At 39.7% G+C, this 72,089-nt stretch overlaps 1 protein-coding gene across 1 annotated transcript; it reads left to right on the forward strand.

Moving 5' to 3' along the window:
• The first annotated feature begins 14,776 nt into the window (after positions 1 to 14,776).
• On the forward strand, positions 14,777 to 53,625 carry LOC133648998 (SH3 domain and tetratricopeptide repeat-containing protein 2-like). Its single transcript, XM_062045645.1, is given in 23 exon segments — positions 14,777 to 15,137; positions 15,743 to 15,841; positions 24,601 to 24,732; positions 25,140 to 25,267; positions 26,093 to 26,198; positions 27,923 to 28,066; positions 30,057 to 30,252; positions 30,351 to 30,424; positions 36,280 to 36,475; positions 36,617 to 36,753; positions 37,109 to 37,159; positions 42,876 to 43,180; positions 43,540 to 43,734; positions 45,367 to 46,227; positions 46,295 to 46,515; positions 47,527 to 47,693; positions 47,831 to 48,008; positions 48,097 to 48,247; positions 49,753 to 49,875; positions 49,984 to 50,134; positions 50,203 to 50,363; positions 50,366 to 50,401; positions 52,690 to 53,625. Coding segments are annotated over 23 exon segments (4,509 nt in total). The 5' UTR covers positions 14,777 to 15,016; the 3' UTR covers positions 53,266 to 53,625.
• The last annotated feature ends 18,464 nt before the right edge of the window (positions 53,626 to 72,089 follow it).

Here is a 72,089-nt window from a genome sequence, read left to right on the forward strand (position 1 = left end):
TGAGGAAACTAATTGTTGAAGCTTTGAAAGTGGAATGATTTCCCATTTTTGTTCTATGTAGAGCTTCAGTCGTTCAACAGTCCGGGGTCTCCGCTGTCGTATTTTACACTTCATAATGCGCCACACATTTTCGATGGGAGACAGGTCTGGACTGAAGGCGGGCCAGGAAAGTATCCGCACTCTTTTTTTACGAAGCCACGCTGTTGTAACACGTGCTGAATGTGGCTTGGCATTGTCTTGCTGAAATAAGCAGGGGCGTCCATGAAAAAGACGCCGCTTAGATGGCAGCATATGTTGTTCCAAAACCTGTATGTACCTTTCAGCATTAATGGTGCCTTCACAGATGTGCAAGTTACCCATGTCTTGGGCACTAATGCAACCCCATACCATCACAGATGCTGGCTTTTGAACTTTGCGTCGATAACAGTCTGGATGGTTCGCTTCCCCTTTGGTCCGGATGACACGAAGTCGAATATTTCCAAAAACAATTTGAAATGTGGACTCGTCAGACCACAGAACACTTTTCCACTTTGTATCAGTCCATCTTAGATGATCTCGGGCCCAGAGAAGCCAGCGGCGTTTCTGGATGTTGTTGATAAATGGCTTTCGCTTTGCATAGTAGAGCTTTAACTTGCACTTACAGATGTAGCGACAAACTGTATGTAGTGACAGTGGTTTTCTGAAGTGTTCCTGAGCCCATGTGGTGATATCCTTTAGAGATTGATGTCGGTTTTTGATACAGTGCCGTCTGAGGGATCGAAGGTCACGGTCATTCAATGTCATGGTCATGGTCATGGTCATCCAGCCATGCCGCTTACGTGGAGTGATTTCTCCAGATTCTCTGAACCTTTTGATGATATTATGGACCGTAGATGTTGAAATCCCTAAATTTCTTGCAATTGCACTTTGAGAAACGTTGTTCTTAAACTGTTTGACTATTTGCTCACGCAGTTATGGACAAAGGGGTGTACCTCACCCCATCCTTTCTTGTGAAAGACTGAGCATTTTTTGGGAAGCTGTTTTTATACCCAATCATGGCACACACTTGTTCCAAATTAGCCTGCACACCTGTGGGATGTTTCAAATAAGTGTTTGATGAGCATTCCTCAACTTTATCAGTATTTATTGCCACCTTTCCCAACTTCTTTGTCACGTGTTGCTGGCATCAAATTCTAAAGTTAATGATTATTTGCAAAAAAAAAAATGTTTATCAGTTTGAACATCAAATATGTTGTCTTTGTAGCATATTCAACTGAATATGGGTTGAAAATGATTTGCAAATCATTGTACTCCGTTTATATTTCATCGAACACAATTTCCCAACTCATATGGAAACGGGGTTTGTAATAAGCTACTGCCTTGGAGACTTTGTATTTGTAGGTATTATGCAACTATAATTATTTAATACATGTTCATATTAAGTTAAAGTGAAAGTTCCAATGATTGTCACACACACACTAGGTGTGGTGAAATTTGTCCTCTGCATTTGACCCATCCCCATTTTTGGTGATTTAACCCCCAATTCCAACCCTTGATGCTGAGGGAGGGAGGTTATGGGTCCCATTTTTATAGTCTTTGGTATGACTCGGCCGGGGTTTGAACTCACAACCTACCGATCTCAGGGCGGACACGCTAACCACTAGGCCACTGAGTAGGTGAATTTTGAATACTGAATATTGACAAAAGCGTGTTTTTTTCCCGTTTTTTCCCCAAGATGGCGCCTCTGTAGTGGCTGCTGTTGGCAGGAGCTCTGTGCGCTTGTTTCATCCTTTTGTGTTCCTGATGTTTCCCTCTTGTTTTCATGTGCTTTTTTGCCATTATTTTATTTTATTACTCCTGTCTCTGGCCATGCTCCCCCCACCCCAGCAGACAATGGCGTGGAACACCGCAGAGGTCACCACAGTGTATATGTTTTTTTTGTTTTTTTGTTGTTGTTTTTTTTACTTTTGTGGCTGTGTGTGGAAGTGGCTGGTTGCATCAGCTCTTCTCTTTACATGTCCTTTGTGTTCTTTGATGTTCCCTCTGACACACATGTTTATGTGTGCTATGGCTATGAGATTTTATTCCCTTGGCCTCAGTCTGGACCCCCTCTCCAGGGGCCCAGGCTTAGACTGAATTTTATTTTTATTTCCCCCCTGCCCCCCGTTTACCTGTTTCTCCCCTTCTTTTGCAAGGGGCGCCGGAAGTTGGCTGACTCAGAGAATCTGAAGAAATCACTGCATGTAAGCGATGGTATTTCGGACCTTCGATCCCTCAGGCGGTAGTGCATCAAAAAGCGACATCAGTGTGTAAAGGATACCACCACATGGGCTCAGGAACACTTCAGAAAACCACTGTCAGTAACTGCAGTTCATCGCTACATCTGTAAGTGCAAGTTAAAACTCTACTATGCAAAGCCAAAGCCATTTATCAACAACACCCAGAAATGCTGCCGGCTTCGCTGGACCCGAGCTCATCTAAGATGGACTGATGCAAAGTGGAAAAGTGTTCTGAGGTCGGACGAGTCCACATTTCAAATTGTTTTTGGAAACTGTGAACGTTGTGTTCTCCGGACCAAAGAGGAAAAGAACCATCCGGAATGTTAGAGGCGCAAAGTTCTAAAGCCAGCATCTATGATGGTATGGGGGTGTATTAGTGCCCAAGGCATGGGTAACTTACACATATATGAAGGCACCATTAATGCTGGAAGGTACATACAGGTTTTGGAGCAACATATGTTGCCATCCAAGCAACGTTATCATGGATGCCCCTGCTTATTTCAGCAAGACAATGCCAAGCCACGTGTTACAACAGCATGGCTTCATAATAAAAGAGTACGGGTAGTAGACTGGCCTGCCTGTAGTCCAGACCTGTCTCTCATTGAAAATGTGTGGCACAATATGAAGCCTAAAATACCACAACGGAGACCCAGGACTGTTGAACAACTTTTAATCTGTACATCAATCAAGAATGGGAAAGAATTCCACCTGAAAAGCTTCAAAAATTGGTCTCCTCAGTTATCAAACGTTTACTGAGTGTTGTTAAAAGGAAAAGGCCATGTAACACATTGGTAAAAATGCCCCTGTGCCAACTTTTTTGCAATGTGTTTCTGCCATTAAATTCTAAGTTAATGATTATTTGCAAAAAAAAAAATTTTTCTCAGTTCGAACATTAAATATCTTGTCTTTGCAGTCTATTCAATTGAATATACGTTGAAAATGATTTCCAAATCATTGTATTCTGTTTTTATTTACGAATTAAACAATGTGCCAACTTCACTGGTTTTGGGTTTTGTACATCGGCCCTGGTCTAATAAAAATGGGGTAAAAGATGCGACCCTAAAGTAAGCTCCATTTTGAAAATTACATAACATCAATCCAATTTTTACACAGCCTGCCCTCCTTAGGGTCCCTACAATAAACTGGAACCTATCACGGTGCGCTTGGGGTCAGAGGACCCTGTACTGGTCAGCAGTCAACAGTCCCCAATTCACCTAACAGGCATGTTTTTGGAATTTGGGAGGATGTCGGCATACCAGGAGTGCAAAAAAATGACAAATATTTTTCTGTCCTCCCCTTATAGAACCCCTGCAACCCTGGTGTGCGTGTGCTGTTTTTATTCAGTGATCCCCCGACTGCGTCCTGAGGAAACCCTGCTTGTGTAGCTGAAAAGGAAGCAGGACAATGGGTCAATGGGATGTGAGCGCCTCGCTCTCCTCTGCCATCACACACACTGTCCTCTGTCCTTATTTGTTGCTAAATTTACTGCAGCATCAAAGGCCATGCTAACTAGGTTGTAAAATGAACAACACATTTAGATTTACAGTAGATATCTTGTACTAGTACTGTAAAGTTCAAATTAAATGACAATAAAAGGAAGTCCAAGTCTAAGTCTCTAAGTCTAAGTGTACCAAATACAGAATCTTAACCCTCAAAGTTTTTCTCCTCTGTTTGCTATTTTGTGCTCTTTTTATGTGTTTACTCTATTACAGTATAACTTTAGCCTGCTTTGCTAATTAGACCAAGTATGGACAATATATTCGAGGCCAGTCTGTTTCAGTCTGAGTGGATCCGTGCTCTCTGGTCTTGGGTGCTGACTATGCTTGGTGTCAATTGTGTGCTCTACATTTATCCTCTTGGCTGATAGGGGAAAAACAGGAAGTTGGCCTTCCCGTGCAATGAGGGCAGCAGGGCAGGTCAGGTTTGCGGCACCGGCAAACATTCCCTGATGTGTGATGGATGGGAAATGTTCATTGTCGTCGCTAAAACTTTTAATTTCACATATCAAAGGTTCCTGAGTTCGCCTGACATTATATCAATCAATCAATCAATTAAAGTTTATTTATATAACCCTAAATCACAAGTGTCTCAAAGGGCTGCACAAGCCACAACGACATCCTCGGCTCAGATCCCACATCAGGGCAAAAAAAACCTCAACCCCATGGGATTACAATGAGAAACCTTGGAGGGGACCGCATATGTTGGTTGTCTATACAAGGATCTGACTTTAAGTATAACTGTTAAATTAAATGAAAAGAGTGTAAAGGCAACTAAAGGGTGTTTTTTTCATGTGTAGAGGGTTCTCATAATGTTGATAGATGTATTCAGAAGGTTGTGAAATATATATATTTTTTTAATGCTCTGCACTATGAAAACAGTTGATTTATATGATTAATAAATATGACTTCACGGAAATGTGTTTATCGTGGTCATGTGCGGAACCATTTTACAAATTTAGGAGTCTCCAAAGTGAGGACCAGGGGCCATGTTTTTTGTTGGTGCCTTCTCAAGACAAAAATAAACACATCTCGGATTATAGCATTCCAAAATTCCAAAAATGGAAACCAAAATGGTCGCCGACCATTCTTTGACGAGTTCCGTACATACTGTCATAATGAACATGTGTACACATTTCTTGAAAGACATGGCCATTTTTTGAGTCTGCTAAAGTCTTTATAAAGCTTTTAGTTGGCAGGATCATATTAGTAAAGAATAATATGAAGAATACATTTAATATCTCAAGGAGGTTGGATTGGCTATCACACTAATTATTTTTGTTAACACAAAGCTAAGATGTATATTTTGTTCAGATGGTTTATCACATATTGATTGACCTAAGTTGTATTAGTTTTGGTATCTTTCAAGCACAACATTTACGAAAGTGGCACCCTCATCCTTTAATTTTTTTTCTGTATGTGGATAGATTAGGACAGTGTTTTTCAACCACTGTGCCGTGAGATACAGTCTGGTGTGCCAGATTTGCAAAATACTTTTTGCACACCAGTAATTATAATCTGCAAATTATATGCTGTCTAGAGCTCGGCAGAGTAACCATGTTATTCTCAATATCAGTAGGTGGAAGCTGGTAGCTAATTGCTTTGTAGATGTCGGGAACACGTCGTGTGAGACGACAATGGTTTGTCGTGATCACAATATGCAGACGACAGCGGGAGGCAGTGTGCAGGTATAAAGGTATCTAATGCTTAAACCAAAAATAAACAAAAGGTGAGTGCCCCTAAGAAAAAGCATTAAAGCTTAAGGATGGCTATGCAGAACGAAACTAAAACTGAACTGGCGACAAAGTAAACAAAAACAGAATGCTGGACGACAGCAAAGACTTACAGCGTGTCGAGCAGAGATGGCGTCCACAAAGTACATCCGTACATGACATGACAATCAACAATGTCCACACAAAAAAAGATAGCAACAACTGAAATATTCTTGATTGCTAAAACAAAGCAGGTGTGGGGAATTGCGCTCAAAGGAAGACATGGAACTGCAACAGGAAAATACCAAAAAACAGGAAAATCCACCAAAATAGGAGCGCAAGACAAGAACTAAAACACTATGCACGAGAGCACAACCAAAAAACTCAAAATAAGTCACGGCGTGATGTGACAGGTCGTGACAGTGCACCTACTTTGAGACAAGAGCTATAGTGATGCATGGTTGGTGATGGTTTAAATTTGTATCCAACAAACACTGGATTAAGATAGCACTTTATTGTCATTGCACCTAAAAAAGAACAACGGAATTACATTTTCAGCACAAACCTGTTCAAGAGCAGACAAAAATTGTACAGGGTGGCAGAACAGTAACACTGACGGGTCTCCACGAGGGTGGCACCCCGTAAAAGGTGGGAAAAGGTGGACGGGGGGGGAGGCGGATGAGTAAAACAAATAGTTAGCTATCTGTAACGTCTTCAACTGAAAGGGTCGCCAGGCACTTGGTACTCCGCTTCTCAAAAGAGTCCTGCGGCCAGCAACAACCGTTCTGTCAGGACAGGCAGGTTCCCCCGAATCTAGTCAATTTTGTTGAGAGGAAAATTGATTTGGGAGAGCAGTGCAGATACAGAGAGGGAAAGCTTTTGACTATTCTACCTATCTCTGCTCAAAAGAATTTAAATGGCCCCAATTGCATTTTTATTTTATGTGTAATTTACCCACATGTGTAATATGATTGCGTCCTAAGCGTCACAATACTTCACCTAATGTTATTCCATTGGAGGGAGGCTGTAGCTTGTGTTTATCAATCACCCTCAGTTTATGTGTCCCTCATCAGCAGTCTGCTAAATTCTTTACAATAATCCTCACAACCAGTGCTCTTTGTCCTCCTAACACACACACACACACACACACACACACACACACACACACACACACACACACACACACACACACACACACACACACACACACACACACACACACACACACACACACACACACACACACACACGCACACACGCACGCACACACGCACACACAGCCACACACGTTGGCAAACTGAGCAAAATAAATGGTCTGTGTCCAGCAGCTTTGCATAGCCAATTGCACGATCACATGTTCAGTGTGGGGCTGATGTTATTATTCGGATTATTATCTCTCTGTGCATAAAGACGGGCTAGTAAAAGCGTTATTGATAAAAATATATAGTTCAGTTCAGTTCAGTTTCAGTTTATTTCGAACATGCATACGATACAATGTAATGCATCACACATTTCCAGTTGTTTCATTACAGCACGTCTGAAAAGGAGTGGGAAGAAGCAAAGCTTATTTAATCCTACCCCTTTTCATACCATAGCAACTTTATCCCATTTCCTTGTTCTCTGAAACAGAACAGTGAACAAATAAATAATACATAAATAATATACCATAGTAAGCAAACAAATATTAAATACATAAATAATCTTTGTCCCAATAAAAAAAAGGTTCAAGATGTTCATCATAATTCTTGTTCTCTGTACTTTGTGAACACTTGTAGTTTGAACAGTCTCTTAAACTGAATCATATTGGTGCTTTGTTTGATTTATTTGGTTAATCCATTCTATAATTTAATTCCACATACAGATATGCTAAAGGTTTTAAGTGTTGTACGAGCATACAAATGCTTTAAATGAGATTTTCCTCTAAGGTTATATATCTCTTCTTTTGTTGAGAAGAATTGTTGTACATTCTTGGGTAGCAGGTTATAGTTTGCTTGACTCATGATTTTAGCTGTTTGCAAATGCACCAAATCGTTGAATTTCAATAATTGTGATAGAATAAATAATGGTTTTGTATGTTCTCAATATCTAACATTATGTATTATTCTAATTGATCTTTTTTGTAACACATTTAGTGAACAAAGCGCACATTTGTAGTTGTTTCCCCAGATATAGATATATAAATAGGCTATCTCAGGGGTCTGCAACCTTTACTATCAAAAGAGACATTGTGACGCTTCTTCTACTCCACGAAACGTAACATAGACAGTCGTAAATTATAGAACTATTTTGAAAAAGGCAGACTTTTCTCATTTTGGGGTTAAAAAAATAAATCTCAGGGAGCCTCAACAATGAGGCAGAAGAGCCACATGCGGCTATGTTATGAGGATAAATACAAGACATAATCTGACATTATCATAGTAATGCAAACAAAGTTGCATGTGAAGTGAAGTGAAGTGAAGGGCAGGGCCAGGTTAAGGAATGCAGACCAGGCATCCCTCAGGTATGGAAACAAAATATTTGTTGGAAGTGGTTCAAACCTGACATCTTATCCCTCGAACTGGTGCGACTGGTATTTTAGAATGAGGAAACACTCTTCAACGTCTCTGTATAAGAGGACAGGTTATGGCAGTTGGTACAAATGGTTTTGAAAGGTTAAAAATATCCGCTTGCCGATGAACCATTGTTGGGTTACCTGATATGTTTTGTGCAAAGGAAGAGTGGTGACGGAGGGAAGCGAGGAAGGCTTTAGCCTTGTCCTAAAGAAATGATGGGAGGAGTTAGTCCTCAGTCAGAGACATGCCATGTGGGACAGCCCCGTGTGTGGTGTTTAAAGGCAAATACACTCAGACGTCTACACATTCTGATTCTCTGCTATTTCTCCTGTGAGTTTTCGGCGACGTAAAGGAGTGATGGTAGCCGTCAGGAACATCCTGCTGAAGCACACATGTTGTGTCAGCCACAGAGCAATGGACTGAGAGTGGACCAAGAGAGAGGTGAGAGTTGTTTTTTTAAACCTGTTTTCAACATCTTGCTGACCCTTGTACTTGCCATAAACTGGAGGAGCCGCCACACAGGAAGTAGATTTCAAGTACACCAGTAAGACATGTTCTGAAAACTGTTTTATAATGAACATGTTTAAAGTCAGATAGTAGAAGACGCTACAATTCAGCTGTGTTTGTTTGCAGTACAAATGTGGGACTCTCTCTGCAGGGAACTCGGTCCAAGACACAAAGGCATGCAAGGGAGCTAACAGGGGGTGAGTCTAAAATTAAAGACCCGTTCTCTCATATTACTAAACCACATATTTGAAATGTACAAACCCACATCAGACACAAAACACACCTTGCTGCAAACTGTTCATTTGAACACAGCCAGAGACAGCATGTGTTTCTTGTTAGGTTGCTTTCATGGAGGATATTAGGTTAACTCACTCATGGTATGCAGACACTTTTAAAGCTTTACACGCTGTTTCTGTGACTGAACTCTTTCAGTGACATGACACTTTATTGACACTGTCCATAATGTGCTGCCGCACACAGGAGGAAGAGTTTTGATGCCCCAGCTGTCAGGAATGTGCAGCTCGAGCCATAGTTGTTCTATATAGAGGATATGGTGACTTTTCTACATCACAAGTCCCATTTTGGCCTTTGTTACATGTGTTTGGTTTGTGTGCGCTGTTGCCCACCAGTGTCCCATGTCTAGCTTCTGGTCACTCACAAAACAAGCATGTGACCTTGTCTGATTTGAGCAATGCTTTTTATTAGATTAGATATAATTGGTTACACTGGGAGGAACAGGCAAAATAGCATCCATAACATAACAACTCCAACTTGTTTACAGCTTTCATTCTCACAAGATGCACACATTCAGTCAATCAAAGTTTATTCATATAGCCCTTAATCACAAGTGTCTCAAAGGGCTGCACAAGCCACAATGACATCCTCGGCTCAGATCCCACATCAGGGCAAGACAAAACTCAACCCAATGGGAACTACGAGAAACCTTGGAGGGGACTGCAGACATGGGGACCCCCGCTCTGGGCGACCGGTGCAATTGATGTCGAGTGGATCTAGTTAATAATGTGAGAGTCCAGTCCATAGTAGGACCAGCAGGGAATCATCTTGAATGGAGACAAGTTAGCAGCGCAGAGACGTCCCCAACTGATGCACAGATGAGTGGTTCACCCCGGGTCCCGACTTTGAACAGCTAGCGCTCATCTGTGGTCACCTGATAACCTCTCCACGCAGGAGAGGGGGGCAGAGCAAAAAGAGATGGCAGATCAACTGGTCTAAAAGGGGGGCCTATTTAAAGGCTAGAGTATACAAATGAGTTTTAAGATGGGATTTCAATGCTTCTACTGAGGTAGCATCTCTAACTGTTACCGGGAGGGCATTCCAGAGTGCTGGAGCCCAAATAGAAAACGCTCTATAGCCCGCAGACTTTTTTTGGGCTCTGGGAATCACTAATAAGCCGGAGTTCTTAGAAAGCAGATTTCTTGCCGGGACATATGGTACAATACAATCAGCAAGATAGGATGGAGCTAGACCGTTTAGTATGAGTCATGAGTGTTCAGCCCTCAGAAAGCAAAGATGACATTACTGCAGGTTTCAGCCTCTTTGACCATAAAGGACAAAGGAGGGGGAAAACTTGTGTTTCTGTGATCAGTAATTAAAGGCCATACAATCCTAGAGGCTAAAGCAGGGGTCTCAAACTCAATTTACTGGAGGTTGACTTGTGGTGAAACTAGGCCACAGGAGGTATTCACTTTAGAATCACGTTTTAACCACGTGATTAATTGAGTTTGAGTTTATTGAAAACTTGTCAAAATTGATAACTACTTCTATCAGAAGCTATGGTAGACTGTAAGACATTATTATAAATGTAAAATGTAATTGAATTTGTAATTTAATTTCATATTTTGACACTGTTGCGTTCCCCGGGAAATGGTCAGAGACAATTCCGCTTGCTTATAGGAAGTTGCTCTTTGTGTTAACCAATGTGTGTTTGTTTGGTTGTATTTTTTGTCTTTGCACCGTTATCTTAATTACAGTTCATTCTAGTAGGATTTAAGATAATATAATTACACTAATCTTTGAGTTTAAGTAGAGGGCCATGAAATATGGGACCGAGAGCTGCCCCAGTTGTCAATCTGTTGTTTGACAACCCTGGCCTAAAGAATGGTCAGGGATCTCAAGAGTCAGATACTTTTTTGGGATGTTTTAAGAATGAGTCACAGTCAAATTTAAAATGGTCGGGGTTAAAGTATGTGAGGATGAAGGTAATACTACACAGATATAGTTTAATATTACCGGATTAACCCTAGCAGGACTATGGTCTATTTAAAAAAAAAGTTAACAGTCATGGAGCTTCTTATAGCAATATTTACAAAAACAAGTCAATATAGTCTCAAAATGCCGCATACAGAAAAATTAAGCAGCATCGATCCATCATTATCTACCACTTGTCCCTTTTGGGGTCGTGGGGTTGGGGACTGAAGCCTATTCCATCTGCACTAGGGCGGAAGGCAGGGTACACACCGGACAAGTCGCCACTTCATCACAGGGCCAACAAAAACCAACAGACAAGCATTCACACTCACACACTGAGGCCCAGCATTCTCTATGTATTTTTAAATTTTGTAAAAAGGCAAATAATATTGTTCTACATAACATATATTTAAAGTCAAATCTTTTTATTATTTTGTTATTATGAGTATTTTCAAAACCTTTTTATCTTTACATTTACCGATGTTTTGTTTAATGTGTTCAATGGTGTGCAGCACACCAATAAAAAAAATACAAAAAACAAACAAACAAAAAACAAAAAAACGAGCTGTGGGCCACAAATGGCTGCACTTTGTAACACCCCTGATCCAAATTACCGCATTTGTCGGACTATAAAGCCCACTTAAAATCCTTTAATTTTCTCAAAAATCGACAATGCGCCTTATAACCCGGTGCGCCTAATGTACGGAATAATTCTGGTTGTGCTTACTGACCTCAAAGCAATTTTTTTGGTACATGGTGTAATAATAAGTGTGACCCATAAGAGATACGTGTAGACTGCAATATGACGCCAGTAAACAACACCGACACTTTAACTGTTCCATTGAAAATAAAGAACATTACACACGGCACTCAAAACTCTGTCAAAATGTTTTAGTATGACTTTGAAGCCGCACCGCTGGATGGATTGTCGGCCCATTTCCAGCGTTGTTGCACTAGTGAGCCACGGATGAAAAGATGCTGCCTGAATAGACCCGCTCATCGGCAGTGCGCTTTATAATCCGGTGCGCCCTATGGTCCAGAAAATATGGTAAAGAAAAACCATTTAAGAGATCAATTGTATTTTGCCATAATTATACTGGCTTCATTTATTTTGTCTGTAAAACAACATAGTCATAAAATCAGAATTTTTTTAAAATTTTCTTTCCGGTGTATTAAAATTATTTTTCTTTGTTTTATCAATCGATAATACACAACATTATATCAATATGAAGTTATTGATAATTGTTGAGATCGATAGGTCGTTAGTTGAAACCCATACTCATACCAAAGACTATAACAATGGGACCCATTACCTCCCTGCTTGGCACTCAGCATCAAGGGTTGGAATTGGGGAATAAATCACCAAAAATGATTCCTAATATGATGTTTATTTATTACTCCATACTACTTTTTAACTATTTAAAAAAAAAAAAAAAGGATCCTGATTAAAAAAAAAAAGTTTTTTTATAAGGCAGTGGTCCCCAAACTTTTTTGCATCACGGACCGGTTTAATGTAGGCATTATTTTCAGGGACCGGCTTTCCACTCGTGCCAGATAAATACAGCAAAAATAAGTGCATGAAAAATACAACTCACTATAACGTTGAATTAGTGGGAGCCCTGGACGTGTTTCTTTTCAATGAAATGCAGATGGAAATCAGCCTTTGGCTACAATCTGTCACATTTATATTGTATATGTTCATTAATGTGCATTGTATCATATCACAAAGTTATAACAAATATTACAAATGGCAACAAGGAGTTTTATTGTACATCTACAGTATAAACAAGCTTATTTATTGGTGTGTCTAGTGGGAAAGTTAAGTCGGAGAAAAGGCAGTCGTTTACAAATTATTTAATGTTTCCCTGCGGCCTGGTAGCAAATGCGCCACGGACCGGTACCGGTCCCCGGACCGGTGGTTCGGGACCACTTTTATAAGGCATATTTTCATTGAAAATGCATTTTTTAACAGTGTGTTTTAAAAACATAAATCCATTAATAAAAATGACTTCTGGGTGTATTATATTGATCAACTGATTCAGAATTGGATGTTTATTTGGCACTCAGCATCAAGGGTTGGAATTGGGGGTTAAATCACCAAAATGATTTCCGAGCGCGGCCACCGCTGCTGCTCACTGCTCTCCTCACCTCCCAGGTTGTGGAACAAGGGGATGGGTCAAATGTAGAGGGTAATTTCACGACACCTAGTGTGTGTGTGTGACTATCAGTGGTACTTTAAAGGCGTACTGAAATGCGATTTTCTTATTTAAACGGGGATAGCAGGTCCATTCTATGTGTCATACTTGATCATTTCACGATATTGCCATATTTTTGCTGAAAGGATTTAGTAGAGAACATCGACGATAAAGTTTGCAACTTTTGGTCGCTGATAAAAAAGCCTTGCCTGTACCGGAAGTAGCAGACGATATGCGCGTAACGTCACCGGTTGTGGAGCTCCTCACATCTGCACATTGTTTAGTGAAGTGAAGTGAATTACATTTATATAGCGCTTTTTCTCAAGTGACTCAAAGCGCTTTACATAGTGAAACCCAATATCTAAGTTACATTCAAACCAGTGTGGGTGGCACTGGGAGCAGGTGGGTAAAGTGTCTTGCCCAAGGACACAACGGCAGTGACTAGGATGGCGGAAGCGGGGATCGAACCTGCAACCCTCAAGTTGCTGGCACGGCCGCTCTACCAACCGAGCTATACCGCCCCCCAATCATGGCCACCAGCAGCGAGAGCGATTCGGACCGAGAAAGCGACGATTTCCCCATTAATTTGAGCGAGGATGAAAGATTTGTGGATGAGGAAAGTGAGAGTGAAGGACATGCCACAAATTAATCCCGCATAACAAACACCTCCACCCTCCCGTCCATATAACCCGCCAATACAACTCAAACACCCGCACAACACACTCAATCCCACAGCCCAAAGTACCGTTCACCTCCCCAAAGTTCATACAGCACATATATTTCCCCAAAGTCCCCAAAGTTACGTACGTGACATGCACATAGCGGCACGCACGTACGGGCAAGCGATCAAATGTTTGGAAGCCGCAGCTGCGTACTCACGGTACCGCGTATCCAACTCAAAGTCCTCCTGGTAAGAGTCTCTGTTGTCCCAGTTCTCCACAGGCCAATGGTAAAGCTTGACTGTCATCTTTCGGGAATGTAAACAATGAAACACCGGCTACGTGTTTGTGTTGCTGCAGCCGGCCGCTAATACACCGCTTCCCACCTACAGCTTTCTTCTTTGCTGTCTCCATTGTTCATTGAACAAATTGCAAAAGATTCACCAACACAGATGTCCAGAATACTGTGGAATTTTGCGATGAAAATAGACGACTTAATAGCTGGCCACCATGGTGTCCCAAAATGTCCTCTACAATCCTTGACGTCACGCGCAAACGTCATCATACCGAGACGTTTTCAGCAGGATATTTCGCGGGAAATTTAAAATTGCACTTTAGTAATCTAACCCGGCCGTATTGGCATGTGTTGCAATGTTAAGATTTCATCATTGATATATAAACTATCAGACTGCGTGGTCGGTAGTAGTGGGTTTCAGTAGGCCTTTAAACTATGTAAATCAATTGAATTAATTTCCACATCATCGTTACACTTCTTTATCTGCTTCTCCTGGCGTGGTGCAGCGTGACGCTGTCCTCGTGCTGATGTCATGTCGTACCGTACCTTTGTTCCTCATCACAGCAGAGGGCAGAGAGATTTGAGATAAGTGATGTACTCTATAGCAAGGCTGCTCTCCCCCTTCTTTTCCTGTCCCTTCATGGCATTGCCTCACTGCAGGTCAGCAATTATCACACACAGTGTTTATTGTGACACACATTCTGTGCATATTTTGCCAGTCGGCCCCCCCCACACAAGCATGCGTGCACACACAACAAGACAGGGGGGGGAATCTCTGTCAAGGCCTTCCCCCTACACACTCATACCAACTGGAAAGTGCTGTGTGCACTCATACATTGACTGGGCAGGAGAGAGAGAGAGAGAGAGAGAGAGAGAGAGAGAGAGAGAGAGAGAGAGAGAGAGGCTAGTGGGTGGAGATGGATGGAGACAGAAAGAGACGGTGGGACTGCGGAGTGAAAGCCAGACCGGAGGAGATGCAGCTTGTAAAGAAGGGACACTCAACATTGACTGGTGAGAGGAGAGAAAGAACGAGTGAGCGGGATAAGTGCAGACATAGGAAAGGGAAGCGGGCCTGTCCAACACAGGGAGGAAGAGTGTGAGTTGTTGTTCCAGGGGCAGAAGGGAACTGATGGGATGGCACTGATCCCCGGGAGCTGCAGCTTCCTGGGCCAAATGGCGTCTTGTTGCTGCAGACCGCTGCTCAACTCCTCCTGCTGTGGACCCCTCATCAAATTCTGCCTCTCCTCCTTCACAGGTCGGTCCCCGAGCCGCCCGCCCCGTGCTGCCTCAGCACTGTCATGACTAGTAGTGGAGCGTAGCTCAATGTGCATCATGGGTAACACACTAAGTCAAGAAGGTAACACTGTGTGTTTCCGTGTTGTAGAAAGCATGTGGGTGTTGCAAGCCTGACCCCGGCGCTCCTGTCTTTTGTGTCCGAGGGTGGAAGAGAATGGGCGCTTGTCCTCTCTGACATCATGTCATGTTGCATTGTTTGGCCAAGTTGTGCGCTCTATTGTTCCGTTTTGAATGCTTGGCAGGATGCATTAGCACTGACACAGCATGTTGAGAAAGAAGCAAAGTGCAGTGGGTTACCGTGTTTTGTTGTGTCTAAAAAAAAAACGTGTGCACGCTCAGGACTGAGGTGCTTTTGGAGGATTATCTGACATCACCTTGTGTGTGCGTGTGTGTGTGTCTTTGCCAAGCCCGTGTGTGCACAGTGCCATCCTAAGACCCTTTACTAACTTTGTGTATTTGGACTCCCCTGGCCGTCTGTCCCCTGGCTAGGTAGCAACATGGTGCGTTTATATCAAAACTTTGAAGAATGTGATTCCTCCAGCACTGATTTGTTCCCCTTCACAGACATCTCTCCTGCTGAGCTGGATGCCCTGTGGAGGGAGCCATCATACACTCTCGGGGGGACCAATGACCACTTCTCAGGAAATGACATCATGACTGAAGGTGCAGAACTGATTGCATGTTGCCTATGCCCTAATCCATTTAAAAATATATATGTGATGTGTTGCACTTCTTCCCTTCCCTGTGGTACAAACTTTAGCGTCCACCTCACTTTCAGACAAGATAATACTGTACATGCATCACTCCAGCACAGACAGATGTTTCCTACTTCTTAGGGTCCTTTTTTTTTTACAATGGAACCTTTGAAATGGAACTTGCTGAATTCCGTGATACTAATTAACATTACTTTAAGTCAAGGGTCCCCAAACCTTTTGACTCGGGGGCCGCCCTGGGTTATATATATATATACACACATGTATATATGTATATGTGTATATATATATAGAGTATATATATATATGTGTGTGTGTATATATATATATATATATGTGTGTGTATATGTACGTATACAGTATATATATATATATATATATATATATATATATATATATATATATATATATATATATATATATATATATATATATATATATATATATATATATATATATATATATATATATAGTATATGTGTATATACATATGTTAAAGTTAAAGTACCAATGATTGTCACACACACACTAGGTGTGGCGAAATTATTCTCTGCATTTGACCCATCACCCTTTTTCACCCCCTGGGAGGTGAGGGGAGCAGTGAGCAGCAGCGGTGGCCACGCCCGGGAATAATTTTTGGTGATTTAACCCCCAATTCCAACCCTTGATCCTGAGTGCCAAGCAGGGAGGTAATGGGTCTCATTTTTATAGTCTTTGGTATGACTTATATATGTATATATATATACACTACCGTTCAAAAGTTTGGGGTCACCCAAACAATTTTGTGGAATAGCCTTCATTTCCAAGAACAAGAATAGACTGTCGAGTTTCAGATGAAAGTTCTATTTTTCTGGCCATTTTGAACGTTCAATTGACCCCACAAATGTGATGCTCCAGAAACTCAATCTGCTCAAAGGAAGGTCAGTTTTGTAGCTTCTGTAACGAGCTAAACTGTTTTCAGATGTGTGAACATGATTGCACAAGGGTTTTCTAATCATCAATTAGCCTTCTGAGCCAATGAGCAAACACATTGTACCATTAGAACACTGGAGTGATAGTTGCTGGAAATGGGCCTCTATACACCTATGTAGATATTGCACCAAAAACCAGACTTTTGCAGCTAGAATAGTCATTTACCACATTAACAATGTATAGAGTGTATTTCTTTAAAGTTAAGACTAGTTTAAAGTTATCTTTATTGAAAAGTACAGTGCTTTTCCTTCAAAAATGACATTTCAATGTGACCCCAAACTTTTGAACGGTAGTATATATATATATATATATATATATATATATATATATATATATATATATATATATATATATATATATATATATATATATATATAATCCTTGCGCACTAATTGACTGAAAGAATGCGCATTTTGTCGATGATGTCACGTTATCGATGGTAAAATGCCTTTTCAGACAATATGATTTGCCTGAGCGGCTAGGAGATGGCGAGAGTAACAAGCGGTAGAAAATGGATTAGATAAGATATATTTAGAAAAAGAAAAAATAATAATTTTTTTCTTGTTTTTAAACTTGGGACTTCCTGCGGGCCGTAGTCTGGGGACCCCTGTTTTAAGTAATTTTATAGGTAATTATGTTAATTAATAACCATTGCACAAAAAAAACTAAATAATACAAATCCTTTGATGATAACAAATGAGCAGACCCTCCGGGCAAATTCAATACATCCAAACAAAATATGCGCTGCCTTGCAACTTCCCCGCACATTGTGACAAATCACTCTCATTTTTGCCAATGGAATTTGTCTCAGAGCAAAAGCTCAAACTAACACGTCAACTACAGAACCATTCAAATGCCATCATTGTTTACTTTGACAGAGATGTCTCTAATCTTCTCTCATCTACCTACAAAAATCATCGCTCCAACGGTTCCCCCTATGTTCTCAACAAAAGCAGGATTGACTACACACCGTGTGTATTTGCATATCGAAGGTTTCTTGATGTAGATTGTGGTGTGATGAGTTCTTTGGTACATTAATGCATTGGTGGGTCAAAAGGTAGATTTAGTATTCCATACGGTAGTGGATGGGGAGCCAGTGCAGTTTCCGGAGAATAGGGGTAATGTGTTCATACTTGTGGACCCTCATCATAATCCTGGCAGGACTGTTGTGGATGTGTTGACGTTTTTGAAGGCTCCTTTGAGGGATCCCGAATAGGAGTGCATTGCAGTAATCGAGCCTGGTGGAGACAAAGGGGTCTGGACCAGCTTTTTCAGCATCAATGAGGGAGATAGAGGGGCAGAGTATAGGAATATTCCTGAGGTGAAGAAATGCAATTTTGCAGAGGTGATGGACATGGGTATGAAATGACAGATGGGGGTCAAATTCGACTCCCTGATTTGTAACAGAGGGGGAGCGGTTAATGGAGTGGCCAGAAAAAGTGATGCAGTTTAAAGGGGAGAAGCGGAGTTGGTGAGCAGTACCAATTTGGATGGCTTATGTTTTTTGTTTAGTTGGAGAAAGTTGGAAATCCACACCTCTATCTCCTCCAGACAGGAGATGAGCGCTGATGGGGATGCTGGGTCCAATCTCACATAGAGCTGTGTCTCATCAGCAGAGCAGTTGAATGAGACTCAATGCATTCTGATGATGTGACCCAGGGGGAGCATGTAGATATCAAAGAGGGTCGGACCAAGGACGGACCCTTGTGGGGGCCCCGCAGGTGATGGTATGGGGCTGTGATTTAGCGTCCCCCAGGGCCTGCACATACTCAGCCCTATCTGTGAGATAGGAGTCGAACCAATCCAGAGCTGTGCCAACAATGTGCTGGAGACAATGAACAGGAGCATTATGGTCAATTGTGTCTAAGGTAGCATTAAGGTCCAGATGGTAATTGGTGACTCTGACCAGGGCTGTTTGTACTATGCATGAGGCCCGTAAACCCGATTGGAATTTTTAACAGACACTGAACTTGGAACACCCCCTTTTAGAACCTCGATGTACAAACTTCACAAGATGTAGTTTCTCTTTAAAAATATCCTTCTTGAAAATGGCCTTGCAAATATATGTGTTGTCTTGTCTAATCATAAAAGATGCAGACGAGGCGTGCTGGCTGACTTCTTAAAGTTTACTCCACACCGGCATGTCTACATTTAACAACCTAAACGGGGCTGCTGCGCATGCTCTCCACTACTGTGGCATGCTGGGTAATGGAGTTCTTATGTTACCTGGCTCATACATCACTGATCTGCCTTAGGCCATCTAGAAGGCTTTACTGACAACAACTTGTGATCTGATTGGCTATGGCAACTGTCTATTACTGTATGTTCCCGTTCAATTACAGTGCACAGACGCCAGCTGAAGGCTCTAGGCCAGGGGTGTCCAAAGTGCGGCCCAGGGGCCATTTGCGGCCCGCAGCTAATTGTTTACCGGCCCGCCACACATTCTGGAAATACTATTGTAAAAATAAAAAAGAACATTAAAAAAAGTGGAATGAGGTGAAATCTAACGAGAAAAAGTTGCAATGTTGACACAAAAGCTGCCATGCAGGCTGTTTTTTTTTTCTTTTGTCTTTCTTCATGTTTCTTTTTTTGCCATTGCTCAAAAAAAAAAAAAAAAAGACAAAAAATCCATGTTATAATGAATTATTTTCAGGGCTCCAATTACTTCAAATATTTCACTTTAAAATGTTTTATGTGGTAAATATTGCATATATTGTGTAGTAGCTATATAAAACATCAAAGTATTCTTTGACAAAAGTGCATAAAACAAACAAAATAATAGTTCCAGCATAAAATCGACAGATATATCTGAAGTTGATCTCGTAACTTAAGTGTTGAAAGTAAAAGAAAAACCTAATAAAAATGTATCACTTTATGAGTGGGGCACCTTTTGGATCCCAAATATATTTAGTGATTTTTTATTTATCTTTTTACTGTGATTACTCTAAAATATGAAATAATTAAAATCAATGGTGTTCTGCATTATTGATCTTTTAGGGCTCGTATTACTAAATACTGCATATTTCAGTTTTACTATAAAAAAACTAAGTTGTTTTTGACAGAAAAGCCATAAAACATTTTTTTTAATTTGTATTACTTTATATCAACTCGAAGTTGATATAGAGATTTACTGTAAGCGTTAAATAATTTAAAAAAATAAATAATCTGACTTATTTTTAACATTTTAATGACTGAGACCCTTTAAGGTAAAGTAAATAAAAAATGCATATATTTTGTTATGGTTTGAAAATGAAAAATATCAAAATGGCCCCCACATGCTCTAATTTTTCCGTGTGCGGCCCTGGGTGGAAAAAGTTTGGACACCCCTGCTCTAGGCAGTCTACAAATGTAGCTTACCACCACCAGGTGTGAATGAATGATGGGTTCCCACTTCTCTGTGAGCGCTTTGAGTATCTAATAATAGAAAAGCATGATATAAAATCTAATCCATTATTATTATTATTATTATTATTATTATTTGGTACAGCATGACAATATAAGCTAGCTGAATTCTGATTGGATAAAAACTCTATAAACTAAAAACAACAGCGCTGGAAGGAGCATAATATGACATGAATACTTTTAGATATTTAGGGAAAGTAAATAAAAAGATACTTTTATCTTTAATTATGATCATGATTTCTGGTTATGTTAGGCCAGCAGAGAAGGCCTTGCTGGCCCTGACGGCACACCACTGCTAAATACAAATACATTATTTAATGTGACCACCGGTTACAAAGTCATCGTTACAAAGAACCTTTACACTTCTATTTAAAACATTTATAAAATCCCCACCTGATACAACGTTATTGAAAAAAAGCACTTTAACATTTCTAATTCGAGCTTTGCACGGTTGTGAAAAAGTTGCATTCGTAAAAAAAATTCAGCAAAATCCTAAAGGGACTGATACAGGAAAGTGGAGAGGCTTAATAAAGGCTAGGACTTCACATTCACACAATTCAACATTCCAGAATATCATAAAAGTATAAAAAAACCAATAATCGTCATTATTGACGTGTTGCGGACATGGATAAACGTATCTTCACAAAACGGAATGCAGCTTACCTTGCATTCTACATTCGGTTCTTCTTCTTTGATCATAGATGTGAAGTTATTGTCCCGTTGTGATTGTGGGTTAGTGTCATCATGTGTCATCTATTGACACTTCCAGGAAAACCTTTGTGTTGTAATCGCAGCATACTTTGAACATCACCCTTGATAACTTCCTTGATAGCATTGTTTCCACACCTTCATCTTTATCAGACAAAAGTTCTAAATGAAGTTTGTGGCGCCTGGGGTGTGTCCAGGGTTGTGGTGGGGGCAGGGTCTGGTTGGTGTCAATAGGTTGTGTTCCCCTGACTTCACGTCCGGCTCATTTATTATACAAGGCTTGGGGAGGAGTATATTTATAGCTAGGATTCACTGAAATTGAAGTATTTCTTATATATATATATATATATATATATATATATATATATATATATATATATATATATATATATATATATATATATATATATATATATATATATATATATATATATATATACACGTATATATATATACACGTATATATATATATATATATATATATATATATATATATATATATATATATATATATATACACGTATATATATATATATATATATATATATATATATATATATATATATATATATATACATAAATAAAATAAATACTTGACTTTCAGTGAATTCTAGCTACAGTATATATATGTATTTTATTATATATATACATATAAATGAAATAAATATTTGAATTTCAGTGTTCATTTATTTACACATACACACATGACACTCCTCTCTACTCATTGTTGTATTTGAAAAGTGCAATGCTTTGCAGCCAGTAGCACAGCCTTTGAAGGAGCGTAGGTATGGGCAGTGTAATATTCTGGGTTGGAGTCAATAACCAGGCGAGGTGATGAAGTTACGTCTCTTTACTTCATACTTCAGAACCGACTCCCACACTTGCCGTCAGGGTGCGCACTACAACGTAAACCGTTGGCCAACCAAAAAGTAACCACAGAACACTATACGGTATAGTGTTCTGTGGTTACTTTTTGGTTGGCCAAGCGGACGTGACGACAGGCTGTCCTCACTCAGGTCCGCACAGACCTGGAGGGGGCGTGTCTTAAGTCCGGCTGGAAATCGGGAGACATTCGGGAGAATGGTTGTCCCGGGAGATTTTCGGGAGAGGCACTGAATTCGGGAGTCTCCCGGAAAATTCGGGAGGGTTGGCAAGTATGGAGGAGACCAATTTTTGAAGCTTTTCAGGTGGAATTCTTTCCCATTCTTGCTTGATGTACAGCTTAAGTTGTTTAACAGTCCGGGGGTCTCCGTTGTGCTATTTTAGGCTTCATAATGCACCACACATTTTCAATGGGAGACAGGTCTGGACGACAGGCAGGCCAGTCTAGTACCCGCACTCTTTTATTATGAAGCCACACTGTTGTAACACGTGGCTTGGCATTGGCTTGCTGAAATAAGCAGGGGCGTCCATGAAAAAGATGTTGCTTGGATGGCAACATATGTTGCTCCAAATCCTGTATGTACCTTTCAGCATTAATGGTGCCTTCACAGATGTGTAAGTTACCCATGCGTGATTTCTCCAGATTCTCTGAACCTTTTGATGATATTACGGACCATAGATGGTGAAATCCCTAAATTCCTTGCAATAGCTCGTTTAGAAATGTTGTTCTCAAACTGTTGGACAATTTGCTCACGCATTTGTTGACAAAGTGGTGACCCTCGCCCCATCCTTGTTTGTGAATGACTGAGCATTTCATGGAAGCTGCTTTTATACACAAGCATGGCACCCACCTGTTCCCAATTAGCCTGTTCACCTGTGGGATGTTCCAAATAAGTGTTTGATGAGCATTCCTCTACTTTCTCAGTCTTTTTTGCCACTTGTGCCAACCTTTTTGTTGCAGGCTTAAAATTCCAAATGAGCTAATATTTGCAAAGAATAACAATGTTTTCCAGTTCAAATATTAAGTATCTTGTCTTTGCAGTCTATCCAATTGAATATAGGTTGAAAAGGATTTGCAAATCCTTTAATTCTGTTTTTATTTACGATTTACACAACGTGCCAACTTCACTGGTTTTGGGGTTTGCATTATCTTGAAATAATTTGTATTGTATCTTGTTTCTGAGTTTTTACAATTTATTTTTGCTACGAGTGTTTTGTAAACCACCAAGTCGGCGAGTCAAAATAAAATAAATCAAACATAAGCAAAACCTAAAAGAGTTAAGCTTTTACCAAAGGCAGCAGTTATAAATGAAGCTTTCAGCACATACACCATGTTGGCGTCTATAGTTGTATTTTGATAACGGCGGGGAAAACCATGCATTCTCATAACGGCGCAACGACAATAAGGCAACAAACACGGCTGTAGATGAGAAGTTAAAAATCAGTAAATGCAACTTTACCCCAGCAAAAACGATGCATTATTTATCCGGGAGCGTCTTGATACCAATTTCCTTAACCAAGAAGTTGTAGGCCTTTGTGCTTTTCCAAGTTTTAATCTGTTTTGTCGTGTAGAATGACGTCTGGAGCACAAGATAATTCAACATGTCTGGTAACGCGTCAGACGGATAATCCTTGAGATTACTCGACACATCTTTTTTTGATAACGCACAGGGATAGATTACATTGCATAGTTTGCATTTTTTTGCTTGTATCTCCTTTTAGTGGTAAGATCTCGGCCCCTTGCGTACTTGCACACTGTTTGTGGCACGGTACCCGTGTTGGTTTGGTGGCCCACCACTTTGTTTACTTCCGTTCAAATGTCACGTGACTGAATACAGCCTGTATGACCTCATAGTGAAATTAGCATAACTGGCTAAAAAGCATGTTTTTTGGCTTTTTAAAGCTACAACATTTTTTAAACAGTACATAGATTTAAAGACAAAATGGTGTTATTAGTTAATAGTATCAACTGTGGCTTATTTTTGCTGCTTATTTTACTACTTGAATGCACTTTGCACACCCCTGGTTTATTGTCATATGTTATTCTGTACTCCTTGAATGTTGTAAGTTTAGTTTGGAAGTTAGGTCAACAATCCTTTAAGTTAGAAATGGAAAACTTTCAACTTGAGGTCGTTTATTAATAGTCTCCACAATGAAGTGGCAGTAAAACTGAACACACAAAGGAAAACATATTATTTTACATGTGAAGTACCCATGCCCATGCATGTATGAATCATGTTAAATGAATGAAACAATATTGGCATAAACTGCAAAAAAGCAATGCAGCTATACAGGATAAAGGTTGACACTAAATGCTAACATACAATGGACACGTCTATTGACAGGCTAACAAAAATTAGCGTTGCGATCATTGGAAATTGTTAAACCTTTAACAATATACATTTTAATGGAATCATTTCTACTTGCTTGAATGTATAGGAAACACTGGTTTATTATATGGACAGAAGTATTAAGGTTTCTAATTGTATCCCATTGGGTTGAGTTTTTTCTTGCCCTGATGTGGGATCTGAGCCGAGGATGTCGTTGTGGCTTGTGCAGCCCTTTGAGACACTTGTGATTAAGGGCTATATAAATAAACTTTGATTGATTGATTGAAGTATCGGGATAGCAAAGCATTACATCTGCGGGATTTAAGAGCAAATAACCAAAGCCTGACTATTTGATTGATTACATGTCTCGAGACGTGACCTCTTTGCATTGTATCTGTTCTGTGGTCTTCTTTAGGAGCAGGTGAGGATGATGATGGCCCCCTGGGGGAGTCGGGTGAAGGAGAGTTGGAGCCAGGGAACTACTGGAAGAGGAAAGAGGGTTTCCTTCGAGGAAGTCGGGTGACACTGGGAGAAAAATTCCCCTCAGGTATCAGTTGTTGATGTTTGAACCACAGTCTTTCAGCCGATACACCGTCTTTGGTCATGCTTACTGTAGCCTACTTAGAGACTGGTTTACCTTCTCAGCATGTTGGCTCCATCACACCCGTTGCTCCAGGTTCTTCTTTTCAAATGGAGTGTAATGGCCGCTGAAAGTCTAGTCAGCAGTCTAATCGCTTTGTTATTCCTCTCGGGACCGAGACGGTTCGCACAGAGCATTTCCTTGTAATATGAGCTACCGTAGAAAATCTTTAATGAACTTTTGAAAGTTTTCCGTTTGCTTACAGACAGTAAACCCTTCATTCATACGCTGATGTATAAAATAATGGGAGATACACTTTTTGGCTTTGAAACAGTATTTCTTTAAGGAAATTTGACATTATGTATCCTGTCTAGAAATTATGCTCTTTTTTACTGGACGGCGACGCTCCAGTGCGGATCCTGACCGGGCGCTCCAGGAGTCCCTGCGGACTCGACTCCGAGTGGTGGAGAGCAACAGCAAAGATGTCACCCAGTTATTTAAAGTAAGTGAAAATCAGACCTTTTAGACCAGTGGTTCTTAACCTGGGTTCGATCGAACCCTAGGGGTTCGGTGAGTCGGGCTCAGGGGTTCGGCGGAGGTCAAGACACACTCGACTCATCGTGTAAATAAAAACTTCTCTGTATCGGCGTATTACGGATACGGCAACAGCAGAAGTCACACTGATTTGCAGGTGTGTAATTTGTTGTGAGTTTATGCGCTGTGTTGGTTTTGTTGTTTGAACAAGGTGATGTTCATGGACAGTAGTTTTGTGCACCAGTAATAAAACATGGTACCACTTTAGTATGGGGAACATATTCACCATTAATTAGTTGCTTATTAACATGCAAATTAGTAACATATTGGCTCTTAACTAGTCAATATTAAATACTTATTAATACCTTATTTGGCATGGCCTTATTCTAACCCTGGCCCTAACTCTCTAACCCTAACCCTAACCCTAACCAAATAACTCTAAATTAACTCTTTGTTACTTAAAATATGTTCCCCTAGTGTCCAAAAAACTCTAAATTAAGTCTTTGTTATTTAGAATATGTTCCCCATACTAAAGTGTTACCAAAAACATAACTTTGTCTTGAATTTGAAAAAAAACACATCATTTTATTTTTCACTAAAGAAGGGTTCGGTGAATGCGCATGTGAAACTGGTGGGGTTCGGTACCGCCAACAAGGTTAAGAACCACTGTTTTAGACACTCTCACTCTTGACATTTTTGGATAGCACAATGAGTCATAATGTGCACAATATTATTATTACATAAGACACTGTGAAATTTGATTTTTATGCTAAGAATGACTTTGCTCTTGCAGGATCTGTCTGCACGTCTGGTGTCTGTCCATGCAGAGAAAGACAGCTTTGTACTCTCATTCAAAACTGTGGAAGAGATCTGGAAGTTTTCAACTTATTTAACATTAGGTAGGATTTTATTTATCTTGGTGTTCATCGTTTCGTTTTGCCATTCAGGCCGATATCATTGGCAGGGGCGTCGTAGCACCAAATTCTTGGCTCCCATACTCCTGAAGGGCCCCCTATCCCAGCCTAAACCTAACATCGCTGCCCCATACACACACACCTACTAAAAACGTATTGGATACATTTTTGTTGAAAGTAGATTTTTTAAAATACATACATGCTGGGAATGATATCTAGACTAGAAATAGAAAATAGACGAAACATTTTAAAAACACATGTACGGTATGTTCTTTTTACCGACAAAATCGTGCCAATAAATTCAATGTAAAGTGGCCAGATTATGAATTCAAACAGTCATATAACCTGTATTCACATTTCACATAAATAAAATGATAAGTCTGTCAAGTTTTCCTTTATGTCAGAGTGTAAAGATGATTCACATAAACATGATATTATTATTAGTGCATCTCTTGTGAGTTCTGACTCCAGCTGTCTTTAAAGCCTAGTGACGCCTCTGTTTCTAACTACATTTGAGGGTCCTTGAACGCACCACAGTTCCAGGCAGTGATGTTCAACTTTCTAGATGTATCATATGTTTACTATTACCACTTTATCCTTGTGCCAAAATGTCGGTGCTTTATGTGAATGCTTGAAGGGGAACTGCACTTTATTTGGAATTTTGCCTATAGTTCACAACCATTATGAGACTTATAAGAGAGACAATGAGACAATAAATGTATTTTTTTTCATTCTAAATATTAAATAAATGCGATCAAAAGTCTGCTTATAATGGAGACCATGGGAGCAGTTCTATTCCGCCCATAAAATCCTTAAAAAACATCCATACACTTCCAATGCGATTTTATATACACATATGTATATAGGTAATGTAGTAAAAGGCACATTTATAATAACATTTAATATTTACGTATTTTGATCATGTTAAGCATTAACGGCCTATTCATTTAAAAAACGCATCACAAAGTTTGCATTTTTTTTCTTCATCACTGATTATTACTCACTGCTGACTTCATGACTCAACAAACATAATAAAACATCACTTACTGTGCAATGCCTGCTGTCATTAGGATGCCGACTGCTAGGATGTTCATATATTCCCATTTAGAACAAGAATGACCATAATCCTCACACGGGTTTAAATAGTTTGTCTGCGTTAGCACTTATAATAACAATATCACTAATATTCAAGTCACGAAATGTAAATGGAGTATTGTTGGCGGTTTTTGAATTGTTATTTATTGGATTTTATGGGCGAAATAGAGGCGCTGCTATTGGCTCCGCTGTAAGCAGACTTTTATTTATGTTTATTTGCAAGTTAGAATGCATTGGAAAAAAAAATCCGTTGTCATAATGATTGTGAACGATAGGCAAAATTCCAAAAAAGTGCAGTCCCCTTTAAAGGTGAGCTTTGATGTTGTTATTACATCCGTGTTAAATAAAAATTTTTCCAAGCTACGTTTGCTCCATCCAGGTGGAACAAAGTATTTAGCATTTTTAATAGGGGGTGTTTTAGACATTCCTCATTTGATTCAAGCAACCTTGTTAGGTTATATTTGTTTTATCTTAATATTTATGTCATCCCTTTTTAATGACTTATAAACTACAATTGTCAAATGTTATGGGTCCAAGTACAACATCCCCACTTTACCTTATTTGTTGACACCCCTGATCTTTGGTAATTGTTGTGAATTTTAACTACATGGTAGGTTATGTGGCTCGCTGCTTGGAGAACTTCCTGTGTGATCAGTCCTTCTGGCTGGCCCCCAAACTGCTCAGTGACTTGGAGATAAACGTGACAGTGGATGAGGATCAACTGGCCACTCTCTACCTGGCACTTTTACCTCAGGAAGGTAAGAAATGTTTCAATTGAAACTGCTTGAAAAACATTGGATGAACAGCAGATATTTGATTATTAACACTGGGATTAAATTTGGTGGAATCAAATAAATACACCTGGAGTTCAAAATCTATTGTTCAGGTGGAACTTATACTTTTGAGATGTGCATTGATTCATTTTCTATTTAAAGCTGCTGTATGTTACGATTAGAACTGCAATCATTATGACCCGCCCTCTTCCTCGATGTTTAAATCAAACTTGGATTTAATTTGATGGATGTTTTGTACAGAAGCAAATTCATGGGAAATATATGTTTTGTGCAAAATAACACATTTAACATATTTAAAACATAAATGTGCTGACGCACCTCTGATAGGGATACAATCCCAGCACAATTGTATAGCAGTCTGGGGAAATGTGCCATTGTATTTTTATCGGTGACAAAAGTGCCCTGTCATTCATTAATGGGGCCCCCCACGGGACCCCCCACGGATCGCGGGGCCCCAACGCACAGCACCTGATTTGCATATAGGGAGGGGCAGCCCTGGCAGTATTCAATTTAAATTGAAAAGTAACCACAGTTAAAGCTTGCTTAATATAATAGTATTCTAGAACAGTGGTTCTCATGTTTTCTCACCAAGTACTACCTTAGAAAAAACTTGGCTCTCCAAGTACCACCATAATGACCAACATCAACATACTGTAGTGTAGTAGGCCTAAGTATTCATTAAAAACAGGGCAGATGTAACAATCAGCCTTAGTGGGAGTAGGACCCCCAATGTCACGATCCGTTGCCCGGATCATGTTTTGTTTAGTCTTTGACTCACTCGGTTCCTGTTTTGAGCACCCCTTGGTTTGTGTTTTGGTTGCTACGGGTGAAGGTTGGTTTCACCTGCCTCTGATTAGTGTTTGGCACGCTCACCTGCTGCCGGGCACTAATCAGAGAGCTACTTATTCCTGTTTTTCACCACACACTGTCTGGCTTTCTTATTTGCGTCCATGCAACAGTTACGACGTCTACTTATGGATTCCTGAGCTATTTAAGCTTTGCCATTTTTTTTCTTGTTAGCTATTCCATTAGCTTCCCGTGCTACCGGCACACTGTACTTTTGTATTTTGAATGATTTATGGACATTAAATAATTTCCTTACCTGCACTTTGCCTCCGGAGTTCCATCTGCTTCTTGGGAGAACGATCCACGCATCAACATGACACCCAACACAAACACGAAAAGAAATAGGAATAATGACCAAAGGCACTCTCAAAAAGGAGTGGGATATACAACTGAGGATGCACACAAAAGGTGTGGAGAAACAGAAGTCGCACACAAAAAAGTGTGGAGAGAAACAAATTAAAAGTCTCATGAAAGAGGAGCGTGAGTGGAGCCAGAGTGGAGGAGGTGAACACAACTGGAGGGTTATAGCATCAAGAATGGTGCCGAGTGAATGGACTGGAGAGCATAAGTAGTCCGGGGGAAATCAGTATTAGGTTTGCGTGAAGGTGGCTCATAACAGATGTTTTATTTAACAAGTATATTGAATATTTTTGGCCACTGTAACATTACACACAGTTTGAAGATTAACACTATGTTTGAATATATAGTAAAATAAAACAGTGTGATTCTTTGGCCTACCACTAGATCGAGCCGGGGTACCACTGGTGGTACACATGACACAGTTTGAGAATTAACTGTTTTTGAAGTTTGCTTTTGCAGCAAAAAAAAAAAAAATTGAAACAGATATCACCTTTTTAAACTCCTGTTCTTTTTTTGACAAAATAAAACTGCAATGCTGCCATACTTTAATGAGATTGAATTAGACCGTATGGATTTGGTTTCCACCATCCATAATTTTCCAAGCAGTAAATCAGCAGTTTTGCTGATGCCAAATATCTATGAAGGGATTTTATTGACCACAGGAGAGCTAAAAAGCTTTTTACATGTTAGGAAAGATGGTGTCTAATGCTGAGTATCTTATCATGCGCCTAATGATACATTGCTACAGGATCCTTCTTTGCTAAAGCACTCTACACAAGAGTTGAGGAGGATGATGAAGAACAGCTGTCTTTCAAAAAGAACGATCTGCTAATGGTGAAAGACACAGGACAGGATGACATGTGGGAGGGTACAGTGCTCTCCACCGGACACCACGGACTAGTGCCTATTGATGGCACTCAGCCGTTGCCCTACCCTTTCTACCAGTGAGACCTTTTTTACTATAGAAGCACACTGACACAATTCATATCATGTGATGATGATATGGATTAACAATAGGTAACATACTTTCTCCTTCCATTAGATGGTTCCTGAAGAATTACCCAGGCAGTGCGGGATGCTCGCCATTAGAAAAAGAGCCGTTTGAACATCCACTTGGTAAAACTGTACTCATACCCTCCAACCTAATACAGTTATAACTTATAAGGCACCAAATAAGGGCTGTTCCACTGAATTGGTGCCATTTTTGTCAATGGGAAAATATATATAACTGCATGAAAACAATTAACTGTACAAAATAATAGTTGCATTAAACAAAGTGGATATGTTTGCATTGTTTAATAAATAATTGAAAAGATGAATTGAAACAACCTTAAAGCACTGTAGTCTGGTGGCTTAGTGACATTACCGTTACGGAGCGGATAAAAGCGCCAAATTTTTTATGGGCCTTCTTTATGACCTACTGAAGGATTTTAGAAGGGTACTCAAACTTAAATATTGAAAATACCTTTATAGTGCACATAAGTTATTTTGATCAATAACTGCAAAAAACGCCTATACTAAAAAAGGACTAATTCTTGTCATGTGTCCTCCTGCTGCTAGTTTTTACATCATACTTGCACAGGGTGTCTACAGGTAGTGTCTTCACATCCCAGAACAGCCAGAATGCCAATATTTGATTCCATTATGAACCATTTGGCTTTCAAATAAGGCCTCATTATGGACGGAAATAGCAAAAAGTATCATTTTCAGATGATGATTCAAGACCCAGCACATGAAGTATTATCCATAAAACCTTTAATGCAATTATAATGTTAGAACTCTGATTGAGGCCAAAAATAAATTAAAGGGGCAAGTCAGCTGGTGCACATGATCAGCATGGGGGCTGAGGACCAATGGCCTGGATGACTCTTCTTACTACACTATGAAGTAATCTGCACGTGAAACAGGCAAGAAAACAATTGTTGTCACAATTTAAACAAATTGACATGCATCATAATGTGGAAACTTGGTGTATTGGTGTGCATAACTGTACCTGGTGTCTATTTGCAGCAGTTGCATTTGCAAAGTGGAGAACAGTCAATATTAGCATTGCTGCATTTACAGCTGGAACAGTCACCTTTACATGAGCATTTTATCAGCTCTCTGCAGGCAATGGAGACCTCGGGAATGGTTATCCAAACTGGAACCCATGACCCTGTTTCGTCCTTGGTCCATCCAAAGTCCTTTGGAGAAGGAATCACTTGCTGTGTGTCTGTGCTGGTTGCCCAGATTCCTGCCTGAAACACAGCCCGTTTTACATGCTGGAGTAGGGCATCCTGCGTGGGAGGTAATCTCTCCATCGGCCGACTGTCTTGACAGAAGAGTTCCTTCCTTGTTTGACTGATGGAGTTCAAAGGACTGGATCTGTTGTACAGGATCACAGTCAGCCTCTCAAGTGTCTGGAAATGCTCAGAGTCAACTTTTAGTTCCTGGAATGGATGCTTTGCCAGATACATAAATGTTTCTGTAGCAGCATCATAGGCTTGCCAGGCCCTCCAAGCTGACTTCTTGCCTTTTCCGTTAAATGCAGATGTTGTGTCACAACCTGAATATGCGTGGAACATAAGCCGACCTTGTGATTTGGGTTCCCCCAGGCTTTTGCAGATGTGGTTTATGTGGTAATATCTGAACCTTTTTCCCATGCCAAAAGCCACCCAGATGTCAGTCAATGGTTGAAGCACCACCAAATCAGAAAATAAACCAGCAAGGATCACGATGACATCAGTGTCCACAGTTCGCACAAGAACTGTCTTTGCTCCCTCCTTCAATGCGCATTGTAGATGGACCACTATCCTTGTGTCTGCCTCCTCATGGTTGCAACAGTCCATCATGCTAGTGGAACCAAAAGCTTGTCCTGACACCGCTTGCCCCGATGTGACATACACAGCTTTGGTTGGTGGCCAGCTGAACTCTTGGATCTTGGATGTCAAGAAATCAAACAACTCCTTCTTGTTGATTGGGTCGCGAAGAAAGTCCATCCAGTTGCCTGGCAACTTTGTCGGGCCTGACACTTTCCTGCGAACACCACGTCCTCTTTTTTCTCGGGTGGACTCCTTCAAGCTGTCAGGGATGTACGTGTCCCATACAACATCCAATCGTTTTGCATCCTGCAGCTGCTTCTGCAGGTAGGGGATGAAAACCTCATTTGCATAAGCATCAAACGTGCTCACTCTAATAGTGGGCAGGCAGTGGACAATTACTGCCCCATCTAGGACTTTGAAGTCATAGGTTGAGGGTGGCTCTGATTGTGCTGGCTGCTCAAGACATTGTAGCAGGTCTGATTTGGTGCCTGTCAGATGAAGTTTTCCAAAGTCTGAGAGAGATGGAGGGAAGGACTGCACCTCATGTGTAAAGAATTCATCCAAATTACTCTCACGGCTCTGCATAGCTACATATAGCTGGCCAAAGAGTGCCACGTTGTTCTGAAGCACTTTAATCTTTTTCCCATCTTTAGACATTGTCTTGCGTCTAGGTTGCCTGAAGACTGCCAAGGAATTCCTTTTAATCGGATCATGGATAGATTGTGTGCGTTCATCAAGCACCTTCTTGACAAACTCCTGATATTGTCTCTTCCCTGTGTCCTCCAGGATGAGCATGGTATTTGCGACTAATTTATCTGCGCAGTTGCGACTATCAAGAGTCACAAGTTCCTCGAAGACATCCAGGAAAGGGTTTCCCATACGCCTTATGGTATCTGACAGACTGTTGACCTGTCTCTGGAATGTCTTCTGTGTGCCAAGACCCTGCTCATGGTGCTGGAAGCTCTCTTTGTCATCTTGGAGATATTCCTCTTCAAATTCCTTTATCAATCTTGCCATTTCTGGGCCTGTGAGCATCCATCTTCTGAAGGCAGTTGGATTTTCTGTGAGGCCAACCGCACCACCTGAACCTTTCACATTCTTGTTCTCTTGTTCATGAGCTTGGTCCAGTGGGATTGCAGAAAACCTGTTAGATGTCTTTGAAAGAACCCAGTGAGAATTCTTCTCAAACTCGTCCTTGATAGAGTCGGGCAAAGACTTCATGTCCCTGATATGGACAGGCAACCATCTTGAATAGTTCACATGGTCCAAGGCAAAGAATAGAGGGGCCAGTTCTTCAAGCACTTCTACATACAGTAGGAAATTCTGCTCTCTGTGTGCCCTTATGAAGATGAGAATGAGGGTTTCATATCTCATGATCAGATCCCAGAACATGAACGTCGGACTCTTCTTCAGCATGTTGTTTCTCCAAGCCATGAAGGACTCTTCATCTTTGGGGCCTGCACTAACCCTGAAAGCCTCCTGTTGTAGATTGTGCAGTGTCAAGACAGTGACCTGGTGTGCATGCCTGGTTCGTGTTAGGTGTGCTGCTTTCAGAAACGACTCAGCCATGCCACTTGATGCCACTTCTGCTTCAATCAGTGCTGTCGTCCAACCAGAGCCCTCTAGGAGATCGCCAAGTGTATTCCAGAGAGCCATCTCTGTGTGTAATCCTCCCAGCATAACTACATGAACTCTTTCACCATGGGTGTTCGGCCATTTCCATTGTACAAGCTTAGCCAGAGCAAACAGAGGCTGATCAAATGCAGTGACAGGGATCTGTCCTGGATTGAGAAATTGAACAGCCTGTCTCTGAACATCCATGCCATGCTTAATCATGGCTGCTGTGGCAGATTTCTCATAGAACAGAGGAAGGAGTGCACATCTTGCTGGGGGGTCTTCCACTGAAGGATCATGTGATCATGTGATCAGGCTGGAACTTATTGTGATCATGCAGGCTAGTTTATATATCGCCATCTGGTGTTGTGAATGTATATTGAAACAGTAGTTGCGATTATGAACAACTTCATGATTAATTCTAATTACAAAATGAATAGAGAATGTCTTTACCCACACTACATGCAGAACATGACATTTTTTCAGCTTTTTTCTTAATTCCGCCTATACTGTACAGGACTTTATGGAGGATGTACCTGTACCAGGTGCCTTGGTAATGCATTTTAGACATCATTTTGAATGTTTATCCATCACTGGACCCAATTAAAAGCAAATTTACCTTCCTAAGTGGAAAAAAACAACAATTTATCAGCAATATACCTTTTATGACTCCGGAATAACATTTTTTAAACAATTTTGTGCACTATATGGGTATTTTCAATATTTAAGTTTGAGTACCCTTCTAAAATCCTTCAGTAGGTCATAAAGAAGGCCTGTAAAAAAATTGGCGCTTTTATCCGCTCCGTAACGGTACGCCTAAAAATGTGCGCTAACCCACCGCACTACTGGGAGACTAGCATGTGTTGCCTGTCCCCGCGTCCTACCATGAAATACTGTGTAATCCATTTTAATCCTTCAAAAAATATATATATATATTTTTTTTTTTTACAAATTTGTGTTACTTCTTAGTATCAAACCATACTTATAAGCTTGCTTTATTATTTTTTTTAAATAGTCATAATTTTCACTTTAGTTTTGCCTCTGGGTTTTTCTACTCAGTCCTGGTATACCCTAACATATAGAACAGTGGTTCTTAACCTGGGTTCGATCGAACCCTAGGGGTTCGGTGAGTCGGCCTCAGACACACCCGACTCATCGGCCTCAAACACACCCGACTCATCGTGTAAATAAAAACTTCTCCTTATCGGCGTATTACGGATACGGCAACAGCTGACTGATTTGCAGGTGTGTCATTTGTTGTGAGTTTATGCACTGTGTTGGTTTTGTTGTGAGTTTATGCACTGTGTTGGTTTTGTTGTTTGAACAAGGTGATGTTCATGCACGGTTCATTTTATGCACCAGTAAAAAAAAACATGGTAACACTTTAGTATGGGGAACATATTCACCATTAATTAGTTGCTTATTAACATGCAAATTAGTAACATATTGGCTCTTAACAAGTCATTATTAAGTACTTATTAATGCCTTATTCAGCATTAGAGGGTTATAACCCTAACCCTCTAATCCTGACCCTAACCCTAACCAAATAACTCTAAATTAAGTCTTTATTACTTAGAATATGTTCCCCATACTAAAGTGTTACCAAAAACATATAACTTTGTCTTGAATTTGAAAAAAAACATTTTATTTTTCACTAAAGAAGGGTTCGGTGAATGCGCATATGAAACGGGTGGGGTTCGGTACCTCCAACAAGGTTAAGAACCACTGATACAGAATATTCGACAAGTCACATGGTCCGCAGGAAGTTGCATCATTGGAAGGCCAAAGATACAAAATGTTGTTCTGTATATTTCTTAAAATGTCAACTGTTAGTTGGGGGATTACCAACTCAGCACAATCCTGTTACCTAAATGATTTGTTGTTATATGATTACTTTTTAAATAAATCATTTTTGTTTAATCAATGTAATGGGCTTAGTGTCAACTTGCTTTTAGCATAAATGCCATGTGGCTATATTTCATGTATTTACAGTGGATATAGAAAGTCAAGACAACCACATTTTCTGCTATTAAAAGTATGCTCTGTATTCAATATAAAGTACATGCTACTGTTTACAAACAGAATACAGAAAACAATTCTGCCTTAATGCAGAATTGTCGCCTATTCTCATACAAATGCTAAGTACAGTGACGGTACGATCAGTTACTTTGAGCGACAGGCTTTTGTATTATTTAGTACATTTTTCCACATGATTTTATTATACTACAGATGTTACCAGTTTAATTTTGCCTCAATTTCCGCTTTGAGCCTGAGTGAAAAATGTGTGAAGAATGCACTACTGACCTGATAAACCCGAAAGAGAAAACGGAAATACAATATTATCTGCTCACAGATGGTACATTGTGGTTGTTTGAATACACTGCGGCTAGTGATAGTGATAGTCCCACTCCTTAATGTTCAAGTCGCACGCACAATTCTCACAGAAATTAGGCAAAATTAGAGTGGTATCTACTCTACAACCAGGTGGTTTGCATAAGGACCTGACATGAATTAATTAATGTCTTACATGTTGTTTTCAACTCTCAAATGTTCCAGTGACAGGTTTGTGTGTCGCAGTGGTCGACTACACTCCTGTGGGCCAAGATGAACTCTATTTGAGTCAAGGTGACACTGTAGAGATCCAGGGACTACTTGTAAGAGGCCTGGGCGTCTTCATTGGAAAACATTGCTCCACTGGTCGTGCTGGTTTCGTCCAAAAAGCCCACATCAAACCTCTGGACATCATGCCTCTGTAAGTTAATCTCGTTATATAGCATGGCTAGAAGTGATCAGTAAAATTGTTTATGTACTCTAACTGTGGTATGGACAGGGTGTCAAGCACGAGGACGGCAGTGACACAGCTTAAATGATAATGCGTGTTTGTCTCACACAGAGACAGACAACTGGTCTTTCTGACCGAGGAAGAGCGGGCAGCCCTGGCTCAAACTAAACCGTTCAACTCTGAGTCAAGTGACAGCAACCTACTAGAAAAGCTCTTCTTATCCGACATCAGCTCTGTGTACAGGCTCGGTAAGACTCTAGGGAGATATCTTTTTGTACAAACAACTTCCAGATAGTAGGCTCTAAATCAGGAGTTCTATTACTTTTTTGAGTCATGGACCCCTTTAGAAAAGCTATCGACCACCTTCCCCAGATATATTCACAATAATTGTTAAAATGGTAATAAACATTGACTCAACTGCAAGTCAATGAGTTATAGGTAATTTACCGTTGTTTGGGAAAATGGTTTTATACTGAATATAAATGTTTATTTCTATCTGTTCATCACAAAACCCATCCCTAGATTAAAAAGCCCTGCTTTGAATAGTCTATGATTTTCTGTGATATTATTCTCTGCCATCAGCTGTTCTTGTTTTGTTTTCAGACAGGCTGGATGAGTCTGACTTCATGTACATCAGGAATCGCCCCAAACGAGGTAATAATTTACATGATCATATATGTGTGGTAAGTGAATTTCTGAGAACTGGGACACTATTTATTTTAAGATTCATATGAATATTATATGCATTTAGAGTATTTGTAAGGAACCTAAGGAACACCTACATAGACATGTTGGTCCAGAAAGAAGGTATCTCACACAGAAGATCAGGGAAGCATGGGAGAACGAAGGGGTGATGGTGGTGCTATGGTTGGACCTTGCAAACGTGTACGGATCAATGCCCCACAGGCTGGTCAGGAAGGTACTGCACCGACTCCATAGTCCAGGCAGCTTGAGCTTCAGAGTTTCAAATGGTTTCACAACATTATACTGGCATAAACGCGTAAAGGCATCAACAAATATAGCACCGTTTTGGTGATCCTTTTCGCAATTGCCATGGAATACTGTGGAAGTCAGCTGAGTGCAAGTGCAGATGGCCTCTAACTAAGTCCAGTTTTTGCCAATCACAACATCTCATGCTTCTGGGAAGAGGGTGGATCCTCAGGGGCTTGGAAGAGCTGATCCTCTGGGCTCAAATGAGCTGTAAGCCAGCAAAGTCCAGATCCCTCGTGCTAAAGAGAGGAAAAGTTGAGTTGAGTTTGAGTTGAGTTTGAGTTTATTTCGAACATGCATGCATACAACATGATACATCACAATTTCCAGTTTCTCTATTCAACATGTTCGAAAAGGAGTAGGAAGAAGCAGAGCTTATTTAATCCTACCCCTTTTCTTTTACATAACAGTTGCTAAAACTTTTGTTCACTTCCTGTTCTCAATTTATTCACAATATACTCCATAGGTAATCACAATAAAAATAAATAAATAATATTCGGTGAAGTAAGTTACATTTCATATGGTGAGATGAGTAAGATTATCTTGAAAAATGAATGGATAGATGAGATGAATTCAGAATGGTTCTTCTTCTTTGTACTTTGTAAACACTAAGTTTGAAGAGTTTCTTGAAGTGGATCATATTAGTACATTATTTGATTTCTTTGCTTAATCCATTCCATCATTTTATCCCACATACAGATATACTGAAGGTCTTAAGTGTTGTACGTGCATACAATTGTTTTAAATTACATTTTTGTCTAAGATTATATTTCTCCTCTTTTTTTGAGAAGAATTGTTGTATATTCTTGGGTAATAAAGTCACCAGCAAGTTTTGCTTGCCACTTAGCAGCACCTAGATACCATCAATTAATGGACAAAGCAGCGAAGAGCCTAAGGAAAGTGTTTGATTGCAGCCTGAGAGACAGAGCAGCCCTCCATAAAAACAACCTGGAGCTGGAGTCTTGGCTAGCCTCTGTGGACAAGTCTGAACTCTCTAGCAAGTTCAAGGTGTGGCTATATCAGCATGGCATCCTTCCACTAATTCTCTGGCTGCTCTTAGTCCATGATGGGCCTATTTCCACAATCAAAGGCTTTGTGAGGAGAGAAAGTTGGTTCTTCCGGAAAGGTTTTTGTCTTCCACATAGCCTGAGCAGCATTGGACTATATGGCTGGAACAACATGCTGAAGCTCCCCCGATGAAGCAGTCTGAATGGGGAATTTAAGGTGAGCCAGACCAAGGCAGTGCTGCAATACCAAGGCTCATCAGATCAGAAAGTCTTTAGGGCTGGGATCAAAGTGAGGACAGGACGGAAGTGGAAGGCATCTGAGTTAGTGATATGATGGATTACAGTAATGGCACAGGGCACTGGTAGGACCAGTGAATTGTGGAAGATCTGGCCTAGGGAACACCGCCCCGATACGACAAGGTTTGGGGGTAGGACACGCCAGTAGGATGGTTACAGTGCGGCAAGAAGGAGCCTCAACAAGATGAGAGCAAGCTGTGGAGTGCAAAGTCCCATGGGCTGAATTGTGGTAAATCAAGCCCCATCAAATACATTTCTTGATCCAGGCTGTCTATGATATGTTACCAAATCCGTCAAACCTAATCTGCTGGGCGACTTCAGCCTGCATGCTATGCCCAAAGAGAGGGACTCTGGATTATATCCTCAACTGCTATTCAAAAGAAGTGGGCAAAGGACGCTATCACTGGCGCCATGACCATAAATTTAAGACCATAGCAAACACCATCAGATGTGGTATCAGCGTCTGTAAGTGCATTTTGTCAAGACCGGGTAAAAGACAACATCTTCTGCCAGGGAAACCTCCTCTTGACTCTTAACAGCAGCGCAAGACTGGGATTTAAGAGAGAATAGTACAAGTACATAATCTCAATGCTATCTCAATGCTATGACAGCCTCCAAGCAGTTAGTCCTCAAAGAACTAACCATCCCTTGGATGGACCGTATTGAAGAGACCAATGAGAGACAGAGATCAAAGTATGCCGAGCTAGTGAAAATATGTTGCACAGCGAGTAGCTGACGGTTCACAGGCCAGTCCCGCTGTAGGAAACATGCTGAACATCACATGAGTCAGCAGATAAAGGACCACTAATGAGGTCACTGAGGCTGCAGAAGTCTCCTCAAGGTGGCTGTGGCTCAGGAGAGGTGATCTGCAGTAGCGCAGCCTGGAGACAAGCTGGGGCTTGATCAACCCCGGCTGGGTAGCTTTGGAGAGAGTGTTTGATGCTTGAATGACCCAAAACACTCAATGATCTGAGGTAACACAAATGTGTCTTGGTGGCAATAATAAGATGCACAGTATGTTACACATAAGCCCTCCTTACACTCCACACAGCTTTCACACACACTTATAAACACTTCCCGTTCTCCTTAAACACGTCACACACATTTAACATGAAAACTTAAATGGGTACTCAATGTAGTCAATAGTACATTAAAATATGCAATGTACTAAGACCGTAGTGAGAAAACCACAAAGTGGCTAGGGAACACTTTATATTGAAAATGAGACACTTAGAATTATAACATCATGTCCTTGAAGTGTATTAAAGAATTAACTCCTGGTAATAATAAAACACTAGAATGTTTAAACACTTTACCTTAACTTTGATGCTGAGTGAGAATCACATATAGGATTACTGCTGTCACCTCACAAAATGTTTTTCTCTTTGCCATATTGTCCCGAGTAGCCAAAGCAAAAACAGGTGTACTGCTTTTCCATTTTTTAATATAGCACGTGGTAAATATTTTTTTCTTGTAGTAATCACGTCCAAAAGGTTGGAATCGTATGAACCAACTTTCCCATATGAAATTATGTAAATCCAATGAATCCGTAACAGACACCCAAAATGCTAACACAGAACACATTTTACAGCAAGTAATACATGCAAAAAAATGGTGGCTTGTTTTGCATTTTTTCACGATAAAAGGCACAGAGATTGAGTCACCTCTATCTGAGCACTTAATTCTGCGGAGTGATAAGACAACAAACTAGTTTGTTAGGTGCAATGTTTGGCCAAGCCAATCTCCTGAAAAACAACCCCTACACCATAATTCCTCCTCAACCAAATTTCACACTCGACACAATGCAGTCCGAAATGTACTGTTCTCCTGGCAACCTCCAAACCCAGACTCGTCCATCAGATTGCCAGATGGAAAGGCGTGATTCATCACTCCAGAGAAGGCGTTCTCCACTGCTCTAGAGTCCAGTGGCGACGTGCTTTACACCACTGCATCCGACGCTTTGCATTGGACTTGGTGATGTATGGCTTAGATGCAGCTGCTCGGCCATGGAAACCCATTCCATGAAGCTTTCTGCGTACTGTACGTGGGCTAATTGGAAGGTCACAAAAAGTCGGCGACCTCTTTGCACTATGCGCTTCAGCATCCTCTGACCCCGCTCTGTCAGTTTACGTAGCCTACCACTTCGTGGCTGAGTTGTCTGTTGTTCCCAAACTCTTCCATTTTCTTATAATAAAGCCGACAGTTGACTTTGGAATATTTAGAAGCGAGGACATTTCACGACTGGATTTGTTGCACAGGTGGCAGTTCCATGCTGCAGATCACTGAGCTCCTGAGAGCAGTCCATTCTTTCACAAATGTTTGTAGAAACAGTCTCCATTCCTAAGTGCTTGATGTTATACACCTGTGGCCGGGCCAAGTGATTAGGTCACCTGATTCTGATCATTTGGATGGGTGGCCAAATACTTTTGGCAATATAGTGTATGTTGGTTTATTAGACTTTTTTTTTCTGACTGCAAACTCAACCCTCGCTCGCTGCATGGAAGACAGCAGAGAGAATCGGACACATTTGAATGGTTACGGTTTGTGGGTTACAGCAACATTTAAAATAACACATGGCGATTCATTCATAGCTTACTGTTTTTTTTTAATTCTGACCAATCCAGAGTTGAGTCCCCACTTTATGTCACCTGGGATAGGCTCTAGCCCCTTTAACCCCCAACAAAACAATCAGTACAAACAGTAGCTGGATGAACAACATGTGACCTTAAAGGCCTACTGAAATGAATTGTTTTTATTTAAACGGGGATAGCAGATCTATTCTATGTGTCATACTTGATCAGTTTGCGATATTGCCATATTTTTGCTGAAAGGTTTTAGTAGAGAACAACGACGATAAAGATCACAACTTTTGGTATCTGACAAAAAAAAGCCTTGTCCCTACCGGAAGTAGCATGACGTAGTCAGTTGAACATTTCCGCAAAGTTCCCTATTGTTTACAGTGATGGCGGCCAGAAGTGAGAGCGTTTCGGACCGAGAAAGTGACGATTTCCCCATTAATTTGAGCGAGGATGAAAGATTTGTGGATGAGGAAAGTGCAAGTGAAGGACTAGTGGGGAGTGGAAGCAATTCAGATAGGGAAGATGCTGTGAGAGGCAGGTGGGACCTGATATTCAGCTGGGAATGACTACAACAGTAAATAAACACAAGACATATATATACTCTATTAGCCACAACACAACCAGGCTTATATTTAATATGCCACAAATTAATCCCTAGGTGTTTGTTATGCTCGCTCCTAGCTCCTAGCTCCCGTCCATATAACCTGCCAATACAATTCAAACACCTGCACAACACACACAATCACTCAACCCAAAGGACCGTTCACCTAACCCAAGGTTCATAAAGCTTATATATTTACCCAAAGTTATGTACGTGACACGCACGTACGGGCAAGCGATCAAATGTTTGGAAGCGCAGCTGCATACTTACGGTACCACGTCTGCGTCTGTGTATCCAAATCAAAGTAATCCTGGTAAAAGTCTGTGTTGTCCCAGTTCTCTACAGGCGTCTGTGTATCGAAGTCAAAGTCCTCCTGGTAAGAGTCTCTGTTGTCCGAGTTCTTCGATCTTGACTGCATCTTTCGGGAATGTAAACAATGAAACACCGGCTGTGTTGTGTTGCTGACTTCCCTCGCAAAATACTCCGCTTCGCACCGACAACTTTCTTCTTTGCTTGCTCAGCTTCTTTCTCCATAATGCAATGAATAAATTGCAACAGATTCGCCCACACAGATGTCCAGAATCATGTGGAATTTTGCGATGAAAACTGACGACTTTAAGCTGGCCGCGGTGCTGGACTAAAATGTCCTGTCTAACTCGTGACGTCACATCCGCAGAGTCATCATACCAAGACGTTTTCAGCAGATATTTCGCGGGAAATTTAAAATTGCACTTTAGTAAACTAACCCGGCCGTATTGGCATGTGTTGCAATGTTAATATTTCATCATTGGCATATAAACTATCAGACTGCGTGGTCGGTAGTAGTGGGTTTCAGTAGGCCTTTAAAGTACCATCAGCCCTGTTTGTGTTCTCACAACAATCTGCCTTCTTTCCAGATCACAGGGTCCCTGCAAGCACTCGTCAGAGCGTCATGTCAGAGAAAAACGGGGGGACGCCCCCGTACCATTCCTCCCCACGTCCATCGCTGTCTCACTCCTCCCCCCGTGTGTCCCTCTATCAGTCTCAAAATCATCTGCCTCACGAGGACGAGCCCTTGTCCTTCGCTCTTGGCGACACATTCAGGGAACTGAATGATTTCCAGGAGGACCCGCCTCTCTTCTTGGAAGAAAACAGTTGGGAGGGGGACCAGTCTGATCTCAGTGACCCCACGCTGACCTTACTAAACCATGGCCACTTCCAGGTCAGCAGACTTCCTGTGCAGAAAGTTTACTTGTTGCAAGGCATGTGCTAAAAGCAAAAACATGCGCTTTCTTGCTTCTCTAGTGGCCATTAGATATAGTAGATACAGCAAAATAAGCTAAGCTATAGTTTTTGCATAATCTTGATAAATTATTGCATTTGTGCCTGTCCACTCTTGTGGTGCATCCAATTTAACCATGATTTGCAGTTTTGTTAAACTAATCTATGCGTGTCAATGTGACATTAAGTTTAGAGACATGACTTATTAATGACATTTCAGATTGACTTAAAATACAATCTGTTCCAGGAATATCTTAAACAGCTCCCATGACACACTTTTTGTGTGTTTTATTCCCCCAGGAAGAGTTCCTACCCCTGTACGACCTTCAGTGTTCCTTCCTGTGGGTGACCTTCGATGGGAAGAACGAAAGCGAATTGTCAGGGCAGCTTGAGAGCGTGAGGGAGTGTGCAAAGAGGATGGGCATGCATTGGGCACATAGACGAGCGTGCTTCCTCCTGGGAAGACTTTGTGCCAGGAAGCTGAAGCTATCCCAGGTTGGTTATATTTATTATCAAGTTGTTTGAATTATACTACACCAACACATTTCAGTAGATCTGGAGAAAAGAGAGCAATGTCAAAAATTCTATAAAGATGATAATGTTCACTTTTGAGTACTGTTCAATAAAATATTTTACAGTATATTTATTGTAGCTAAATTTTGTTAATTTCTATTGTATAAAACTGCTTTGCATCATATTAAGAAGTGTTTAAAATGCAATAACTTAAATAGCTGAATAACTAACCCAACTAAAAAACCCACACATATATTCTAACTTTATTTAGAACATGAACTATGTTAAAATACTAATACTGTCACATTGCTGATTATTGTTTTCCATCAATTGTTCATGCTAAAATTATGTGCATGACTGTATGTTATTTCATAAGTTGTTGCTTCATTTGGCCAAAATATCAGCATTCCATATTTGATCATTACTGTATTACTGTATTATTCTGTGGATGCATTAAACACTATTTAAAGGTTTTTTAATGCAATTTTTAAAATAGGATTCATTGTACCGATACTATTACATCTAGTATTCTATAGTATAGCAGTACCTCAATTAACGAGGGGAGGAGAGGTTCTGTGATGGATCTCTTAACTCAAAGTATCTCAAATCAACGTCTGCCACTGAAAAACATTTAATCAATTGGTGATTGGCCCCTTAAAACATCACATTTTTATGTCTTTTAAAGCTAAAAATACACTTTTAAATAACAAATATTTTATGAAATGAATAAAATAAAGTGTACTAATAACAACTACAGTAGTTTTTTAAAATAATTTAATAATAATTTAAAGCATTGACATTTTATCCTTTCAGCCGCTTTTATATACTTATATATATATATAAATATATATATATATATATATATATATATATATATATATATATATATATATATATATATATATATATATATATATATATATATATATATATATATATATATATATATATATATATATATATTTTATTTTTATTTTTTTTTTCATGGATAAATGTCCGCTTTTTTATATTATTTTAACATTCTTAGCTGGCGTTATAGTCATTCTGTTTCAGTATGGGGCAGAGGAGCAGTAATACCTCAAATTACTTCACCAAATATGCAACACACTCGACCATGTTTTTGATGATTTTTAAAAATGTTTTTTTAGTCAAAGATTTTCAGCCGCTTTTTCTTCTCAGCACTGTCATTCACATTAATTCCTTTATTGTTTTTTATCATCTTTGGAAATCAAAATGATGTTGATATCCAGCTATAAGATAATCCTAGTGAGTAAAACAATATTTTATGGTCGGATCTTGCTGGGATTACAGTGACATATTCATGCCAACTAATTGCGGAAATGCTTGTAACTCAAATTTTTGCTTGCAACTTGAAGCATTACGATTAGCCTGGGTTGAGGTACAAGTTGAGGTACTTACTGTACTTTTTAACCTCATTTAAAACGTTTACTTTTCTTGCATGACCAATAACTATTTTAAATTGCTAACAAAAATCTAACTGTGTATGATTTTAAAGACTAGATTTTTGATTCACCTCTTGTACTGATATTTGGTATTACCGAATGCTTTGTTCATGTAAATCCTATCTAACAGTATCCTCCCTTTTACCTTTAGGCCCGGGTGTACTATGAAGAAGCTCTCAGTGTTTGTGTTGACAGTTTCTGTGACACGCCGCTGCTAATCGCTCTGCTAACCAACGTTACCGCCATCTACCTGAAGCAGCGTATGACAGACAAGCTGCCCCTCACCCTGGAAAAGGCCAGTGCCTTGCTCCTCTGCCTTCCCATCCACACCTACACATCCTCAGATGAAATTGAGCTGCTCAAGCTGCTTCTGAGGAGGTCTGTGGTAATGGGAGACAAATACCTAGAGGCCCGCGTGTGCTACCTTATCTCCAGCCTATTCCTGCTTCTCCGGAAACCTGATGATGCTCTTCCCTTTGTTGAGCGTCTGCAGTTCCTATCCGCAACTCTTTCGGCTAATGATGGGTATCCCATAGCGCCCTTGGACCTCAACTGGCTACTGAGCTGTTTGTATCACCGTAAATACATGCCTTATCTGGCACTGGCTTCTCTGAGTCTGGACTCAAGGCAAGACCACTCACTCCATGATGCTTTCCAGAGGATTGAGTTGTTCATCAGAAACGCTGTGCGACTGAACCCTTTCTGGAAGGAAGGAACCTCTCTGCTCCCTGCCCAGATTGTAGTCTACCTCCTCCAGGCTCTGGCGATAGCTGAGAAAGATGGCGACTTAAAGACGCAGAGGGATCTGTGTCTGGGCTTGGCCTCTGTTTACCAGCAGTATGATGCCCTTGATAAAGCTGTGTGCTGTGCCCAACAAGCAGTGGAGACAGGAGCCTACATTAACGAGGAAGAAGGCTTCGAGGCCTCTGTGCTGCTAGGTTGGTTGCTGGTGTTGACAGGCCAGGCTGAGAAGGCACAGCGTGTCCTCCAGCCTCTGCTTGTATCACTGCAGGTACATGAACACAGAGTTCCTTGCATTAAATGTGTATTATATTTTGATATGCACCACCTATCTCCAGGGCACTGATAGCTCCACTCAGAGAGGCGTCATCCACAATCTCTTGGCCTTGTGTCTGAGGCAACGAGGCTGCATACCAGAGGCAGGCTGGCAGCTGCACTCGGCCTTGGTGATATCAAGGGAAAGTGGAAACCAGAGGAATCAGGCCCTGGCCCTCGCCAACCTGGGCTGCCTGGCACTGGATGTCGGGGCATCCACATTGGCAGAAAATTTTTTGGTCAGGTCAGATATCCTTCTTGTTATTAGAAGACTATAGTGGTACATCATATTTGTTTTGTCTGTGTACTTCAGTGTCCTCCCACATTCTAAAAAACATGCATGTGGAGAATTTATTTTAGTTTATTTCTAACAAGAACTTTGGGTAACATTAAAACATTGCATGCTATATTTCATAAAACCTCTAAATGGCTATACTTTCTGTGGATTGTTAATGTGACTGGTTGTTTAGATGTGCTAAGATCCTGGCTGAATGCAAAAAACCTAGGGTCTGATCTACTAAAATCCAAATAACACAAACTGATTAAAGTGTGCAAACCATACAATTGTGTGTACTATTAGTGGGTGTGTTGCGGGTGACCTACTAAGAGTGTGTGTAAAATGGATGGTGGTGCAGACCAAACTATTTAAATTAAGTTTATGCGTGTAAAACCATCTGTCACATTTGAGAAACTAATTTCCTTCCACATTTATTCCTTCCACATACTTTGTAGATGTGCTAAGTATAGACACAAAACAGTGGCCACTGAACAGTTTTAGTCTTGATAATCACATTGCGATTGCTAACTAATTATATTTGCATTTCCAGTATTGTGGGTGTTCTCCTCAGCATATATTCTCCATATTCATGAAAACCGACACGCTAAATGTATACACTCTGTATTTTTTCTCATTTAGAGAGACACAATCCTCTACGTAATAGCATAGTAGATCAGCTTTGTGTGCGCGATCAAGTTTTAATACACACAAACCCTTAGTAGATCAGACCCTTAGTTATTCCTTGCAGCATTCCTGCAGCATCCTTCCTAATCCTAACCTTTAGCTTTTACCATTAGGTTTGTTGACAAATTAGTCCAAAAGGTACTTGCTTTTCAAAGCGCCATGGCTTAGATGCACTAATCCTTGTTTATTTTTAATGATACATAAAATGAAACGCTAGGGGTTGGCTGGGTTCAGAGGTCAGCATCTTTTCATGCAACTTACTTCCAGTTCATCATAAAGTTCTTGTTTTTCCAGGTCTTTGCGAATTTTTCCGGATCTATGGGAGAGCCCCACAGATGAGGAACATGTCCAGACATACCTTTGGTTGGGCAGGAGCTACAAAGACAGGGGGAAGAGTCACAACATCAGGGTGTGCTATGAAATGGGGCTTCTGATTGCACTGCATGCTAGAAATCTGCCCAGTAAGTAATAAATAATAATAAATGCATATACTGTAAAAAAGCACTTCTTTGATTTGGTTACAATCATGTATGGCACACTCTGGTGGCCAGCCTGCGTAACAACACATGCATAAAAAAAGTGATTTCATGTCTCACAGGTCAATTGGTGGTGGCCAAGGTGCTGAGTCGACTGTATTCTGACATGCTGCTCTATGCTCAAAGCATTGTCTACTATGAACACTGTGTGTCAGTATCTAGGGAACTGAAAGACAAGAGGCTGGAAGGAGAGTACCTTGAAATCCTAAGTAGCCTCTACCTGTCACTAAACACGGAAAGGTGAGTTTGTATCCCTCGATACCTGTTCCATCACAGTGTGATACTTGTTTAAAAGACCAAAGAAGTTTTGATTTATAATGTGGTGCAGATCATCTCGTAAGTCTCTGGACTACACAAAGCAAAGCCTGAGGATTTCTATTGATCTGGGCAAAAGAGAAGAAGAGTCTGAGACCTGGTTGCAGGTGGGAAGAATCTATTATCTCATCCAGGAGGATGAGCTGGCCGACATGTATTTGCAGGTGAGGATGCATCTGACAAACGGATATGTTTTGTGTCTCTTTTTTGCAGTAAAATATTAAAAAACCTGCATACCTCTATAATACTACATATTACAATAACAACATACTGTACTGTGCAGCAGTCTAAGACCACCACAAGATTGTGCCTATTTCAAAGTGTAATTACTTAACATAGTAAAACACAAATACATATATTGTTAGATATTGATACTCATTAAATTTTGGTGAGGCTATATTTCAAATGTCCAGCTTACATTTCAGCAACCATTTTTTACTACAGCATATCATAATATATGTAAAAATAAAATATAAATAACTGAAATAATACATTAATAATAAAAAAAAGTAACGTTGAGACAATAATAGTAGTAATTTTAATAATTAAGTTATAAAACAACAGAATAAATTGTTAAAAAAACACAATAGTTTAACATGATCAGTAAAAAGCCTGAATAAAACGGTGTGGCGTCAGCTTTTTTTTATTTTTTATTTTTTTTAAATAACCGTCTCTACAGTCCGGAGGGTCTATGGCAGGCTGTTCCACAGGTGGGGTCCATAGTGGCTAAATGCTGCCTCACTGTGGGACTTTGTCCTGTTAATTGGTAAAGATAAAAGGCCAGTGCCAGAGGATCTCATGAACTGCGAGGTTTGATATGGTAAAAGCAGGTCAGATAGATAAAAAGGCACAGGCCCATTAAGACATTAAACAACTAATAATTGAACTTTATAATTCAATCAATCAATCAAAGTTTATTTATATAGCCCTTAATCACAAGTGTCTCAAAGGGCTGCACAAGCTACAACATAACTGACCCTAAAGTGGAGGAGGAGCCAATACAGCGACTTTAAAACTGGTGTAATGTGGTCCTCGTTAGCACGCATGAAGCTGAGTTGTGTAACTATAGGAGACTTCTGATATTCTTTTTGGGAAGGCCAGAGAACAAGGCATTACAATAGTCTAAACGACAGGAAATAAAAGCATGCATTAGCACATCCGTGCTGGCCTGAGAGAGAAACGGACAGGCTCTGGCTACGTTCTTAAGATGATAAAAAAATATATTTTTGTAATATTTTTAATATGTGGGATAAACGTCAGTCGAAAATTGTGCCATTTTTTTTTTATAGATTGTGTGGATTTAAAATCTCGTAATTTTGTAAAAGTGTTGCCCTCTGGCCTTCAGGACCAGTAACCAAATCCTCAGTTTTGTCCTGGATGAGCTGTAGGAAATTCACTGCCATCCATGACTTTATGGTTATTAGCACCAACAGTTCTACTCTTTCTCCTTATATTACACATTATTGCTCTTCTTTGACATTTTTGTTGTGTTTTTATTTGTTAGATGTATCTGTAGAATGTGCTGCATCCCAATGGAAATTTAGCTGAGGGCCTTAAATAGCCCTTGGCCGCACTTTGGACACCCCTTATCCAAACGTCACTCTTCAAGTGTGGCTTTCTAATGCTTCTTGTGCAATCAATACAAATAAACTTTACATGTGTTTGACAGGCAGCTGTAAAGACAGCTCTGAGAATGAACGACCCTCATTTTTCTATGAGCATATACGAAGAGGCGGGGGACGTCTACTTTAAGGGTCACAGAAACAGGATAGCTTCAATGCCTTTCTACAGGGTAAAAAGAAAACACAAAGCAATCAAAGCTAATTTCTTGTAATCAATCTCAGATAATTATTTTGAACTTCAAATTTGTCAAAAAATAATTTTACACCGTTTGTTTCAGGATGGCAGTTTACCATTTGCACGGAGTATCAGAGACATCAACTCAGAGTTCCGCTTGTTGAGTAAACTAACAGAGCTGCTGATGAACCAGGGGGAGCAGGACGAGGCTCTGCAGTACGCCACACTTGCAGTTGAGATCGCTAACAAAACAGGTATTGTCAATGCCGTAAATATAAAATGACTAGAAAGCTTCATAGTAGAATCGTAAATGTTCTTGCAGGCGTGCATATGAATGAGAGGACGGCCTACCACAGACTGGCGACTGTCTACTACAGCCTGCAGCTGTACGAAATGGCAGAAAACTACTATCTCAAATCGCTGTCACTCTGTCCGCCTGTGCTGCACCACACAATGGAGGCTCGCTACTACACTCAGGTCCTACTTGCAGGCTGGGAAATATCACTCTGCACAAGCTCAAGGTAAAGATAATTTCGACTCAGTCATGTGTCACACATAGAACACACACACAAGGTTGTTGTTTTTGCCTTTATACAGTTGTGGAATTAACACATTATTATGCCTTATTTTGTTGTGATGCCCCGCTGGATGTATTAAACAATGTAACTTTACCATGAATTGATTAAACGTGGACCCCGACTTAAACAAGTTGAAAAACTTATTTGGCTGTTACCATTTAGTGGTCAATTGTACGGAATATGTACTGTACTGTGCAATGTACTAATACAAGTATCAATCAATCAATCAATCAAAAACAAGGTTTTCCAAAATAAGAGAACAACTTCAACTCCAGTTATGGAAAAAAGGTGCCAACATGGGCACTGCCATATTTATTATTGAAGTCACAAAGTGCATTATTTTTAAACATGCCTCAAAACAGCTTGGAATTTGGGACATGCTCTCCCTGAGATAATCCTGATACCCATTACAACTATGGGAAATACTATACTTTTGACTTTCAACAAAGTGCATTATTATTATTTTTTTTAAAACATGCCTCAAAACAACCGCTACAAAAACAATGAAGGCACACAGCTTCAGTCCAGAGTATACTAGAACTTACTTGCCAACCTTGAGACCTCCGAATTCGGGAGATGGGGGGGGGGGGGGGGGGGGGGGGGGGGGGGGGGTGGGGGGGGGGGGTGTTTGGTGGTAGCGGGGGTGTATATTGTAGCGTCCCCGGAAGAGTTAGTGCTGCAAGGGGTTCTGGGTAGGGATGTCCGATAATGGCTTTTTGCCGATATCCGATATGCCGATTATTGTCCAACTCTTTAATTACCGATACCGATATCAACCCGATAGCGATATCAACCGATATATACAGTCGTGGAATTAACACATTATTATGCCCTAATTTGGACAACCAGGTATGGTGAAGATAAGGTAGCTTTTTAAAAAAATGAATCAAATAAAATAAGATAAATAAATTAAAAACATTTTCTTGAATAAAAAAGAAAGTAAAACAATATAAAAACAGTTACATAGAAACTAGTAATTAATGAAAATTTGTAAAAATAACTGTTAAAGGGTTAGTATTATTAGTGGACCAGCAGCACGCACAATCATGTGTGCTTACGGACTGTATCCCTTGCAGACTGTATTGATATATATTGATATATAATGTAGGAACCAGAATATTAATAACAGAAAGAAACAACCCTTTTGTGTGAATGAGTGTGAATGAGTGTAAATGGGGGAGGGAGGTTTTTTTGGGTTGGTGCACTAATTGTAAGTGTATCTTGTGTTTTTTATGTGGATTTAATAAAAAAACAAAAAACAAACAAAACAAAAAAACGATACTGATAATCAAAAAACCGATACCGATAATTTCCGATATTACATTTTAACGCATTTATCGGCCGATAATATCGGCAGACCGATATTATCGGACATCTATAGTTCTGGGTATTTGTTCTGTTGTGTTTATGTTGTGTTACGGTGCGGATGTTCTCCTGAAATGTGTTTGTCATTCTTGTTTGGTGTGGGTTCACGGTGTGGCGCATATTTGTAACAGTGTTAAAGTTGTTTATATGTTCACCCTCAGTGTGACCTGTATGGCTGTTGATCAAGTATGCCTTGCATTCCCCTGTGTGTGTGTGTAAAGATTGCATTTATTATGTGACTGGGCCGGCACGCAAAGGCAGTGCCTTTAAGGTTTATTGGCACTCTGTATTTCTCCCTACGTCCATGTACGCAGCAGCGTTTGAAAAATGTTACATCATATTTGACTTTTTGAAACCGATACTGATCATTTTGAAACCGATACCGATAATTTCAGATATTACATTTTAAAGCATTTATCGGCCGATAATATCTCTAATCATGATACAATTCCAATTCCAAAACCAAACCCGGCCCAGAAACATTCAGAATTGCAATCAACAGAGCAATTGAGAAGACACACAAACATGACATAAAACAATCTAAAAGTAGTCAAACAAAAATGAATAATATCAACAACAGTATCAATATTAATAAGAATTCCAACATAGCAGTGATTAGAAATGCCTCATTTACATTATCATCACAGCCATTTATAAAAAAATAAAATCAAAACATTAAAATATTAACAATAGTATGATCACAGTTTGTGACTGGCATTGAAAGTAATTAATGGGCATTCCTGATCACATAGTTTTTCACAAAAATCATTCGGTTCTGAACGATGATTGATCAATCGGCACATCCCTATCAGGTACCTTTTTGCCCCCAGCACCTCATTTATTCTAATTATAATGCTTTCCTCCAGGATGCTTTTGATGCACTGGGTTACTTCCACCTGGCTCTGGCTGCTGCCCTGGAGGATCAGGAAAACCCAGAGGCTCTGTACGTGGTGTACATGAAGCTGGCGGAGCTCCACGGCAGCCACATGCCTGATGCTCGGCTGTGTCAGTTTTACACAGACCGAGCCCACAACTTGAGAAGAATCCTGTCAGGAGAAGAAGCTGTGAACGAGGAAACTGTGACGGACTCAAGCGAAGACGGTGTACGTGAGCCATTCCCAAGAGCTTGTCCCATCCAAATTGATGATGGCAAAAGGAAGCAGGATGAAAATATTTCTCCTCCAGATACGGAGAGTCAGTTTGTTGATGCCTCTGCATTCATCACCAGTCGGTCGTACAGTGAGAGTATCCTGACAGAGTCCTTTGACACGGCCAGGGAGCACATGTCAGACTCCTGCAGCTCCACTGACACTGTACAAAACTCCCAAGGGCAAGCGAAGGGTAATGGTTTGATCTCTCGTGACGTCAGGCACACTCCGGATGAAGAAACAGATTTTCATCAAAAAGATTCCTCTCAGATAGACATAAGCATGAATGGATAAGAACAGACTTTCATGGACATGTGGATAAGCTAAGCAACAATTCCCAGTGGCACTTTTTGTTCATTTCGTTTGTCTGGTCACAAGTCACGTTGGCCAGTTAATGCAATGTTCCAACAACACGGCACTTTCTGTATAGAAAGAGAGGTCACTTTAAAAGATGTGCCTTTTTTTAAATGATGTTTTTTCAAGAGTTACCAGTGTCCTGGTGATGTAAAGGTTCTTTTTTTCAATGTCTTTTATATCTCTGCAAGATGAATCTAAAATGATGTTGTATGTCTTTTTCACTGACAAAAAAGAACAGTGTACCGGTAAGTGCATTTCAGATGACATGATGATATGAATAAATTATTTTTAAGTCACATTAACAGTAAAACCTTGTCGTCTTCTGCATTGATATTTTAATAGAAATATTACTTTTTCATAATGGCTTTGTTGCTCTAGTGAAAAGAGGGTTGATGTTTGACCCTAACTACCAGTGGTGTGCTGTCAGGGCCAACAAGGCCTTCTCTGCTGGCCTAACATAACCAGAAATCATGATTATAATTAAAGATAAAATTATTTTTTAATTTACTTTCCCTAAATATCTAAAAGTATTCATATTCTCTTTATGTCATATTATGCTCGTTCCAGTGCTGTTGTTTTTAGCTTTAGTTTGTATCAAATCAGAATTCAGCTAGCTTATGTTGTAGAGGTGTGGGAAAAAATCGATTCGAATTCGAATCGCGATTCTCACGTTGTGCGATTCAGAATCGATTCTCATTTTTAAAAAATCGATTTATTTTTTATTTGTATTTATTTATTTAAAAAACTATTTTTTTGGTATTTATTTATTTTTTAAATTTAATGAATCCAACAAAACAATACACAGCAATACCATAACAATGCAATCCAATTCCAAAACCCAACCCGACCCAGCAACACTCAGAACTGCAATAAACAGAGCAATTGAGAGGAGATACAAACACAACACAGAACAAACCAAAAGTAGTGAAACAAAAATGAATATTATCAACAACAGTATCAATATTAGTTACAATTTCAACATAGCAGTGATTAAAAATCCCTCATTGACATTATCATTAGACATTTATAAAAAAAAAAGAACAATAGTCTCACAGTGGCTTACACTTGCATCGCATCTCATAAGCTTGACAACACACTTTGTCCAATATTTTCACAAAGGTAAAATAAAACAAATTTACATTATTGCAATCAGTTGATAAAACATTGTCCTTTACAATTATAGAAGCTTTTTACAAAAATCTACTACTCTGCTTGCATGTCAACAGACTGGGGTAGATCCTGCTGAAATCCTATGTATTGAATGAATTCATCGTTTTGAATCGGGAAAAAATCGGTTTTGAATTGAGAATCGTGTTGAATTGAAAAAAAAAAAATCGATTTTGAATCGAATCGTGACCCCAAGAATCGATATTGAATCGAATTGTGGGACACCCAAAGATTCACAGCCCTATTATGTTGCCATGCTGTACCAAATCTGCCGGAGGCCTTCAGAATCAACAATGCGGGCTTCCGTGCACTTTAAGTGAACGGGGACATACAGTGATAGACAGTTGCGATAGCCAATCAGATTACGAGTTGTTGTCAGTAAGGCCTTCTAGATGGCCTAAGGTTGAACACGACATTTACGCGTCCTGTGATTGGATACTCATCAGCACCGTTAGCGGATGCATTTGAGAACACATACAGAGTTGAGAGACAGTTGCGATAGCCAATCAGATCACAAGTTGTTGACAGTAGCCTATCTAATTAGCCGGATGTTAACGAGACTGATTGGATACTCACTTGTCATTCCAAAGTGAGTATCCAATCACAAGTTTCAATTTAGCAGGAAGCAGGAAGTGTTGCGCCGTTGCCAGACCGGAATAGCAGAGAAGGAAAACAAAACGTTGATTAGGTGGCAGATATATATTTGCAAGGCCATTTTCAAGGATATTTAAAGAGAAACTACATCTTGTGAGACGATGTCGGCCAACCCCAGAAGCTAGCTCAGCTGTTCTGGCGATCAAATGGGGAAATGCTCGCCATTTCCACTCGAATCAGCCGACGACGAGGTGTACCGCTGGCTTATACGGCGTTGAATAGTGAGTTCAAATATTTTATTTTTTCACCTTTAATGTTTTTTGCAATTTTAATTTTGACAGCACCACATAAGATGTTTTAATTGCTGATGCGTTTTAATTGATTTTTAAATGCGCCAGAAAAAAACACGTTTTGTATACTGACGGTGGTGATTCAATGCCCAGTAGTGCGTAAATGTGTCCCTGTATTGTATTTCTCCAGCAATGGTCATATGGTGACATCAATGATGGTATTTTGAGAGGTAATCATTGAAGTCGGACATCACTGAAGGCCTAGGTGGGAAACGCACGACCCGCCACTGCTAACTACACTGATCCGCACTTCTATTCCATCATAGCAAGGACACATGTCCAGGAAACCCTTGACTTTGGATTTAGGGGAAGTCTGTTGGACAAGTTGGACTTATGGTCGGAGTTAATGATGTTTTGTCCTTAGTTTCTGTTTGGTACCTTTTATTTTGTATACCTTTTTCTTTGCTTGCTTGCTTTGGTGTGGCTGTGCAGCATAATCGGTGCTATTAAGCACAGCAAAGAATGCCAAATCATTATTTAACCTTACACACGGTAGCCTAACCCAATGTTTTTCAACCTTTTTGAGCCAAGGCACATTTTTTGCATTGAAAAAATTCGGAGGCACACCGCCAGAAGAAATCATTAAAAAACGAAACTCAGTTGACAGTAAAAAGTCGTTGTTGCAAATGTTGGATATGACTTTAAACCATAACCAAGCATGCATCACTATAGCTCTTGTCTCAAAGTAGGTGTACTGTCACGACCTGTCACATCACGCCGTGACTTATTTTTACTTTTTTGCTCTTTTTCCTGTGTGTAGTGTTTTAGTTCTTGTCTTGCGCTCCTATTTTGGTGGCTTTTTCTCTTATTTTGGTATTTTTGTGTAGCAGTTTCATGTCTTCCTTTGAGCGATATTTCCCGCATCTACTTTGTTTTAGCAATCAAGAATATTTTTTGTTGTTTTTATCCTGCTTTGTGGGGACATTGTTGATTGTCATGTCATGTTCAGATGTACATTGTGGACGCCATCTTTGCTCCACAGTAAGTCTTTGCTGTCATCCAGCATTCAGTTTTTGTTTACTTTGTAGCCAGTTCAGTTTTAGTTTATTTCTGCATAGCCTTCCCTAAGCTTCAATGCCTTTTCTTAGGAACACTCACCTTTTGTTTATTTTTGGTTTAAGTATTAGACACCTTTTTACCTACACGCTGCCTCCCGCTGTTTCCGACATCTACAAAGCAATTAGCTACCGGCTGCCACCTACTGATATGGAAGAGTGTTACACAGTCTAGACAGCACCGACACTCAACAACAACACATAATTTGCAGACTATAATTACTGGTTTGCAAAAAATACTTTTAACCCAAATAGGTGAAATTAGATAATCTGCCACGGCACACCAGACTGTATCTCACTAAAATTCCATGTTGCTTTTCCATGTAGCTGAGTTTTGTCCTTTTTTTGTTGACTGTATTTGCTTCCACTATCCACTAGTGTAGTCTGTTGTCTGTGACACTAATTACTTTACAGTGCTTCTGTTTTTTTCAATCCCGCACTGTGTCTTTCTTTGTCGTGCCGCTCTTTGCTAGCACCCCCCCCCCCCCCCCCCCCCATTGGTGAATACAAAAAGAGCTTGTCGCTTGAACCAGCAACTATGTTATTGCATACGCCACATGCTCGTAGAGCACACTGTGACAGAATAAACCGACATAGTTACCCTGCGATGACATATTGTACTTTGCTATTGCTGGAAGGAATGTCTGTTTGGTGCCAGTATCTCCCTAAAGAATTGGAGTCCATGATGTGGAGGCCACCAGATTATACCCATTTATTTTGTGAGTTTCTGTGCCAAAGGAGGAGCACCTTTCCTTTGCCAACCGATACAAACACAAAGTCCAGTACCCCTCAACGCCTGTTCAAAGCCAGGTCGAGGTGCAGCCGTTTCGCGCTAATGTTTGGCAACAGCACTCCTCGGTTCCCTTCATGGAAGTGCAAACGGGGCTGCGCCAAGCACCGCCGGTTTCCGCTATTTCTGCTCCATGCCTGCCAATAGCCCGTACACCTCCATTCCTGGCTCCACCCTGGGGTACAGTTTCTGTCTAATCAGGACAGGGTTAGGGAGGGATCCCCAACCCTTCTTCTAACCTCCATACACCTATCCTTGCCAGCTGCTTCACCTGGCGGATCTGAGTCGTCTGTTCCTGACTACCACCAGATCTTCCTCTCCAGTTCCAGTGCTCAAGAAGGACATCTGAAATCCATCCCTTCTCCAGTCCGGACGGAACCCATTTGTTCTACAATTCCAGTAGGATGGCTTGAACTGCTCCCATCACCAGTATCGTTGGTACCACTTCAGCCACCAATACCAGAGGGACGGCCGGAGTCACTCCTTGCTGCAGTCCAGGCTTGACATTTTCTGCTGTTGGCACCATCCCCTCGTCATCCTCCTCTTCAGCAGCCACTGAGATGGCCAGAGTCATTAAACCGACAGTTGAGCTCCTTCTGGTTGCGAGAGTTGCTATACTTCACTTAAACTCAACGCAGATTGCGATTGTGATTGCATGTCAATCTTTTGCACCCTGTCTTTTGCCAACTGCGGCCTTGCTCGACCTGCTGCATGCCTTTTCCCTTTCCTTGCTGGCAGCTGGCACGCCAACGGTCACTCTGCGGCCTTTCTCTCTGTCACATTGCAGCATGGCACTCGCCTGGTGACCCTACACTGATCCCTGCTTCTATTTCATCACAGCAGGGGTACTTGTCCACCAACCCTCCGTTTATCCTCCCTCCACCCACCCTGACTTTGGACTTAGGGGAACTCTGGGATCTGTTGCTTAAGGGGAAGTCCTAGCATTCTTTGCATGCCCTAACATTTCATCGTGCTGTTCCATTAAGCCAGTTTTTTGTCCCCATTTATTCTCACGTGTATTTGCTTCTGCCTTCCATGGTGAGTGTAGTGTGTAGTCAATTCCTTTTCACACCGTCATCTTTTGTTCAATATTTTGTATTTTTGTTAGACATATATCGTACTTTGCACTCCGGGGTAACAACACATGCTTGTAAAGCACACTGTGACACTTATTCTGTTTTTGTCAAATGTGTTGCTTTGCTAGTTAGGGAATTTAAATATACCATTTTGGATTAACAAATCTGTCAAACATTTGCAGTAATTGTTTGAATACAAAGTTCTGCAACATACAGTACAGGCCAAAAGTTTGGACAAACCTCATTCAATGCGTGTCCTTTATTTTCATGATTATTTAAATTGCAGAGTGTCACTGAAGGTATCAAAACTATGAATGAACACATGTGGAGTTATGTACTTAACAAAAAAAGGTGAAATAACTGAAAACATGTTTTATATTCTAGTTTCTTCAAAATAGCCACGCTTTGCTCTGATTACTGCATTGCACACTCTTGGCATTCTCTCGATGAGCTTCAAGAGGTAGTCACTTGAAAGGGTTTTCATTTGACAGGTGTCATAGTTTTGATGCCTTTAATGACAATCTACAAGGTAAATAGTCATGAAAATAAAGAAAACGCATTGAAATGAGACGGTGTGTCCAAATTTTTGGCCTGTACTGTATATGCTCAAGAGTGTAAATTAAAACCTAGTATCACTTTTGACACAAAAAGCAAGTTATAGCTTAAAGGTGGTTTTGGTTGTTGATTCCATCTTTACGAGGGCTTTTAGACAGGCCAAGAGTTGGAAGGATGCAGCCAAAACTGTAAAATGTCGATTACATTTTTTTTTTTTTATTTGGGGATCATTACTTACTCACGAGAGAGTTTTCTAGGCTGGCACTGTCAAAAAACAAAGTAACTACATTTGCTTAAACAATTACCAAAGACTATAAAAATGGGACCCATTGCCTCCCTGCTTGGCACTCAGCAATAAGGGTTGGAATTGGGGGTTAAATCACCAGGGTCAAATGCAGAGGATCATTTCACCACACCTAGTGTGTGTGTGACTATCGTTGGGACTTCAACTAATTATGCTTTTTCCAGAAAAAAGGTCATGACGCTCATAGTATTTATTATTTGCTAATTGTATTAGCAAATAATGTGGTTTCAAGTGATTGGTTTGACACCTAACTGGCATCCAACCTTTAAAAAAATGCAATGAATGATTGTGCTATTTTCCAACTCAGCCAGATGGGGGCAGTAAAAGTCAAAAGATGGTGACTTCATGTGCCACATCTACTCAGTCATTTGCAACAGGTGAAAGACAAACAGACAAAAGAGAGTGGTGTGTTTCCACTGAGAGTGACACATTGAAATGAGCATGCTCTGGTTGCACGTACAGTGAATTGTAACATCATTTGGGATTTATAGGAATAATTTAAAAACATTTTCCAAAAGAATGGCATGATAATACTAAACAAAAATCAACATTGAAACATGGAATAAACCATGTAATGGTAAAGCAGCAAATGGTTGACTTTGAAACAGTGAGGGATCAGTGTGCAATTTAACCGGCTAAAGTTTGTGCATACATGATCTGCATACTGAACAGCCCTGTTGTGCTTCTTCCTCCCCCCACAGGCATGGTCAATTTAAACCGCTATTCAACTTTGCCAAAATAAGCGCTTGAGTTGCTCTTCCTTTTTTCGAAAGTATTCCCAGAGTTGTCCTACTATTCTTTATATGAGCTACATGGCACTGAATGCACTTGGAATCAGAAAAACTTAAGTAAAAACACACTTTTTTTTTTTAACAATTAGTCTGGGGAGACATTCAAAAAGAAGAGTAAAATCCAGATACAAACTGTGAACTTTTACAACAACTGCAGAATGATCCTCTTAAGTGTAGAGGGACAGTGTGTCAAAGCTCTGTCCTCCTGGGCTTAGATCATGCTCACATATTAGGATGCTGGCAATACAGAGATGGAATTGTGTTTAATTATAACCACATGCAGCTTTTGGAAAAAAGGATAAAAAAGCAGGACTGAAAATGTCACAACACAGGATTAATCTTCAACTCGACACAAATGCCTGCTCCGGTTTCAGTCGACAGACCAAAAAATGTTCGAGTGCTACTGCCAGTGAGTGGTCGGTCACCTGGGAGGAGATCCAACTCCCTGCAGGCCTGTGCAGGATAAGCAGTTAGCAAATGATGGATGGGTGAGACACTAGTGAAGAGTGTCAAGGCAGTGCACGCAATCAGAAACAGCGGAAGTGTAAATAAAGCAGAAATCAAACAAAATGCAGTAGCTTCATTAGGTCAAACTCGATTTGTTCATTTTATCCAAAAGGAAATAATGGAAATAGAAAGGTGTGTGACCAATATAAGTCATATATTAATATCAATCAATATATCTTCAATATTTTTAAAGTTAAAAAGATAAAGTCCCAACGATAGTCACACACATACTAGGTGTCGTGAAATTATCCTCTGCATTTGACCCATCCCCATGTTCACCCCCTGGGAGGTGAGGGGAGCAGTGAGCAGGGAATCATTTGGTGATTCAACCCCCAATTCCAACCCTTGATGCTGAGTGCCAAGCAGGGAGGCGATGGGTCCCATTTTTATAGTCTTTGGTATGACTCGGCCGGGGTTTGAACTCACGACTTTCCAATCTCAGGGCGGACACTCAAACCACAAGGCCACTGAGCAGGTCTTAAGTAGTCTTAAGTAATGAAACAGTCAATGTAAAAATCACAAGTTCAGACTTGTTAGAATAATTATGTATATATTATCACACAACTCTTATGCTTAAGGGCCGTTGCTATAGTTGTTATCAATTGTGCTGATGTTGTACTTTTTCTATCTGTGCAAAGCCAGTCTCATATCAGTGTTTGTTTCCAGAATCGGACTGCTGATTGCCAAGGCCGAACATCGAGTGCCGTGACGCAGACAGAGCAGAGACAGGGCGATATCAACACATTTGCATTTTTGTATAATCATATATTGTGTCTGGGGCTGCTGATTACCCCACCTCCTTCAGCAGCAGCTTCAGTGATGTAACCAGGAACCTCCCTAATAAATAGAGGAAGCACGTGGGCTGGACTTTAGAGCGTAGTTTGGATCTGTAACTAGAGTACAGCCCAAAAAACGTCTCTCCTTAATTGAGCAAAATTTAACTCTGTCTCTGCGTGATTCCTTGCTTCTCGTCTGTTTTATAGATGTCATCAGTGTTTGAACCTGACAGACTTTAATGGACTAAGCTGGGATTTTAAGGACCCTTACTTTATATGTCCAACTTTTTGGACTCATATCCATCCATACGTTTTATATTCTGCTTAGCTTCACGGTCGCATATAAGCATTTATCAAATAGGTAATTGGACTTATATGTAAGTTCTATGATGTAGAAGTACCATATTATGAGATTGGTGTGTTTTTAAAGTATCACTGATTTTGTTTTTATACCACTCCGAAATCTTGCAAACCCTCGGGTACGACAATTTGAAGAGATTTCCACGAGATCTCTTGAATTGCTTTACGAAGTCCATCTTTGGCAACTTGCCAGGTGTCATGCAACAACCTGCAGCATGCTTTGTCTGTATGTTTTTAAATTGAGTATCTAAACTTTTGTAAGGCAACCAATGGAAACACTTTTTTTTCTTCTTTTTCTGGGGAGATGAAGGCCTATCTCACTGTACATTTGTTTATTAACTGAGCACAGTTCAACACCAAAATCTTGAACATTTATCCAATTATATAGAATATATAATTGTTCTTTACCGTTACATTAGCATATACCTGGTCAGGGGGTTGCGTCTCTGTAGTTCTGATAGGTAGGGGGCTGGAGCCAACCCTCGACCTCTGACCAATCACAACTGAGTGGATTTTGTCAAGGGAAGAGGCTGCCAAATCTGAGCATTTCGGCCAAGAGGGGAAGAATGCAGATCTACCATTTTTAGTTCCAAACTTACTAAAGTGCCCTACTGGGATTCAATATCATCTTAAAGCCCTTGAAATTGAGCAGGATATTTAAGAGTGTCTTTCACAGAAACATGTTGATCAAATTACAAACTGTATGACCTCAGTTCAACACAAGAAGAGCCACTGGTTTATCCCAAACTTTAGAAGGAGAAAATCTTTATTGTAACATGTACACCGTATGTGCAGCAAAATGTTTGCATTTGACCCATGCTCTCTTTGAGGAGCATTATGGGCAGCCATCAAGTAGCGACCAAGGACTGTACTCGGCTTCTCCGACGGTGAAGCTTCACTATGTGTGCAACCCAGCGGGCAATGTGTCCTGCCCAAGGACACAACGGCAGCGACTAGGATGGCGGAAGCTGGAATCGAACCAGGAAGACTCAAGTTTCTGGCCGGCTGTGCTACCCGCTGAGCCACTCCATTTTTATTGAGCCAAGGAACATATTTTACATGACAAAACTCTCACAGCACTGAACACAAATGTCACAATGAGTTTAAACTGTTTGCAATGACTTGTAGGTCATCCAGCAGAAGAACACTTGATTGTTCTGCCTGCCACTAAACAAAGACTCACTATTAATAGTAAATACATCTCTATCAAGATAGAAGTAGAGGTTTGCAATGACATAGAAGTTCCTGTCTGTTTCGTGTGTATGCAAATTTACCAGATTGTGTACAGTGTGCCATGTTCTGAGTGTACTGAATGAATACATCATAAAAAACTACACGATGAAGTATTAATTTTGTCATTTAGTGCATAAGTGAGTATTTCTTGTCTGTTTTTAATATAACCTTTCCATAATTGTTTTCACACCATGACTTTCTACATTGTAGAACCCAGGGGTCGGCAACCCAAAATGTTGAAAGAGCCATATTGGACCAAAAATAAAAAGAAAAAAATCTGTCTGGAGCCGCAAAAAATTAAAAGTCTTATATAAGTGTTATAATGAAGGCAACACATGATGTAAGTGTCTATATTCGCTATATTAGCCTACTATCAAAGGCTGATGCAAATCTTTGACAGAAATGTTGTATTTTAATTTTTATTCTACACATTTTTGCAAAATTGAAAATCATCAGTAAAATGTAAATAAAATAAGTTCTGGAAATTACTGGCTCAGAAAGGCCAACGGTATAGATGTGAGTGTGAAGTTAAAGGAAACGGCAGGCTGTTTTCTTCTAGTATATTTATTACACTCTTTGTGAGCTGAGTAACGTTTGCTGTGGTCTGGAACAACATGGCACAGAAACAACACAGAAATGCGGCCAATATTACATACAGATAACGTGTCATGAGACATGCAAATATAAATTAAACACACAGAGGACATAAGTAAAGGAAATTAACTGAGCTCAAATATGCAGACAAATGAGGCATAATGATGCAATATGTACACATAGTTAGCCTATTTAGCATGTTAGCACCGATTAACTTTCAATCATGGATTAACCAAATATGCCTGATAAGCATTCCAGTAATTCAGTAAAATCAACAAAGCTCACCTCTGTGTATTCACAAACAGTATACAACATTTGGTGGACAAAATGAGACAAACAAGGAGTGGCATAAAACACGTCTTTCTGTGGCAGCGTCGGAGAAAGTTGTACATGTAAACAAACTACGGTGAGTTCAAGGATCGCTGAATTTGGTAGGACAAAACGGTGCATGCCAAATACTCTCATCAGTAAAGCATGTATAACATAGACAGTGGGATTTCTAACAATTAGCGAGGTTTGTGTCATGTTTTGTCATCCTACAGAAAATATATTAAAACAAACAAAAAAATGTTTCTTCATTTTTTTCTATTTTCACACATCTCTGAAAGAGGTACAGGGAGCCACATGCGGCTCTAGAGCTGCGGGTTGCTGACCCCCGGCCTAACCTGTATGTAATGTATTTAATGTAACTATGACATTATTATTCTTGCTAATCGGGACTGTAAATACAGCCAAATCATACTGAGAGGCGCTGTAATACCCTCAATCGCCACACACATTTGTTAAGTATGAATTGGGCTGGCGTAAGTAAACTAGCGGGCACTTGTTGTGACATACCATCTTCGTCCACAGAAGAAGCCTTTTTTTGTGTAAAAAAATCCTTTCTAACACAAAATACAAAGAATACATTTTTATGATTTGCTAAATGAATGAATGAATGAATACATGTGACTAACAAGATGATGGGTTGTATACAGTATACACAAATATCTTCAAACTGAGCTTTCAGACAAAATTAAGGTGTTCACAATTGGTTATTCAAAGAGCTTTTCCTGGAATAAAATATACCATGTACTTTATGTACAAATAAAGGGTAAAACCCAAATGGATTCTAATATTAATAAAGTAAATACATGTGACTATAATAAGTATGTTTATAATATAATTATAACAATTGTTTTCTTTTGTATCCTCTTATTAAGTAGCCTGAATTACCAATGATGACGGCATATGTAAACCTGTCTTGAACCTCGCCGCACATTACCAATTGAAAGTGAGGATTTAAAGTCACGTTGATGTCTCAAATAGTCTTTGTCCATCTAAATTGTCTGTATTTTCAAATGGCTATCTTGCAGAAACTATCCTGAACACAGCTAGATGTGTTATTTTTTAGCCTAATAACTCTCTCAAATCAAACAAAACATTACACTGTTATCACAAGGAAAGAGAGGTCACTTACCTTTCCTGCGATAAAATAGCAACCAAAGTAATCAAAAAGGTCAACGAACAAAAAACATGTATGTACATAATCTCCTCTCTGGTAAACAAAAACAACATGAGGACCCTAGCATGAACTCTCATCCAACCCTTTTTTGATTATGCATGCACCTCTTGTTACCCCAGCACCTCAAACACCCTTAAACCAAGAGTCCAAACATCACCAAAGAAGCTAGTCAGGTTACTTCTCGACCTCACCCCAGATCCCACCTGACTCCTACCCTCTTCTCCAGAGGGCTAGCTCTGAGAGGAAGAGAGGTTAAACAACTTGCACTGAGCCTTGTCTTTAAAATTTGCTACACCTCCCTGATACCGAAGTACTGAACTTGTCAAACTACTACCATAATGTAAATGACCACCATACCCACATCCCCAGGGGGTGCTCCACAATTTCCACAAACCACGTCAATCCCAGATTCTGATCTAACAAGGGTCTTAATTCATTCGACTTCTATGCCACATCAATATGGAATGCACTCCAAACAGGTGTAAAAGAAAGTGCATTCCTATCCTCCTTCAGAACCGCACTGAAAGAGCACCTACAGGCGGCTACAACTTTCACCTAACACACCCACCCACCTAAATCCTCCACATTCTGCCCCTGGATTGGATGATTCAATGTATATACTTTTTCTCATGCTTCCTGAGCATCCAACCTTCACTGCTTGCTGTACATATTCTATGAAGTTGAGACCTACATTTTCATGGGGTTTATTCCCTGTCAATGAACTTGTATCTTGAACGCATCATAGTAATCCCCTCAATTCCCCCCCCCAAACGGATTAACTCGCTGGACTATAAAGACACAATAACATACATCCATAATCGTGGATGCATATGCAAAAGTGCAATATATTTATCTGTACAGTAAATCTATTTACCATATTTTTTGGACTATAAGTCGCTCCGGAGTAAAAGTCGCACCGGCCGAAAATGCATAATAAAGAAGGAAAAAAACATATATAAGTCGCACTGGAGTACAAGCCGCATTTTTTGGGGAAATGTATTTGATAAAACCCAACACCAAGAATAGACATTTGAAAGGCAATTTTAAATAAATAAAGAATAGTGAACAACAGGCTGAATAAGTGTACGTTATATGACGCATAAATAACCAACCGAGAACGTGCCTGGTATGTTAACGTAACATATTATGGTTAGAGTCATTCAAATAACTATAACATATAGAACATGCTATACGTTTACCAAACAATATGTCACTCCTAATCGCTAAATCGCATGAAATCTTATACATCTAGTTTCTTACGTGAATGAGCTAAATAATATTATTTGATATTTTACGGTAATGTGTTAATAATTTCAAACATAAGTCGCTCCTGAGTATAAGTCGCACCCCCAAACTATGAAAAAAACTGCGACTTATAGTCCGAAAAATACGGTATATCTGCACCTTATTGCTCTTCTATCCTGCACTACAACGAGCTAATGCAACAACATGTTGTTGTTATCTGTACTGTAAAGTTAAAATTTGAATGACAATGAAGGAAGTCTAAGTCTAAGTCTAAGTTTGTGACTGCATTATGCTGATAGTATATAGTTGTGAACCCCGATTTAAACAAGTTGCAAAACTTACTCGGCTGTCACCATTTAGCCATTTACCATCAATTGTATGGAATATGTACTGTATTGTATAAACTGTGCTAATAAAAGCACAATCTGCTGATAAAAGAATCAATCAATCAATTCTACGCATCATTCTCCTTGTTAGGAACATTCAGTAGATTTTTTTTAGAAAAGTAAAAAGTGTTCTTACTTTAAAATGTGTTGTCTTAAAATTGTAATGGCATGAAGAAAGCCCTAAAGTCTAACAGCATTTAACAACCCAAGCACGTCTAGCATACTGCAAAAAGCAGGAAGGATGTCAAAGTATAGCAATTTTGTAGAAAGTATAGCATGTTTAATGCAGCATGTGTTTTTACATTGAGTTACTGTAAGTTGGTTTAGGTCTCGATATGCTTTAGTAATCCCATAGGAAATTTGCAGGAGTATTGTATATCTATTTGGAGTGTATATCATTATACTGATGTTGTCAAGTAACTCATGCAGGCACAATTCCAATGTAATCTCATGCTTAACATGAAATGGGAACTGCACTTTTTTGGAATGTTGCCTATCGTTCACAATCATTATGAAAGACAAGACAATTTTAAATATTAAATAAATTGGATCAAAAGTTCGCTTACAATGGAGCCCAACGAAGCCAATCAATTCTGCCTATAGAGCCCCTAATAATATATCCAAACACCTCCATTAGGGTTTTATATACATGCTGTAAGTATATATGTAATGTAGTAACAGGCACATTTATAATAACATTTAATATTTACGTATTTTGATCATTTTAAGCGCCTTTAGTGTCATTCTCGCCAGTTCCAGGTCTTGAATGGCGGTGAAAGTGTTCCAACTTGTCTGATTATATTCTCAGCCATCTACTTTCCAGGTGAGAGGCATGATTTATGATCTACAATAAACTTACAGGGAGTAGGGAAGCGAGGAAGCAGCAGACCACTCGATGATGTAAACACAAGGACAAACGGGAGTGATTACCACACAGCTCTAAATAGTTTGTCTGCGTCAGCGCTTGCAATAACAATATCACCAATAATTGGTTAATATTCAAGTCACAAAATAAAAATTTTCTACTTTTGGCACTTTTTGAATGATTATTTATCAAATTTCATGGGTGGAATAGTGGAGCTCCCATTGGCGCAGCTGTAAGCTGACTTTTATTTATGTTTATTTAATATTTAAAATGCATTTTTTTTAAATCCATCCGTAGGCAAAATTCCAAAAAAGTGCAGTTCCCCTTTAAGGCACTGAACCAGTTTGTACAATATGGGGAACTAATTACAAATGTATTCTCCAGTCACTAACTGTCTTACAAAAATAGTCAGTTAGAGAAATTACATATTGTCAGTCATAGAGAACATTCATTTATTTTATCTAAAGAATCAAAAATATTGAAATGCAATGAGCTGGTACAACTACAAACAGCTAAAATAATGTACACGGGAAAAAAAATAACCTGCTACTCAATAATGTACATCAATTCTTCTCAACAAAAGAAGATAATTATAACCTTAGGGAAAATTTTACTTAAAACATTTGTATGGACGTACAACACTTAAAACTTTCAGTATATTAATTTGTGGAATTTAGAAATTGAATGAATTAAGCAAATAATGCAGGCAATATAATATGATCCATTTTAGGAAACAGTTTAAACTTTATGTTTACAAAGTACAAGGAAACATCTTGAATCTTAATAATAAATCAGGTACATGCAACCATCTACTATATACTGTATGCATAAGATCATGTTGATTATGACTACATTACTTTTCATTTATGTTAATATATGTATAATTATTTTGTATATACACTACCGTTCAAAAGTTTGGGGTCACATTGAAATGTCCTTATTTTTGAAGGAAAAGCACTGTACTTTTCAATGAAGATAACTTTAAACTAGTCTTAACTTTAAAGAAATACACTCTATACATTGCTAATGTGGTAAATGACTATTCTAGCTGCAAATGTCTGGTTTTTGGTGCAATATCTACATAGGTGTATAGAGGCCCATTTCCAGCAACTATCACTCCAGTGTTCTAATGGTACAATGTGTTTGCTCATTGGCTCAGAAGGCTAATTGATGATTAGAAAACCCTTGTGCAATCATGTTCACACATCTGAAAACAGTTTAGCTCGTTACAGAAGCTACAAAACTGACCTTCCTTTGAGCAGATTGAGTTTCTGGAACATCACATTTGTGGGGTCAATTAAACGCTCAAAATAGCCAGAAAAAGAGAACTTTCATCTGAAACTCGACAGTCTATTCTTGTTCTTAGAAATGAAGGCTATTCCACAAAATTGTTTGGGTGACCCCAAACTTTTGAACGGTAGTGTATATATATATATAGAGTATTTATGTTAGAGATTGAATACAGTAAATAGGCAGGATACAGTAAATAGATAGGATTAAATAAGCTCTGCTTCTTCTTACTCCTTTTCGAAATGTTCAACCTTGTGTGACACTGTAAATATGTGCTGTATTATTCAGTAATCTTGTTTCCATGTTTGAAATATACATAAACAAACTGTTCATGTGTAATGGATCTGTTGACCTATTTGCTGTATTTCTATGTTTATTTTAATTAGTCATGGTACTGTATTCTGCAATGGGCAGTGTTACATGTTTGCCCTTTAATATACAACATTGATTTGTTTGGCCATTTTTTAAACCCTGAGAAGAAAATGGGGACGTCAGGGAGAAGTGCAGCAGTTTGACAAAAATAAAGAAAATATTTGTAAACCTGGTAAGTTTGCTTCAACTATGGTTAGGCAACAAATTAAAGAAAAAAAAGAACATTTCAAAACATAACTTTATTTTACTGAAAACTTCATTGACCTTGCAATATTTAAAATATATATATATATCTCAGTATGACCATATTTGTGGCTATACATGTTAAAAAGGTAATAAGTAACCCACCATTTCAGTGTGAACATGGGACAATTTGATTAAAAATAAATTGTAAATTAATGCTATATAAATAAGCTTTAAAGGAATTTACATTGTTTTGTTCATGTTCAGACGTAGCTTAGCATCTATTAAAATCCACTGCCCCACATCCTTTAATTAGAAAAAAACTAATTTGGAACGAACCCTGAAAAAAAACGAGCCTGGTGAAAAAAAACAAGTTTTGCACACCCCTGGCGAAGGGGATATTCTGACCGTTATATATATATATAGACTATTTATTATTGCAGTTTATCAAGACTCTTAAAATATTTTAGAACCAACATGACTATCAAACACTGCAAGAGTTGTTACGATATTTAAAATAAATTTTGAAAATAATAAATAAGAGTAAATGTATTACTGATCGTAGTTACTGTCACAACATAATGTATCCTTGGATTAAATAAATAAATGATAAATACCATTCCTTTAATTAATGAAATATCAATTTGCAGTTGTACCTGGAAAATGATGTGTGTGAGAAAAAGAGCATGGTGTTGAAAAAGCTATAAAACAAAGCTAAAAATAGCCACAACTGCTAAAGTCTTTGATGTTCCTACGGTTGTCTTGAGGCCTGAACAAAAAATACATAGCAATTCAAAAGACATAATTAAATCAATTCAATAGTTATTATAGGCAGCACATTGTTATCATCATTTAAACCTTTGTTGCCAGTCCAACCCTTGACACACACACACACACACACACACACACACACACACACACACACACACACACACACACACACACACACACACACACACACACACACACACACACACACACACACACACACACACACACACACACACACACACACACACACACACACACACACACACACACACACACACACACACACTAACATACAGAGTTTAAGTAGTCTATGTGTACTGCTCAAAGCTACGAGTGTACTTGACTTGCTATGTCTCTTTAGTATGACTTGCAGTGCACAGGTGAGCCGTGTTGGCAGTTACATGTTCTTCTTTCGAGCGCAAACATGTTTTTTAGGAGTAATTCAAAGACGAAAAAAAGAATTAAAATCGAATCAAAAACAAACAAAAAAGAATCAAAATCATGTTTTCAACAGCATAGATGACACAACTGTGCACAAATACAGCAAGGAACCTATATCGTTCTTGCTCACTGCTGTGTGAGTGACAGGATGAAAAGCTCTGACACGCTTGAGCACCAGCATGAAAAATAACAATACCTTGAATGAGTTTGAGTTTATTTCGAACATGCATGCATACAACATGATACATCACAATTTCCAGTTACTCTTTTCAACATGTTCGAAAAGGAGTAGGAAGAAGCAGAGCTTATTTAATCCTACCCCTTTTCGTTTGGTTAACTTCCTGTTCTCAATGTATTTACAATATGCTCCATAAATAATCCCAATAAAAATAAATAGATAAATAATACTCGGTGAAGTAAGTTACATTTCATATAGTGAGATGATTAAGATTATTTTGAAAATGAATGGATGGATGAGATACATTCAGAATGTTTATCATGGTTCTTCTTCTTTGTACTTTGTAAACACTTTAAATTTGAAGAGTTTCTTGAAGGGATCATATTAGTACATTGTTTGATTGCTTTGCTTAATCCATTCCATAATTTAATTCCACATACTGATATACTGAAGGTCTTAAAGGCCTACTGAATTTTTTTTTTAAAATTTAAACGGGGATAGCAGATCCATTCTGTGTCATACTTGATCATTTCGCGATATTGCCATATTTTTGCTGAAAGGATTTAGTAGAGAACATCGACGATAAAGTTCGCAACTTTTGGTCGCTGATAAAAAAAGCTTTGCCTGTACCGGAAGTAGCGTGACGTCACAGGTTGAAGGGCTCCTCACATTTCCCCATTGTTTACACCAGCAGCGAGAGCGATTCGGACCGAGAAAGCGACGATTACCCCATTAATTTGAGCGAGGATGAAAGATTCGTGGATGCGGAACGTGAGAGTGAAGGACTAGAGTGCAGTGCAGGACATATCTTTTTTCGCCCTGACCGTAACTTAGGTACAAGCTGGCTCATTGGATTCCACACTTTCTCCTTTTTCTATTGTGGATCACAGATTTGTATTTTAAACCACCTCGGATACTATATCCTCTTGAAAATGAGAGTCGAGAATGCGAACGGGACATTCACAGTGACTTTTATCTCCACGACAATACACCGGTGAAGCACTTTAGCTACGGAGCTAACGTGATAGCATCGTGCTTAAATGCAGATAGAAACAAAAGAAATAAGCCCCTGACTGGAAGGATAAACAGAAGATCAACAATACTACTATCAGGAGACACCGAACCAAACACTGGACCTGTAACCACACGGTTAATGCTGTGCCGCCTGTCGAAGCCTAGCAATGCTGTTGCTAATGACGCCATTGAAGCTAATTTAGCTACGGGACCTCGTCAGAGCTATGATAAAAATATTAGCGCTCCACCTACGCCAGCCCTCATCTGCTCATCAACACCCGTGCTCACCTGCGTTCCAGCGATCGACGGCGTGAAGAAGGACTTCACCCGATCATCGATGCGGTCGGCGGCTAGCGTCGG

The sequence above is a fragment of the Entelurus aequoreus genome, linkage group LG04 (assembly GCF_033978785.1).
Source record: "Entelurus aequoreus isolate RoL-2023_Sb linkage group LG04, RoL_Eaeq_v1.1, whole genome shotgun sequence".
Classification (NCBI taxonomy): Eukaryota; Metazoa; Chordata; class Actinopteri; order Syngnathiformes; family Syngnathidae; genus Entelurus; species Entelurus aequoreus.